The sequence below is a fragment of the Chionomys nivalis genome, chromosome 1 (genome assembly GCF_950005125.1).
Source record: "Chionomys nivalis chromosome 1, mChiNiv1.1, whole genome shotgun sequence".
NCBI classification, from domain to species: domain Eukaryota; kingdom Metazoa; phylum Chordata; class Mammalia; order Rodentia; family Cricetidae; genus Chionomys; species Chionomys nivalis.
In genome coordinates, this window is record NC_080086.1 from 8,177,326 (window position 1) to 8,238,273 (window position 60,948).

Genomic DNA, 60,948 nt, shown 5'->3' on the forward strand with positions numbered 1-60,948 from the left:
TGATTCACCATCACAAATGACTGTAGCTCTTTTGAGAGGTCTGGCTAGAAAACATTTAAATGAGGCTTTTGAGCAGAGTGCTTCAACTTGCTTAATGGCAACATAGACCTACTATGTGCCTGGAAATGAGGCTGTAAGCATGATTCCCAGAGCTGGCACTAAACGTACCTCCGCCATGTTGGACTGGGTGGAGCCAAAAGGTAAAGCGAACTTAGTCCTAGCTGCTCTGCTTAGTATTTTAAGAAGTGGTCCTGGTCAGAAGATGATTACAGACATGTAAAAAAGAAAGAAGGAAAAGAAGAAAAAACAGATTCAGATTAAAAAAATAAAGATCTCAAAATGGGTCACAGTGTTGGAAAAATGTATGTAGGCTTGGGAAAGAGAAGAAAAAGAGTATAAACAGTTATAAATGGAAATAATATTTTTAAAAAACAAAACAAAGTCTTTAAAGAGACAGAGTACAGACAGTCATAGATTAATGGAATAAAGGAAAAACACATAAAGATGGAATATATACAAAGACTATGGATTATGTATATCATTGTGTTTTCTTTGGCTTTTTTTTGACTGTGAATGAGCTAAGTACAGAGAGACGTTCCATTATACAGGCTGATAAGCTAAGCCAACATATATATTTTAAAGGTATCTTAATTTTAAAATATGGAACTAAGGATATGTTGCTTTGAAAAAAAGGTTCTCCTTTTGTTTCCACAGAGGATGAGAACATGTGGATTCCATCCAGACTAACATGGTTTGATGAACCAAGACCAAACACCTCCAAAAATTACTTCACCCAACAAAATGCAGGAAGCAGTTTGTAGAGAATTATGTCCAAATTCCCTAGATGATTGTTTATACATGTTTGTTTACATTTAAAGGGGTATATGATATAGAGATCAATACTTTTCATTGGTATGGATCTTGGTTTATTGATACAAATTTAAGGTCAATTTTGTTATATGTATATACCTGCTCTTGATTAAGGTATTGTGTTTGTACAGTTCATTTAAAATGTAATGTATAATTAAGAAATACAGGTTAATAGATACTCATCTATAATAATCAAGTTTATAGACATGTTAGTTAGGTTTTCTAGATGTACAGAGATATATTTCAAATGGATAGTTATTCTTCAAACCTTTCACAGACCTTTATAATATGGCATTTAAAATGTTTTAGGAACTTAGATTTTTTATGACAGTGAGACACATCTGCTCCTGGTAAGCACCAATTACTTCAAGAAGAAGATGAGTATTGAAGAGGCTCTTTATGGAGTTGGTTAGCCATTTGGGCAAGAAACTCCTATTTCCTGAATTGTTTGATGATATGCTATATAAACTGGACATGCAAGACCCACAGAGAAATGGCTGTTATAGTTGCCTAAAGAAGGTAAAATAGTCCTTCCACAAAAGAAAGTGAGTGACAAACTGCCAATATAGGTGGAACTGTCTTTTTTTTTTTGAGACAGGGTTTCTCTGTGGCTTTAGAGCCTGTCCTGGAACTAGCTCTTGTAGACCAGGCTGGCCTCAAGCTCACAGAGATCCACCTGCCTCTGCCTCCCGAGTGCTGGGATTAAAGGCGTGCGCCACCACCGCCCGGCTTTGGAACTGTCTTTGAAATTCCCTGCTTCATGGGAAAGGTCTTCTGGACACTATGAGCCTGTGGGCTGAAGATTGTAGTATGAGCTGCGGGCAGGCATGTTTTTCGTCCTGCCCGGTTCCCACATGGTTAGCTTTACACCCGAAATAACAACACACAAACTGTATTCTTTTAAACACTGCTTGGCCCATTATATCTAGCCTCTTCTTGGCTAACTCTCACATCTTGACTAACCCATATCTAATAATCTGTGTAGCACCATGAAGTGGTAGCTTACCGGAAAGGATTCTAGCGTGCATCCATCTTGGGCCGGAGCTTCATCGCAGTGCCCTGGAGAGGAGAGGCATGGAGTCTGCCTCACTTCCTCCCAGCATTCTGTTCTGTTTACTCTGCCTACCTAATTTTCTGACTTATCAGGCCAGTTTTCTTTATTAATCAACCAATGAAACAATAGATTGACAAATGACCTTCCCACATCAGAAGATGGATGGCCCAATGCTACAGAAGAATTTAGGGTGACTGTCCAGGCAGCAAGATGTCTCTGTCAATTCTAGAGTTTTGGAAGTTGCTTACAATGCACTTTCTGTTTACTCAGGTAATATTATATCCTTCTGGAGTCTTTGATGGGGTTGAAGAATAGTTATAATTATAGTTTTCCTTAGTTATAATACCTGTTTTGTTTTATATAACTTTACTATGTTAAAGTTAAAACCTTCCTTTTTATTTAAACAAAAAAGAAGAAATGGTGTGGGAAGTCCTTCTGTCTATGTGTTGCTTTTATTGGTTAGTAAGAAAAGCTGCTTTCAACCAGGGGCTTAACAGAGTAATGTCAGGCTAAAAGAAATAAAGAGGGTGAGTAGGCAGGGTCAGAAAGAAGTCATGTAGTTACCTTCAGAGACAGACATGCCAGAACCTTGCTGGTAAGCCACAGTCATGCACCAATAACAGATTAAAGAAATGGGTTAACTCCATTAATCAACACTAAAACTCTGAACCTTTGAAATCTTAGTATAACAAGAGTATAGAAGGGAAAGAATGGTAATGTTTTCCATTACCTTAAATCACTTTCTTATACCTTTACAACTCACATTTACATACTGCAAAACACTTCATTAGACCCTCAGAAATTAAAGTTAAAACCCTTTTCTTTCCATCTAACCATTTACCAGAGTCAGAGACAGATAGTTATTACCAAGAACAGTCATAGCAAAGTAAGTTCTTTTAAATAAAGGAACATCTGAAACATGTTTATCCTTTAATATGAAGCCTGTTAGCAAAGCAAATCTGGATGCCTTTCTCAGCAGAAGACCTCAGAGATCTAGAAAAAGCAAGGCCTGATTTTTGTATATGAAATGAACCAACAAGGTGGCTGAAGCCTTGGGGGAAGGACCTAGTCATCTGCTGCTGTTATTAAACTGGCAAAGCTAGAGTTGGCCTAGCCATCAATGCCACCAGAGATTTGAGATGGGTAAATTAGAGCAGGACATATAGTCTAAATGGCCTATCTGTAAGCATAGACTGCGCTTTCATTTCCTGGCGACTCAGACCCGAATAATTACACAAAAATTATATTAATTATATCACTGTTTGGTCAACAGCTCAGGTGTACTCCTGGTTAACTCTTAATAACTTAAGTTAACCCATTTTTATTACTTTATATTTTATCATGAGGTTTGTGATTCGTTACCTCAAATCTTGTTTTTTGAGCAGCTACATGGTGTCTGCCTGACTCTGCCTTCTTTCTCCCTACATTCAGTTTAGTTTTTTCACCTAGTTTTACTCTGCCCTACAATAGGCCAAAGCAACTTCTTTTTTAATCAATGGTAATAAAGCATCACCTATGTATTAATTAAATTATAGAGACTTACCTCTTGCCTTGATGGTTACCTGTTGAAAGGCAATTTCACTGGTTCTCACCTGTGAGACATTTTCCTATCTGACCAGCTGCCCAACTATCCAGTTTACACTACCATTCAGGACAAGCCTTCTCACTAACATCACTTCTTCCAGGCTAACATGTGTCACTCTTCCCCTTCTTTGATGTAAGGGAAAGACAACCTCCTGCATAGATACCCTCCTGCCAGGGGTTAGCACTCTTGTCACAATTTTTCCACAGCTCTATTTATTTGAGAAGAAAAAACAACACTACTGCTACAAACCAAAGATGAGAAATATTTCTTCTTTTACTGGTAGGAATAGGACTTGCCATCTCCCTTAGATCTTCCTGGACTGCAACAACTGTCGTCATCTAGATACATCATCTGTCTGTAGACTTCAGAGACAGACTCGATCAGGCCATGACATCTACAGCTGAAAGCCTTGAGTCACCCCAAAGATAGATGAATGCTCTTGCTGGGGTCATGCTCCAAAAGCCTCGAGTCACCCCAAAGATAGATGAATGCTCTTGCTGGGGTCATGCTCCAAAACAAAAAATTGCTAGACCTAATAACTGTTGAACATAGGGGGCTTGTTTTGTTTTGGGGGAAGAATGTTGGTTTTATGTAAATAATCAAATGTTATTAAAACTAATGTCAACACCCTCAAAAAACTACTCAAAGACCAGGCCTTGAAAATCCACCCTGTAGAGCAAATTAGCTGGTTCTATAACCCTTTGCTTTCTTGGGTCCTACCCTTTATCAATCCTCTGATTATGCTATGTTTCATTTTGATTCTTACCCCCTTGCTTTATTCAATTCCTAGAGTAACAGATCACCACCACTGCTAAAATTACCAACAACCAGGTCGAGGTTCACTACCAGGCCCTAGGCCCTTCTGCCAAAGGTTCCTTAGGGCTAACAATGACATCTCTTCATTACAAAATGAAACAGGAAGAGATGTTGGAAGGCATTGTTGGCTGGTTGTGGTTTCAGTATCTCGTGGCCTGGCAGCTTTTCTCAAAAGCTGGACAACATGGAAACTCCCTCCCTTCCAGCAAAACTCTCTGCCTTTAGCTGCCCTTATCTGGAGAATGTCCCTGGGCCTGGAGGACTGAACTTATCTGAAAGCTGTCTCTAAACCAGACACCTGACTTATCTTTAACACAGATTCCTGCTGGAAGGCTTGTGCTAGGGAGCTCTACTGTCACCCAGCTGCCACGTATGAAACCTCGTGATGGGCACATGCACTTAAGGCAAACTAGGGTCTGTCCCCAGGCTCCCCAATCCTGTATATTCCTTATACTCTGGAAAAAGGCTGAGTGGGTTCACCGAAGTTTGTCTCCCAGAGGGCTGTCTCCAGCACACCCACAGCTCTCCTGAACTCTGGTCTCTGCTTCTTTCCCTCCAACATTGTGGATCAATGTGGCCAAAGATCTGGGAGAAGCCCAACCACAGCTGCCCTCAGATCCTGTGGTTTTAACAGCTTTACTGGGGCAGTAGCATCAGACGTCATACAGGATAGCATCTAATCTTCAGCTTCCACATCGAGCAGCATTGATTTTGTCAGACCTACGTCTGAGAGACTTCTTTCTGTAGAGGAGACACTTGAGCGATTGACCTTATTTTAACCAGGAAGAATAGAACTGTCAACCCAACAGTGTCTACAACTTGAACAGAGCCCTGGTGGCGTGCGAGACATGGGGAACTTTATCCCAGTGGTTAGTGTAACCACAGTCCAGGTGGAGTAGTCAGTGGCTGTTGTGGGAGCTGTGGGCTGTGTTCCTGCCACCCCAGTTCCTGGTCGCCAGGCTAGCTTATGCCCTGAAATAACAACACACAAATTGTATTCTTTTAAACACTGCTTGGCCCATTAGCTCTAGCCCTTACTGGCTAATTCTCATATCCCAATCAACCCATCTCTAATAATCTGTGTAGCACCAGTTTTACTGGGAAAGTTTCAGCATGTCTGACCTGGCGGCTGGCTGCATCGCGTCTGGCTCAGAGAAGAAAGGAAATGGCATCTGAGCTCACTTCCTCTTCCTCCCAGCATTCTGTTCTGTTTACTCCACCCACCTATGTTCTAACTTATGAGGGCCAAGCAGTTTCTTTTGTAATTAACCAATGATCTTCCTCCATCATTTCCCCTTTTTCTGTTTAAACAAAAAATAGGAAGGCTTTAACTTTAACATAGCAAAATTACATATAACAAAACAGTTATCAAGCAAGAATTACAGTTACAATATTTACATCTATTTTATCTTTTATCATAACAAAGGAAAACAGCTATAACTATCAATCTATTCTTCAACTCCATCAAAGACTCCAGAAGGATATAATATTACCTAAGTAAATGAGAAGTAAGCAACTTACAAAACTCTAGAAATCACAGAGACATCTCGCTTCCTGAACAGTCACCCAAAGTTCCTCTGTACCGTTGGGGCATCCATCTTCGGCCTACAGGTCCATAGTATCCAGAGACATTTCCATGAAGCAGGAAATTTCAAAGACAGTTCAGTCACTATCTGCTGTGTCCTGCAGAATGTCTCACAGACTCTTTCATGAATCAGAAACCCCGAAAGATCATCTCACCTTTAAGCAAGTTCAGTAGTCTTCTCTCTGCGGGTTCTCTGCGTCCAGTTTATGCAACTGTCCAGGCAAGAGCAGTTTCTTGCCCAAATGGCTATCAAACTCCATAAGGACCCTCTTCAATGCCCATCTTCTTCTTGAAGTAGATTGGTGCTGCCAGGAGCAGAGTGTCTCATTGTCATGAAAAGTCCTAAGTTATTAAAACATTTAAAATGTCATATTCTATAATCTTTGAAAGATATGAAGAGTGCCTATCTAAAATATATCTATGTACATCTAGAAAATCTTAACTAACATGACTACAAACTTGACTATTATGATTATCTATTAACAACCTATATACATTACATTTTTAAATGAACTACACAATCACAACAGCTTAATCAATATCAGAAATACACATACATATTCTTATTCCTAAAACAATGTGGGGGAGTCCCCTGGGGGACTCACGGAGCAGCAAGCTCTGGCGGGTCCCCAGCGGTGCCGGGTGCTGGCTCCAGGGTCCAGCACTCAAGCAGCGGCAGAGGGAAGCCATGCGGCAGAATTCCCAATACGCGGTGGTTGTGAGCAGACCCATGGACACAGAAAGTAGCCCTAGAAGCATTTATTAAAAGGGGAGAAAGGGAGGGAGGGGGAGAGAGAGAGAGAGGGGGGGGGGGAGGGAGAGAGGGAGAAGAGAAAGAGAAAAAGAGGGAGTCAGAGAAAACGCGTGTGTACGCCGCCAAAGAAACAGAAGAGAGAGAGACAAGATGGCACGGGCAGGTCAGAGGTCAGATGGTGTGGGCAGGTCAGAGTGGGCGTGGCTTGTCCCTTAAAGGGACAGCAAAGCACAACACATATAACAAAATTGACCTTAAACTTAAATCACTAAAGCAAAATCCATATCAATGCAAATTATTCATACCTATATCATATCCCCCTTTAAATGTAAAAGAACATTTATAAACAATATTTGGGAATATGGATGTAGTTATTTCTCTTCAAACTGCTTCCTGCTGAATGGGGGCACTGTTAATCAGATATTTCAGGGTATAACCTGTGTGCTAGGTGCATGTTGTAATAGGAGCAGTGGGGCTGCGTCCCCGGCACCCGGCCGCCTGCATGGCTTATGCCCCAAAATAATTACACGGAAACTGTATTCTTTTGAACACTGCCTGGCCCATTAGTTCCAGCCTCTTATTGGCTAGCTCTTACATATTGATCTAACCCATTTCTAATATTCTGTGTAGCACCATGAGCTGGCTTACAGGAACGATCTTAACCTGCATCTGTCTGGAGTGGGAGAATCATAGCGACTCACTGACTCGGCTTCTTTCTCCCAGCATTCTGTTCTGTTTACTCCACCCACCTAAGGGTTGGCCTATCAAATGGGCCTAGGCAGTTTCTTTATTAATTAACCAATGAAAGCAACAGATTAATACAAGACCCACCTCCATCATTTCCCCCTTTTCTGTTTAAACAAAAAAGAAAGACTTTCACTTTAACATAGTAAGATTACATATAGCAAAACAGTTATCAAGCAAGAATTACAGTTACAATATTTATATCTATTTTATCTTTTATCATAACTAAGGAAAACTATAACTATAACTAACCATTCTTCAACTCCATCAAAGACTCCATAAGGATATAATATTACCTAAGCAAACAAGAGATCCAAAACTCTAGAAATGACAAAGACATCTCGCTGCCTGGACAGTCACCCAAAGTTCTTTTGTACTGTTGGGGCATCCATCTTCGGCCTACAGGTCCATAGTATCCAGCAGACATTTTCATGAAGCAGGAAATTCCAAAGACAGTTCCGTCACTATCTGCTGTGTCCTGCAGAATGTCTCACAGACTCTTTCATGAGTCAGGAACCCCGAAAGACCATCTCACCTTTAGGCAAGTTCAGCAGTCCTCTTTCTGCGGGTTCTTTGTGTCCAGTTTATGCATCAGTCCATGCAAGAGCAGTTTCTTGCCCAAATGGCTATCAAACTCCTTAAGGAGCCTCTTTGATGCCCATCTTCCTCTTGAAGTAGATTGGTGCTGCCAGGAGCAGACATGTCTCATTGCCATGAAAAACCCTAAATTATTAAAACATTTAAAATGCCATATTCTGTAGTCTTTGAAAGATATGAAGAATGCCTATTTAACTGAAATATATCTCTATATATCTAGAAAATCTAACTACAAGGTTGACTATTATTGATGATTATCCATTAGCAACCTATATTTCCTAATTATACATTACATTTTTAAAGGAACTACACAATCACAATACCTTAATATCAGAAATACATATACATACAACAAAATTAACCTTAAAATCCACACCAATGCAAACTATTCATATCTACATCATATCCCCCTTTAAATGTAAAGGAACATTTATAAACAATATTTGGGAACATGGGCGCAGTTTTTTCTCTCCAAACTGCTTCCTGCTGTATGGGGGCGCTGTTATTCAGGTCTTTTATGGGATAACCTGTCTGCTAGGTTCATCTCAGTTGGCAGTTCTGTTGAGTGAAATAATTTTCTGAAGGTGTTCACGGCAACCTTTCAGGAGGGCGTGGTCTATCATACCATATTGGGATAGAAACAATCAACAGGGTCTCGTCCTCTGTGAAAACAAAAGAAGACCCTCTCCAAAGCATCATATCCTTAGACCCAAATTCTGAAATCATAATACCCTTATGATATCCATTCTGGTTCTGCTTGGCAGCCCATATAATGAAATGTATCTTTATACTTAGCTCCTTCACAGTCAAAAATTTTAAAGAAAACACAATGTACATAATCCAGACTCTCTGTGAATTTTCCATTTTTACGTGGCTTATTTTTCTTTATTTCTTTTAATCTAAAACTATCTGTATTCTGTCTCTTTAAAGATGTTACCCTTTTTTAAGACATTAACTTTATTCTTTATATATATATTTTTCTCTCTCTCAAGCCTACGTACATTCATCCAACAGTGTCTGAATCTGTTCTATTGTGAATCTGTAATTTTTTTTACTATCCAGGAGCGCCACTCTGTTGTAATAGGAGCGGCGGGGCTGCGTCCCCGGCACCCGGCCGCCCGCATGGCTTATGCCTCAAAATAATTACACGGAAACTGTATTCTTTTGAACACTGCCTGGCCCATTAGTTCCAGCCTCTTATTGGCTAGCTCTTACATATTGATCTAACCCATTTCTAATATTCTGTGTAGCACCATGAGCTGGCTTACCAGGAAAGATCTTAACCTGCGTCTGTCTGGAGTGGGAAAATCATGGCGACTCACTGACTCGGCTTCTTTCTCCCAGCATTCTGTTCTGTTTACTCCACCCACCTAAGGGTTGGCCTATCAAATGGGCCTAGGCAGTTTCTTTATTAATTAACCAATGAAAGCAACAGATTAATACAAGACCCACCTCCATCAGGTTCATCTCAGTCATCAATTGAGTGAAGTAATTTTTTGAAGGTGTTCACAGCAACCTTTCAGGAGGACGTGTCTATCATACCATACTGGGATGGAAGCAATCCACAGAGTCTCATCTGTGAAAACAAAAGAAGAAACTCCTTTCCAAAGCATCATGTCCTTAGATCCAAATTTTAAAGTCAAGGTATTTTCAAAATATCTATCTTGGATAAGTTCAGCAGCATTTATAAACAAATACCTTTTAGCAGATGTTGCTCCTTCCTCACCATTAAAGCAATTCAAAGAGAACATAATAGCATAAAGTATCAAAATTCTCTGTGTATTTTCCATCTTTGTGCACTTTATTTTAACCTCTATTTCATTTATATTTACTTTTAACTTTTTGCCTTTTGAGACAGGCTCTCTGTATATCTTTGACCTAGAATAACTCTGTAGACCAAGCTGTCCTTGAACTCTCAGAGATACTTCTGTCTCTGCCTTTCAGGCATTGGGATTATAGGCGTGTGCTACCACACCTTGAAGTCACAGAGTTCAACTCCATGGTCAATCTACCTCTGCCTCCCAAGTGTTGGGATTAAAGGTGTGTACTACCACACCCAACTACTTTCTTTCTTCCTTTTTTTTCTACTTTTTAGAACTTTCACTTTTAGCCTGCATATATTTTTAACACACTGTAAATCATTTAGAAGTTTTCTTTGTTTTTGACGCTCTCTTTACTGTATCTCTCTCTGTTTTTCTGACCATATGAGTCTTTAATTTATCAAGCAATCTCAGTAGGACTAAAGCCGTGGCTTTGACGGCTGGATCCAGCCCATTCCTTAGTTTTCCATCCTCGTGACTGAGGTACTGACTGTAGCCACGTTTATTGCTACCACTCTAGGCACTTCAAGGTCCCTGCCAGCAAGCAAACTGCAACAGTTACTAAGCAACACTCAAAAAGCTCTGTAGTCAGGACCGCCTGCTTGAAAGAGTCAGAGTTTGCCCTGGCAGGACGGCCCACAAAGCTGGCATTTTAAAACAACTCAGCTTTTTTCCTGCTACTGCTGAAAACAAACAAGCATTCAGTCGGCTTTTATCAACACCATTTAAGTGTTTCGTGGCAGGACCTCTTAAGAACTGCAGGGTTGCTCTCTCTCCTCCAGCCCGGCAAGATGCCCAAGGGAAAGAAGGCCAAGGGGAAGAAGGTGGCCCCGGCCCCCGCCGTCGTGAAGAAGCAGGAGGCGAAGAAGGTGGTGAATCCTTTGTTTGAGAAGAGGCCTAAGAACTTCGGCATTGGGCAGGACATCCAGCCCAAGAGAGATCTCACACGCTTCGTCAAATGGCCCTGCTACATCAGGCTGCAGCGGCAGAGGGCCATCCTCTATAAGCGCTTCAAAGTTCCTCCTGCCATTAACCAGTTCACCCAGGCCCTGGACCGGCAAACAGCTACCCAGTTGCTTAAACTTGCCCACAAGTACAGGCCAGAGACCAAGCAGGAAAAGAAGCAGAGGCTGCTGGCCCGTGCTGAGAAGAAAGCTGCCGGCAAAGGGGATGTCCCAACTAAGAGACCACCTGTCCTTCGAGCGGGCGTCAATACAGTCACCACTTTGGTAGAGAACAAGAAGGCTCAGCTGGTGGTGATTGCCCACGACGTAGACCCCATTGAGCTGGTGGTCTTCCTGCCTGCCCTGTGTCGCAAGATGGGGGTCCCCTACTGCATCATCAAGGGAAAGGCCAGGCTGGGACGGCTGGTCCTCAGGAAGACGTGCACCACTGTTGCCTTCACACAGGTTAACTCGGAAGACAAGGGTGCTCTGGCCAAGCTGGTGGAAGCTATTAGGACCAATTACAACGACAGATATGATGAGATCCGCCGCCACTGGGGAGGCAACGTCCTGGGTCCTAAATCTGTGGCTCGAATTGCCAAGCTGGAAAAGGCAAAGGCCAAAGAACTCGCCACTAAACTGGGTTAAATGTACTGCTGAGTTTTCTGTACATAAATATAATTATAAAACTTAAAAAAAAAAAAAAGAACTGCAGGGTTTTGCAGCTAAAGCTGAGTCAGGAAGCCTCTCTTAGATGAGAGCACTTGCTTGCCTCTAGCAAGCAGAGCAGACCCAAGAAATTGCTGCTACTACGTCAGGCGCCATTCTGTTGTGGGAGCTTCAGGCTGTGTTCCTGCCACCCCAGCTCCTGGCCGTCTGGATAGCTTATGCCCTGAAATAACAACACACAAATTGTATTCTTTTAAACACTGCTTGGCCCATTAGCTCTAGCCCTTACTGGCTAATTCTCATATCCCGATCAACCCATCTCTAATAATCTGTGTAGCACCAGTCTTACCAGGAAAGATTCAGCATGTCTGACCTGGTGGTTGGCTGCATCGCATCTGGCTTAGAGAGGAGAGGAAATGACATCTGAGCTCACTTCCTCTTCCTCCCAGCATTCTGTTCTGTTTACTCCACCCACCTATGTTCTAACCTATGAGGGCCAAGCAGTTTCTTTTTTAATTAACCAATGACCTTCCTCCATCAAGTGGCCCATGTTTTCTTTGTAGACCTTATTGTTATCAGTAGGGGCTGGCATTTTTCTCTATTATTGGAAACTTCTTCATTAAAAACTTTAAATGCCATTTTCAGCAGATCTCAGAAGAGTTTGAACACCATGATCTGTTAAGTGTCTCTGATTTTAAATAAACTTTACTTCTGTCTAGTCACTTGCTTTAGGCTTAACCTTGAAAACATATACAGGAGGATAAATAAAGCTTATTCTTGTAACTAATTATATTAGAATTTAGCATGGCTACAAGTGTAGTTCTGAACACATTAAAGAATTTAATTATTAAAAAGCAGCTATTAACTTGCATGTCTGAATCATCTTTAAAGATTTATAACAAGTTAGTAGATTTCAAAGGGTTATGACTTTACAGTTTTAGTCCTGTTAAGCTTATGCATTAAAAAAATAACCATTTTTTGAACCAAATCTCTTTTAGTATAAAAATAAAACTTTAAATCACAAATATAGTCTATTAAGGACTAGCAACTTTACTTTCCTGGTCCTTACATACTGCACCATTACAGAATATCAGTTTCTTACATGAATCAATTTATCAAATAGCTAAGGCTTACCATGGTTGGCAAAACCAAGGAGGTTTAGGCGCACATGCTTAAATCAGTTGCTGTTAGCCTGACTAGACCTCATGTTTACTCTCTGTCAAACTGCTAAAGTCATTGTCTTACTGCCTCATGAGATAGGAATATCCCAGCCTCTGGTGTTTAGTGTTCATATCTGTGGCCCTATCTCTTTATTCTTTTATTTTTGAAGATTACATATTAATAAAAGCATCATAATATAAAACATTTTATAAACTTCAATGTCCCATAGTCTTATGGGTAGTTTTTTTTGTGTGTTTTTTGTTTTTGTTGTTGTTGGTGGTGGTGGTTTTGTTTTGTTTTGGTTTTGGTTTTTCAAGATAGCATTTCTCTATGTAGCTTTGGAGCCTGTCCTGGAACTTGCTCTGATAAATCAGACTGGCCTTGAACTCACAGAGATCTGCCTGCCTCTGCCTCCCGAGTGCTGGGATTTAAGGAGTGCACCACCACTACCTGACCTAAAAATAGATTAACTTTTTTAATTTAAATTTTTTGTAAAATTCCAAAATTTCTTTTTAAAGTTTAAAGTCTTTCAGTGGTAGGTTTCTGCAATATCAAAATATCAAAAATAAAGTACTCTTCTTAAAGAACCCTTTTGTAGTGATAAGGCAAGCAGGCCTGCTTTTCATCCCGCCCAGCTCCTGCACGGCTAGTTTTACACCCGAAATAACAACACACAAATTGTATTTTTTTAAACACTGCCTGGCCCATTATATCTAACCTCTTCTTGGCTAACTCTCGTATCTTGCTTAACCCATTTCTATTAATGTGTGTAGCACCAAGAGGTGGTGGCTTACTGGGAAGATTCTAGCCTACATCCATGTTGGGTCGGAGCTACATCGCGTCTCTCTCACTGCTTTCTACCCAGCATCCTGTTCTGTTTACTCCGCCTACCTAATTTTCTGTCCTATCAAAGGGCCAAGGCGGTTTCTTTATTAACCAATGAAAGTAACACATAGACAGATGACCCTCCTCCATCACCCTTTTTTACTTCAAGAGGGAAGAAACAAGAACAGCTATAAGAAGGTAAAACCAAGCTCCAACTGTGCAAACAACTCAATGCTCAGTAGCTGGAATTTATTCATAACCCTCTGGGTTTCCCCAAAAGATTAAGTCACCTCTCTGGCCCTCCCTCAGCAGCATAGACAACCTGTTTTCTGGGGCCCTGCTGGCTCCATTTTATTGTTTTTGTTGTTTCTGGTGATCATCACATGGCACAAGCATTTCCAAAACTACCAGGGTTCCTCTCTTTGCTTCTCTATGGGAACTCCAGCCCTGCTACACAGTGCTGAGTCTCAACTGTTCTCCACAACCCCTTCATGGCTGTGAAGCCAATGCAAACCAGATGATTCTTACATTACAAAGTTCGGCTTCCAACACAGGGACATTCTTGTATATAAATGCATGGAGCTGTAGCTTTAATACCTTATTAAACACACATTGTTTTTAAATCCTGTTTTCCATAAATCTTGCTTTTGTGACTTTGTGTTCAGATCAGGAATTATCAAACAAAAATCCATCCTAACTCAAAATATCTTGGAGACCTGTTGTTGCCTCCTTGCTTGTTTTATATCAGGTGGTCACCTTTAATCAAGAGGGCAGTAATATCACATGGAACCAACTCATCCTCTCTAACCCTAGTAAATATGGCTGCCAGACACATGGCTGCCTCTATCAACATAGGGGACAGAACCTAAGATGGCAGCAAGTCACACCTTGTTTATAGCTCAAGATAGCATCATACCACATGGTTCCTTTAAGATTATCTATGCATATATTTTTAACCACCAACCTCCTATGTTATGAATTTTAAATTAATGTTATTGTTATAGATTTTACAGATTTTTAACCATACCAAATAAACTTATACAAATATTGAAGTATAAAAAGTTTACATAACAGTTTTAAAAATCTTGAGATAAGTTTTACATCTTAGCAAAAGTTTTAGTCAGTTAAATGCAGCCAATAGTCTTGGCTGTTTTGCTTTGTCCTCTTTTTGCTTTTCACGGAGTAAAGTAGGTCGTCAGACACAGGGTGTAGGAGAAGCTTGCATAAGCACGCTTGAGTCTAGAGGAAAAGGGAGACTCATAACCCAAGTGTAGAGCTATCTTTTCAACAAACTAGAACAGCCTAAAGCAACTTTAATATTATTCATACCTAAAAGGTATTTGAATCCCTGCTAAACAGAATCCAGTGACAAGATTCAGAGGTAAATTCTGAGTCCTAGCCATCCAAACATTCACAGCAAGTGGAGATAACCATGGTGGTTGGAGGCTGGAAGTAGCAAAGATAACAAAACAAAACCAATGAACACAGAAAGTCCACTCACTCCAAGGTGACTAGTCAGAAGCCAAACATGGGGTGGCCAATAATTGTCATTCATCATCCGTAGGATTTGATTCTGACCCACATCTGTCTTAGTTCCCATGTTAGCAACAAAACTTACAGATACTCCAGAAACCACTGACCTATCCATACATATGAAACAGGCAGACAAAACTTTCCAAACAACCAGAACCGTGTGGATGAGCAAGTCTCACTGCCCTTGACAGGAGAGTATTCGGGTCATGTAAAACACACCCATACCCCAGACTGGGATTCCTCAGAACAGAACCAGACTGTAGCTTACCAGGAGAGGACTCTCTAGATGCTTGTTGCTTTCTCAGCACAACAGTTCACTTCCGTGTCTACGAGAACTGAAAGCATACCTCAGACCCCTAGAACATCTCCTGGGGGCAAAATTCATCGCCAGAATTCCAGAGTGAAGGTCAGGCTGTAGAACTTGGGTGGATGTTCTGATCTTACTGGGGCCTCCACAAATGTTAATTTCACTCAAGGAAAATAACACCACTACCACAGTTTCTGAGCCAAATATGAAGCAAGCTATACTGGCCAGGACAATGGACACTGGCCAGGTCCAAACCCAGGGTTTTCAGAGAATACCTGTGAATTATGTTAATCAGGTGTGTATAAAGGCAAAACCAACAAGGTAGTTCCCACCTTTGTACAAACAGGGCAAGAATACATCCTGATGTACTCCTTACCTATGTAAGCCCCACCTACATGTGAGCAAGCACACCCAGTACAGTTGGGGCAACCAACCTTGTCTATAGAAATGAAAACATGTGGCTTCTATTCTTGCACAAATAGCCCCCAGGATTCCAGAGAGTAATGTGTCCTCAGGTAAGTGGGGGTTGGAGGCATTTTTGTTTTAGTATAGTAATTAAAACTTAAGACATAAATTTAGCCCTCATAATACATAGCCCTGGTCTCTTCCTGTATGCCCCATTCTGTGTTCCTGACCTCACTGTGAACCAAGGACCATGCCTTCCTGTCATGCTGTGCTGTCAGCTGTAGGACCACAGGTTAAAATCAGCCCCTTCTCCCTTAACTTGTTTCCGTCCCTTGTTTAGTTACAGAAGTAACTAATCCAAGGCCATTCATTTATTTCATCAGCATCTGCTTTACATGCTATACTAGAAACCCCACAATAACACGGCTTCTGTTCACAGAGCCTGGCATTGCACTCTTGATTTTGCCATTACAACCCCAGCAAATGTGTTGTAAAGGACACACATTGAACAGATGACAACATGGAAATGAAATATAGAACTACGTCACATTGGAAAATCGAAACCTTAACATTCAAACGCTAAATATCTCACTTTAAGTTTTGAAAACATGAAGATGATGCTTCCCTCAGGAGAGACAATATTTTACATTATAGAATTTGTCACTGAAACATAGGCTTTATAACCTCTGACTGGATGCATCCTGCCCTGTCTTTCTCACTGTTACCTTTTCTATAAAGAAAATTCTCTTCCAATATCATACTGTTAGTGACTTGGATAAAGCCCACACTCTCAGTTTTTCTGTGGTCCATTTGTTCTTTGCTTCCTCTCGTTTGTCTTCCCTTGACTTTCATTGTTACCTGAGTTCCAGGCATGCTGGTTTTCCTTTTGTTACCGTGAGAATGGAAGCCGTCGTCACCACTTACATAAGCTCTTCATGTGTTCACCATATTCTTGCTCTGACATTCCTTTCTGGCCTCCACCGGTCCCCCCTTCTATCTGGTGATACTGCTTAGCATTTTAGAATCTTTTCCAGAAACATAATGTTTTCTGATCCAAAATGACTTATCTATACTTCACAAGATTAAAGTCCCTATGTTCGCATGAAAGCAGAAACTACTGTTTAGTTAAAATACCCTGGGCCTCTGGGCATTGTGGCAGAGGCAAGAGGATCCCTGAGTTCAAGGCCAGAGAGACCTCGTCAAGGAAAAACCAAACAGGCCTATTGCCATGGCCGCCTACAGGCTCGTCCTCATCCGGCACGGCGAGAGCACCTGGAACCTCGAGAACCGCTTCAGCGGCTGGTACGACGCCAACCTGAGCCCGGCGGGCCACGAGGAGGCTAAGCGCGGCGGACAGGCGATGCGAGATGCTGGCTATGAATTCGACATCTGCTTCACCTCCGTGCAGAAGAGAGCAATCCGGACCCTCTGGACAGTCCTGGATGCCATTGACCAGATGTGGCTGCCAGTAGTCAGGACCTGGCGCCTCAATGAGCGACACTATGGGGGTCTGACTGGTCTCAATAAAGCAGAAACTGCTGCTAAGCATGGTGAAACACAGGTAAAGGTCTGGAGGCGATCTTACGATGTCCCACCACCGCCAATGGAGCCTGACCATCCCTTCTATAGCAACATCAGTAAGGATCGCAGGTATGCAGACCTTACTGAGGACCAGCTGCCGTCCTGTGAGAGCCTGAAGGACACTATTGCCAGAGCACTGCCCTTCTGGAATGAAGAGATTGTCCCTCAGATCAAAGAGGGGAAGAGAGTCCTGATTGCGGCCCATGGCAACAGCCTTCGGGGGATCGTCAAGCATTTGGAGGGTCTCTCAAAAGAGGCCATCATGGAGCTGAACCTGCCAACTGGCATTCCCATTGTCTATGAATTGGACAAGAACTTGAAGCCTGTTAAACCCATGCAGTTCCTGGGAGATGAAAAGACCGTGCGGAAAGCCACGGAAGCTGTGGCCGCGCAGGGCAAAGCCAAGAAGTGAAGGCGTAAAGACAGACTTCTGCCCCAAGACCCTCCTCCCTGCCTGTCTCTACCTCCTGTGCCCTTCCCAGCAACTATCACTGACTCCATGTTTAGGATCTTAAGTTTAAGTTGTAGCTGCAGATGGGGACCCGTGGCTCCCATTTTGTTTTAGTATTTTATCCCCTGAACCCACTTTCTTCATAGAATCTAGTCAGAGTAACACCTCTAGGGTGCAGGTTCTTGGTCCACATCCAGGGACGGCTCCCTCCCAGGAGAATTGAGATGTAGTAATTACAGTTTTTTTAGTCCTTTGTTTACAAGCGTCTGCTTTTAGGAGGTCAGGGAGGAACCATGCTGTGGCCTGACCAGGGTGAAGCTTGTCCTGCACTCTTCTGCAGTTAGGTAACCTGGGGCTGTAGTCACTCCAGTGGAAGGTAAAAGTAGCCTGCATTTAAAAGATGAACTGCCTTCCTTTCTGAGCCTAAAGGAGCTGCTGAACCCCCAAAAGGTTGGGATCAATCCTGTCAAGTCTATGTGTTACATTTATTTTACAAAAACAAAAGTACATATATATTTATCAGCACACAAAAACCCCTCTGAGGTTTCTAGTGGTGACTGAAATAGTCTATGTGGTCACCAGAAAATAAGCCACTCCTCATATCAAGTGGGATAAACTCCTTGTCCTCAAGGGACAGGAGTGTCTCTGTGTGTTAGGACCCCCTCTGTCTTGTCTTGTAGAGGTGAAGTGCCCCTTGATCATGTCCAGGGTTTTGTCTTTCGCTATCTGAATCATGTTCCAGCTGCTTGACCCTACCATGTGGGTCCAGAACTTGTTTTGGGCATACTATATCTTCTTTTCCAGATCAGTATAATAAAGAGGTGATGTGCAATAAAAAAGAAAAAGAAAAAAAACAGAAAATGACCTGGACTGCTAGACTAGTGCACATACTAAGTGGTTCATAAACATGTCCAGAATCAGCCAGGAATGGTGGTGCATGCCTTCAATTCCAGCACTTGGTATGCAGAGGCAGGTGGATCTCTGCATTCAATGCCAGCCTGCTCTACAAAGCGAGTTCCAGGACAGCCAGGGCTACACAGAGAAACCCTGTCTTGAAAAACAAACAAACAAACAAAAGCCAACAAAACAAAACAAACAAACAAAAATGTCCAGAATCACCCTGGACATACAGGTGAGTTTTTCAAGCCTCAGGCGCCCTAAAGATTCCAATATGTCCCAGCCAATGGTGCTTTCCTAAGTGTATCTGGTGACCCCTGCTGGCCTAGTTAACACAGGAACTAAACTGAATCAATTGTGTCCAACTTACTCTCACGTCTTTGCGCCGAGCGGCACAGCTGTGAAACTGGGTCTCAGCATCCTTCAAACGTTCTTCCTCCTCTGTCCCTGTTGGAGCAGTTCCTCTCCTTCCAGTGCCTGCTCAACAGTTTCTGTTTCTCATATAAACAGAGAGGTTTGTGAAGGAGAAGACTTCGCTTGATAAAAGTCCGTCCGTGTCCGTTCCCCACCCCCACCCCCCACCCCGCCCCACCGGGTCCACATTGAGAATTAACAGTAGCCCACACATGCCTCATAGGCACCGTTAGGAGATGTCACTGAATGTGTCAGAACTTGTCATGAGAAAGTAAAAGGGAATTTTAAAACAAAATCCAAATAGGGCTGGATATATGGCTCAGCAGTTAAGAGTGCTGCCTGCTCCTCTGGTTCCTAGTAACCACACTGGGAGGCTCGCCAAGATCTGTCACTCCAGTTCTACAGGATCTGTAGCCCTCTTCTGGACTGTGTGGGCACTCTTATACACATACATACACACATCCATCCACAAATAAGAACAAACAAATCCGTTAAAAGTTCAAAATAACAAGAGTGGACATGTATGAAACAGCCATGAGGTGCTATGATTGTACTTTTTTTTTTTTTACTGTAAGGATAGTTTATTCAACCTGTATTCATTTCTGATCATTGTTATATTTACCTACATCAAACTTTCTTTTATTTATTTATTTATTTATTTATTTATTTAAGATTTCTGCCTCCTCCCCACCACCACCTCCCATTTCCCTCCCCCAATCAAGTCCCCCTCCCTCGTCAGCCCTAAGAGCAATATGATTGCACTTTTGAAAGCTATTTTATTTATTTTGTGATAGTGTATATACAGTACAATTTGGTGAGCATGAAGTCCTGTATATAAGACATTACCACTACCACTTAGAGACAATCACTGTCGAGTTTTAGCACAGAGCCCCCTAGCCTGTTGATTGGGCTTCCCTTTGTACATACAAGTGCATGCTTACAGGCTTGAGTCAGCCTTACGGTTCACTCTAATTTATATCCTACTGATTATTTATATGATGTGCCTTCAAAAACATGTTCATTCATCTAATTTCATCACCTCAAGTGTTTTATGCGATTAAATATCCATAGCATGATATTAAAAATAACTTTTAAAAAAAGAAAGCTTTCTCTCACTCCTTCACCCTCCAGTGGGGATCACTGCCCTTAGGGAGAGGTTTGACTAGATCATTAAAAACATCCTGTAACCAGGATGGAGCATACAGTTAAGACCCTTCTTCAACTATTCTCTAACTTCTCCTGTGATTTTACTCCCGTGCTGAACACTTTGACATTTATGGAATTGTTCTGTATCAGATGGATAGAATCTAAACTTAGTAAGCATCGGCATATGTTCACATAACTTGATAAGGGGCCTTTTGGACTTGCCCCCGCCAGAGACTGATTCACAACTGAGTGGCTGCTGAGATCACAGCAAACATAAGCTCTGACTCCTCCCTGGCACCCCTTTCTCACTTCTTGTCAACATGACCTTCTGTTCAGTTTTACTGGAATTTGTATTTGCAGAACCCTCAGCGGTTAACCTCATGTGTCAATAGACACAAGCCATTTCTTCAAAGACACAGACATGTTGAGCATGTGGTTCATATGCTATTGTAGCACTTGATTTTCCTTAAAAATATTTGTGTGTGTGTGTGTGTGTATAACAGAAAGTAGGAATGCATATCACAGTATACATGTGGAGGTCAGAGGACAACTTTGTGCATGCAGCTCTCTCCTCCCACCTTTTCAGAAAGTCCGTGGATCAAACTCAAGTGCCCAGGCTTGCTGCAGGATCCTTTACCCCCTGCACCATCTCACCAGCCCTTTACTTGATTTGTAAAGTTATCCACATAAGCTTTATTGTTGGACTTCAAACAAATAAGCAATAAACTATGCAATTACAATTATAATAATAGTTAAGGATAAGAATTTTTTAAATGTCAGTGAATTCTGGAAAACATATTTTGTAGACAGAGATTATTCATTCATTCCTGGCTGCCCAGACCCAAAATAATCACACAGAAACTATATTAATTAAAACACTGTTTAGCCAATAGCTTAGTCATATTTCTAGCTGACTCTTAAATCTTAAATTAACCCATTTCTATTCATCTATGAGGTTATGACCTACTAGTAAGGTTCTGGCTGGCAGCTGGTGTCTTTCTTCTTCAGCAGCTACATGGTATCACCTTGACTCTACCACTCTCTTTCTAGATCCCTTCCAGCCTGGCTATATTCTGCCTTGCCATAAGCCAAAGCAGCTTTATTCATTAACCAATAAAAGCAACATATATACATAAGGATATTCTGTATCATCTCCTCTTTTCTGTCTAATTAAAAAGGAAGGTTTTTAACCTTAACATAATAAAATTACGTACACAAAATAGTTATCAAGCAAGAATATAGTTACAATATTTAATACATTTGTATTTGATAAATTAAGGAAAATATTATTTATCCTGTCTTTGTGAGTCTAAAGTTTTACATCTAATTTATCTTTTATCATAACTAAGAAAAACTATAACTATCTGTCTTCAATTCTTCGAAGATCCCAGAAGGCTATAATATTACCTAAGTAAACAGGAAGTACATAGTAAGCAACTTCCAAAACTCTAGAATTGACAGAGACATCTCGCTGCCTGGACAGTCTCCCAAAGTTCTTCTGTACTGTTGCAGTCACCCATTTTCAGCCTAAAGGCCCATAGTATCCAGCAGACTTTCCCATGAAGTAGGAAATTTCAAAGACAGTTCCACCTATATTGGCAGTTTGTCAGTCACTTTCTTCTGTGTTCTGCAGAATTTCTGGCAGACTCTTTCATGAAGCAGGAACCCTGAAGGACCATCTCACCTTCTTTAGGCAACTTCAGCAGTCATTTTTTGTGGGTCCTGCATGTCCAATTCATACAGCATAACAATAAGCAGTCCAGGCAAGAGAAATTTTTTTTGCCCAAATGGCTAGCCTTGTCACATTGAAGGTAAATTTCATAATGAGTTTCTTTAATGCCCATCAACCTCTCTGAAGGAATTGGTGTTGCCAGGAACAGATGTGTCTCATTGTCATGAAAACTCTTAAGTTCTTAAAACATTTTAAATGCTATATTCTGCAGGTCTTTGAAAAGGTTGAAGAATACCTATCCATCTGAAATATATCTCTGTGCATCTAGAAAACCTAACTAACATGACTACAAGCTTGACTATTATAGATGATTATCTATTAACCTATATTTTAAAATTATACATTACTTTTAAAAAAATTATACATTACTTTTTAAATGAGTGGCACAAATGCAATACCTTAATCAAGAGCAAAAATATACATATAACAAAATTGACCTAAATTTGTATCAATAAACCAAGATCCATACCAATTCAAAGTATTCGTTTCTATAGCATATCCCCTTTTATGTAAATAAACATTTATAAACAATATTTGGGAATTTAGACATAGTTATTGCCAAACTGCTCCCCACTCTTTGTTGGGTAAAGTATTTTGGGGGTTCACGGAAACTTTCAGGGGTTTTGTTTCATCAAACCACATTAGTCTAGAAGGAATCCACATGTTCTAATCCTCTGTGGAAACAAAAGCAAAACCTCTTTTCCAAAGCAATATATCCTTAGACTCAAATTTTGAAGAAGTCAAGATACCTTTAAAGTATATATGTTGGTTTAGCTTAGCAGCCTGTACAATGAAATGTCTCTCTAAGCTCATTCACAGTCAAAATATTCAAAGGAAACACAATAATATACATAATCTAGACTTTTTGTGTATAGTTCATCTTTACATGACTTATTTTTCTTTATTCCTTTGATCTACAACTGTCTGTACTCTGTCTCTTTACAGATTTTACATATAAAAAAAAACATTTACTTCTTTTTATAATTATTTCTTCTCTCTCCCAAGCCTACATACATTTATCCAATACCATGACACATTTAGTGCTCTTTTTCATCTGAATCTGTCTTTATTGCATATCTGTAATTATTTTCTGTCCAGGAGCACTATTTTTTTAATGCCAAGTGGGCATGGCTAGGGCCAACTCCATGGCCCTGCCTGCTTCCTTTGTCCAACATGGAGGAGGCATGTTCACTGCATCTGTGAGCCATGCTCACCACCTCAGCTCCTGGGATGCTGCAGGTCTATGTCACCATTAACAATTTGTAACATGCTGCTCACAGACCCCATTTAAGTGCAAGACTTCCTGAAAGAGCCAGAGTTTGTTCTGCCAGCATGGACCAGGAAGCTGGATTTTAAAGAAGCCGTGCAATTTTTTTGCTGCTAACACTGAATCAGGAAGACTTCAAAAAGGATCCTGCATCTGCTTGCCACCAGCAAGCAGAGAGTATCTGAAAAAAAATGCGGCTATCAAGAAGCTGTACTTGGCTCCCATTTTTGTGGGTGTAGAAGCCCTTTTTTTTTCTTAAGCTTTTTTAGGTCTTACGTGGAACCATGCCCCAGGCAGTGGGTACCATTTTGTAGACAGAGACTACTTGTTCATTCCTGGCCACCCAGACCCAAAATAATCCCACAGAAACTATATTAATTAAAATGCTGTTTGGCCAATAGTTTAGGTATATTCCTAGTTAACTCTTACATCTTAAACCAATCCATTTCTATTAATCTTTGTATCACCATGAGGTTGTGGCCTACTGGTAAGTTTCTGGCTGGTGGCTGGCATCTTTCTCCTTTGGCAGCTACATGGTTATTCCTTGACTCCACCTACTCTCTTTCTATATCCCTTCCAGCCTGGCTACATTCTGCCCTGCCATATTCATTAACCAAAAAAAGCAGCACATATACAGAAGGACATCCCACATCAGACATACATGTATCTATAGATGTAATTATGCTTTACAATGTAATATGACTTTATCCACCTTGAGTCATCAAAACAGGCTTAAATATATTAGACCAACTCTGAATGATGATGTTAAAAACATAAAAATAGTTTCTATTCTGTATTAATAATTAAGTTGTTTTGTGAGAATTTCAAAAATTCTATTTTTAAATTTTCTATTACATTTCTTTGAGGGTAGTGTGTGCATATGTGTATGTGTATGCATGTGTGTGTACGTGTGCATGTGTGTATGTGTGTGTTCATGTGTGTGAATGTATGCATGTGTGCATGTTTGTATGTATATGCATGTGCAACAAAATAAATATGAAGGTCAGATGACAACATTTCTACCATGTGGGTCCTAGGATCAAATTCAGGCCATCAGACTTGACAACAAGCTCTTTTATCTGCTGAATGATCTTACTACCCTGACAATTCTTAAAATTCAAACATAGAGAATATTTGGGGAAAGCATCAATAGGAAATCTTCAGAAATAAGAAGAAAAGCATAGTAATACAGACATGCTGACAGCAAACTAAAAAAAAATGTAAAGTACGTGGCTCAAAATTGAGCATACTTGTGACTGTCTGTGGATGTGGTTGTGGGGGTGTCCATATGTGTATTTGTATGCATGAATAAGCAAACTGTCCCACACATAGTTGCACACTGATAAACACAGGGAGAAGCAATATATGGCATTTACTGGTGATGCAATCCTGGTGAAAGTTCAGAGCCTAACTTCTTTTGCAACTTTCTCTCACATTTGAATACTTTCCTGTCCACCAAATTATCAAATACTATCAATCCCACAATACCTGACATTTAAAATCTACAAATGTGACTAAAATTCATTTCTATTCTGACAATTATCAAACAGCCCAAATGGCACTCGTTCTGTGTTATGCACAGAGGCACGGTGGTTTATGCTTTTGTATAAGGAAAAACTACAGTAACTAAGGCATCTCAATAGTCGGGCACTCAGCACAATGTAGTTTGCACAAGGAGAGTAAAATAAGGAGGAGTGCAACTCGGAGAGCCGGAGGGGAGATTGTAGCAAGGTGCCCACTGCCCCACAGTCTGCAGGTGCTGGGAGGGAAAGTCTGCTCCTGTGTCTGCAGATGATGAAATATGTATCTAGGGAGCACTTATTCCAGTAGGAGTTTGGTCTAAAGGACAGGGGCTAAAGGGCTGGACTCTTGTCACTCTCCCTCTGTCCACTGGCTGCCTGCCCCGCTGTGAACAAGCAGGTTTCACTTGCGATTTTTTTTTGGGGGGGGGGGAGGGGAGGTGTCTGTGTGGATTTTAGCTGTGGGTATTGCCTTCTCCAGACGTTCCCCGAAAAGCAGCAACACAGGAACTGGGCACGCTTCATCTGGCTGCGAGTTCATGCCACCTCACCTTGCCAGTTTGACCTGCAAAGCAGAACCCAAGGCTGTCACCTCTTAGCCTGTGCTCCGTGCTCAACTCCTGCGACTGCAGTTAGCTGAAACAGGTTCCCAAAGGCACCACAGGCCGGGAGAAGAATGCTCAGAGGCCGGTCCTTGTCTGTGACTTCCCTGAGTGGGCTCCCTGTGTGGGAAGCTGAAAGACTCCCCGTCGAAGACTTACTGCTCTTTGAAGTCTCTTGGGAGGTGACCAACAAAGGTTTGTAATGCCCCTAACACTGGCCTGTGCTGGGTGTGGAGGAACATAGATTAAGAGACATGGGTGACCCCAGTGACAATGAACTACCAGAGAGTGGGGCAGAGTTGGTTTGTAAGACGCCTGCAGAGCTCCCAGCTTTTTCTCAACAGGCAATGAAAACATAAACCTACGCACGGGGTGAAGGCAGAGAGAATTGGACAGGGTAGTGGTGGCTAAATATATGCGTTTATGTCAACATTTTAAATTAATGTCATGACAAAATAGGAATTTAAAAGTTATTTTTTGTTTGTTTGAGAATTTTCCTCTGGCATAAGAAGCAAATTAGGCAGTTCTCTTATTAGATGAAAAGCTGTATGTGGTCAGGACCAATAGATAACTTAGCTCTTTATACTATTAGTGCTTCTATGAAAAATTCAATAAGTGTTCCAAAAATTCAGGATGAGATTATTAGGTTTTAACTTAAATTGTGTTCTATTAAGAAGGATAAAATTAAGCTTTCTCCAACTCTGTTCATATAGAAGAATAACAAATAGGGAAGAAAGTAAAATTGGTTAAAAAAAAAAAGCAAAATTGTTTTAAAATGAAGTAAATCACCTAAATGATTTTCTTAATACAGATATTTGTAAGACTATGTGGAAACCAGTTCCTGTAGATTGATGTCTTCTAGTTTTAGGGTACTCAGACAGGGGGTCGCTGTTCAGTCATGGCTGGCCCGGAACTCACAGAATTTCAAGTGCTGGGACTAAAGGAGTATGCCATTACACCTGGCACGAAACTCTCGATTAACAGGCTGAATTCTCCAAGATCATACAAAACCAGGCAGAGAGACGAGTGTGTGAACGGCAACAACAGGCCTTTGAAATTTGAAGATGGGACCCGAGAACGGGGATTCTTTTTTTTTTTTTTTTATTCTTTTTTACTTAAAATTTCCAACTGCTCCCCGTTTCCCATTTCCCTCCCCCTCCTCCCACATATTGCCCCCTCCCCCCGCTCCCCTCTCCCTATCCCCACTCCACTTCTCCTCCCCCTAGTCCACTCCCCCTCCCTCTCGATACTGAAGAGCAGTCCAAATTCCCTGCTCTACAGGAAGAACAAGGTCCTCCCACTTCTATCTAGGTCCAGGAAGGTGAGCATCCAAACAGGTTACGCTCCCACAAAGCCAGTTCATGTATTAGGATCGAAACCTAGTGCCATTGTCCTTGGCTTCTCATCAGCCTTCATTGTCCGCCTTGTTCAGAGAGTCCAGTTTCAACCCATGCTTATTCAGTCCCAGTCCAGCTGGCCTTGGAGAGCTCCCAATAGATCAGTTCCACTGTCACAGTGGGTGGGTGCACGCCTCGTGGTCCTGATTTCCTTGCTCATGTTCTCCCTCCTTCTGCTCCTCATTTGGACCTTAAGAGCTCAGACGGTTGATCCAAATTGGGTCTCTGTCTCTCTCTCGATCCATCGCCAGATGAAAGTTCCTGTGCCATTCTCCTTGGCCTCTCGTCAGCTCTCCTTGTCCAAGAGAACGGGGATTCTATTTCTTCCTTGGACCTCTTGAGAGTCAGCGTAATGTCAGAGGTAGAATCATATTTGCCGAGGGAGGTGAGATGATTCACTCAGTAAAATGCTAATCTTGCAAGCATGAAGCCCTGAGTTGCACCCTCAGAACTCATCTTAAAACAGTTGGGTAGGTGGCACACGCCTGATGTTCCCGGGCTGGGGAAGTGGGGATGGGTGGACCCCAGAAGCTGCTGGTCAGTCAGCCTAGCAAAACTGCTAAACTCCAGGCATCCGAGAGACCCTGTTTCAAAAAGTAAAGCTCTAAGAAAGAGGCCTTTGTTGACCTGTGGCCTCCCTGTGTGTGTGCTTATGCCCTCACACGAGCACCCATGGGAACATGGGCCCACTAGTGAACCACGTGCACCACGTGCACCCACACAAGCACGCGCGCGCACTCACAGCTGTATTTGAACTCTGTCCTGGTTTCCACTTCATGCTGACTGTCCAAAGTTCTCTAGTATGTATTTAGAAAATACGTAAAAGAAGGGTTAACAGTAGACTCTTCTGTTTAGAAGCGCCCAGATGAAGCTCGGAGAACAGCTCTTCTTCCTCTGTATTGGCAAGGAGGAGCAGAGAGGACCCCATCTTAGCACCGAGAAGGGGAAATGTTACATGCACAGCTCTTTCAAATGCCCCTTTCCACTCACCAGTTCTTTTTCTCCAGTTTCTGAGTAAGGCCAGGGCTCCTCGGAACAGGGCCACTTCTACTATACACGAATCCAGGTGTCCCATGAAAGAAAGGTTTTTCTCTGCAGAGTAGGCAGGAATTCAGTGAGAGAGCTTTTGGAGGGGGGAAGCCGGGGAGAATTAGTGCTGGGAATCAGTCCTGAAGAGCCACGCACAGGCCCTTGACACCAGCAGGGTTCTTCTTTCCATTGAACAAACATGAAAGGGGTCTTAGAGATCATTCATGAAAGGGGTCTTAGAGATCATTCATGAAAGTTGCAGTCCCGTGGGTCTTATGTGACATTTGTGTAGATATCTGTCTCTAGGGCGGTCCCTGGCATATAGGACAGGTTCAACTGATTTTTGTTGTTTTTTTTTTTTTTTGAAACATTTTATTTATTTTCGTTTCTATGGACTGTATGAATGCTTTGCCTGCATGTGCAGAAAGGGCCAGAAGAGGGCGTCTCTCCTCTTGGAACTGCAGTTGCCGAGGGTGTGAGCAGCCATATGAAAGCTGAAATTGTACCCAGATAGAGCAGCGAATGCTCTTAGCTGCTGAGCCATCTCTCAGCCCCTGTTAGTTGGCTTTAAATTGCCATCTACTCATGTGACATCTTCAACATATATTTAATATTTTCAATCTAATTTTTAAAGTTCCATTTAGATAGAAAGTAATTCTAGCCCTCCCTGACAATTCATTGCTACTGTAGCTCCTTTGAAAAACCTAGGTTGAGGCTGTAGTCCTGTGCAGTTTGTGGTTATGATGTGAGGCATCTTTGAGATCATGACCCCCCACTTCATAGCTGAAAGGACACATGGGGGCACTCAGTGACCTCACAAATGGCAGAGATGGGAAAGAACACTTTTGTCTCTTTCAAATCCATATAAAATTAATTATTAAAATGTCCACTGTCTAAGGAAATGTTCCATTGATGAAAAACTTTGGCTGTCAAATATTAAAGATTTTTGAAGCTTTGGGGTTAAAAAAAAAACCTTTAGGATATCTAAATATCAGGTACTCCATGAGTGAAATGAACACAGCATACTCTGGCTATCCTACAGCGATCTGTGGAGGATGAGAAATATTTATAGCCAAGAAAACAAGACTTTAAAAAAATGTTTCCTTTTTATGAAAATTATGTATGAGTGCTTGCCTGTATATAGGTTACCATGTGCACGAAGTGTCCATAAAAGCCAGAAGAGGGCATCTGACTGCCTATAAATGGAGTTATGGATGGTTGTGGGTACTGGGAAATGAAATCAAGTCCTCTGCAAGAGCAACACTTGGTCTTATCCCCTGAGACATCTCTCCAGCTCACGAAAGACATCTGAGGAGAGGGAGGATAATTCTTCACTGCCAGCATTTTCCAATGAATGACATGAATGTGGAAAACACAGGAGAAGGAATCACAGTTATTATAGGTTATGCTCAGGCCCCAAAACAACCAATCCTACTTGTCCACCCTAGCCTCAAATTGTTGTTTTTTATCCATTGACCTGCATATTATTACAACTACCCAGCTATTTAACAAAAAAGCATCAAGTGTCTACTAGGTGTCAATCACTGGGAGAGTAGACAGTCTTGAACAATGCAGAATTTGCTCAGTACTCTGACATGCAAAGGTTTGTGGGAAGATGGTCATGACTGCATTTCCTAACCCACTGTGATGGCTGTGAGGACAGAAGAACAAGGTTGTGGACTTGTACTGTGTGTTGGTGGTTAGGGTGAAATTCCCAGCCTACTCTAGAGTTAAGGGAAAGTTGTCTACTGGAGAGACGTCTGTGCTGAGACCTATGGACTGAATCACTTTGGGCAAAAACAGAGAAGCAGGAAATAATTGAGACAGTGTTGTGTGTGAGAACTACACTCCCAAGACTCACTGTGTGTAAACCAAGATACACAGTATGCTCTGTTTACAGACCTGAGAGAGAAAATAGGAGTCTGTGGAGAGATGAGAGGCTAGTCAGGGTTAGATTGTGAAATTCCCAATAAATTATTAGCTTAAGATAAACATAAGATCCACAGATGACGGAAAACGTGTAATGTTTTATTATCCTGAGTCCGGTCTATTTTATGCATGATAATCTCCAGTTGTACCAAATCTCCTGCATCGTTTTGTCCTTCACTTCTAATGTACATTTTTCATTAATTAAATTTGTTCTTTAACAATTCTGTTCACATATTTTCTTTTTGCTCTTGCTCTCACTCTCTTTTCTCTCTCTCCCACCCGTCATCTTCCCCCTTCTTTATAGAACATTCGTGCCTTTTTTATTTTCTGACCACTGATTTTAACCAAGATTGTCTGTGTTTGGAAATATCCCCTGGGTACTGATGTATTAGCTTCTTGGTGCACAGCTGTAAGGGTTGATATTTGAAACAAGCTCTGACTGGCTTGATAAGGCTAGACTGTCTGCCTAGAGAGCACCAGGTGTCTGCCCATCCATCTCTCCTGTGAGGATCATAAGTCTGTGCAAGACCCTGCATATTCGTGTGGATCTGTGCAACACCCTGCATATTCGTGTGGGTCTGTGTAACACCCTGCCTATTCATGTGGATCTGTACAAGACCCTGCATATTCGTGTGGGTCTGTGCAACACCCTGCCTATTCGTGTGGGTCTGTGCAATACCCTGCACAGGACCTCATGCTTGCAAGGCAAACTCTTTACTGTCTGGGTCTAATCTAAGACTTTTTCTGAGAAGAGGACGTGGTATTTTTTTTTTAAAATCAGATTTCCAGATGACCCAGGGATTGATGTAGTGTCAACTATTTATTAGGGAAATGTTCATTTAGGTCTGATGCTCACCATATGGAAGTGATGAGTCACTATTGAACTGGGTTTCTTACATACTCTTGGTATTAATTCTTTATGAGACTAATATTCAGCAAACTGTGTCTTGCTCAAGTCTCTGCTGCCTCTGTCAACTGTTTGTTTTGTGAGTTTTGATGGTATTAAGTGTTAAAATTTATTTTATTGTGAATAGGAATGCTTTCTTGATTTTTTTACAGGCAAGTTACTTTTAGCCTATGGAAATGTTACTGCTTTTACATGAGGACCTTTAATCTTATAACTTTACTGATTTATTAGTTCTAGATTTTTTAGATAGAAGAGCATGCAACCCCAAATAGCAACAATCTGACTTTCTTTTCTCCAGCTTGGAAACTGGTCATTTCTTTCTCATGTCTTGCTACTCTAGCATGGCCTTCTGTCACAGTATTGAAGAGAAGTGATGACTCTATGAGCACTTTCTTATGCAGAGCTTACAGACAAAACTTTCAGAGTCTCTCCACTGAATGCAATATTACTTGTGGGCACGCTTCCCTGACTTCAACATTGCATAATGTACACGTACTAAAATGTCACACACATTATAAAAATGTGGTTATTTAGAAAATAGAAAAAAAAGCTGTGGCTCTTTTTGTTATTCCAAAAGTATCTAGAAAACATGCATACATGCATATGTACACACATATACATGTACATATGCACACATGCACACACAAATATATACACTCATACACATAGATACATATTCACACACATATGCGTACACATGCACATGTATATACATACAAATACATTCACACATGCAAACTTATATGCATGCACACATGCATTCCTCTATGCATATACAGAAGTTTAACCAGGGACAACAAGAGGGCTCAGCAGATAAATGTGTCTGCAACTAAACTTGGGACCCACAAGATGGAAGGAGAGGACCGACATATGCAAGTTTGTTGTAAAAGGAGCAGTGGGCTGCATTCCCAGCGCCCGGCCTTCAGCCACCTGGCTAGCTTATACCCTGAAATAACAACACAGAAATTGTATTCATTTAAACACTGCCTGGCCCATTAGTTCTAGCCTCTTATTGGCTAGCTCTTACATATTGATTCAACCCATTTCTAATAATCTGTATCGCCACTTGATTGTGGCTTACCAGCATGAATCTAACCAGCATCTGTCTCAGAGAGAAGAGCTATGGTGTCTGCCTGACTCTGATTTCTTTCTCCCAGCATTCTGTTCGGTCTATTCCACCTATCTAAATTCTGCCCTATCAAAAAGCCAAGGCAGTTTCTTTATTTGACCAATGAAAGCAACACATAGAAAGAAGACCCTCCTAGACCACAAGTTGTCCTCTGGTTTTCATAAATGTGCTATGACACACATGCACCTCTCATACATAAAAATAATAATGTAATTTAAAAATTTTATGAAAGCTAAACCCCAACTATCTCATTGGGCTCTTGTTTTCCACGTGAGTTTTTGAGACCACAACAGAAAAACCTTCCATCATCACACCCTGTGAAACCCAATGCCTTTTATCTTTTCACGAAACTGCTCATTCTTCCCCTGTATTTATAGCCCCTCGGGGACTTTCAAAGGCCCATCCATTCACTGTTCCATGTCTTGAGGTATGATCTTACTCTGCTGTCTGTAGGTTGTGGAGCCAGACTGAGCTGGAATCTCAACCCCTGTGTGATGATGGGTCCATCGCGAAGTCTCTCTGGGCTTTGCTCTACTCATTTTTGAAATAAACACAGGATCGTTTCTATAGTGTTCTGTGAGACCTGTGGGAAACTCAAGTGGCTGAGAATAGGCCTGACATTGAACTCTTCAAAACACCTTAAATCCTGCCCTTTAAAAAAGTTAAGAGAAATGCAACTTTAAATAGTACAGTAATAGATAGTAATTCATCTCTTGCATCACCAACTAGAATAATAATAGAAAGGTTTCTCCTTTACAGTTGGGGGCATCTACACTGTGATTCAGACCAAGGCCAAAACAACAGCAGATGAATGGGGAGAAAACTACTTTCTGATAGGTCCATATTTTGAACATAATATGAAAACTCAAGTAGAGCAGTGTGAACCCACCAACGATGCTGTCAAAAGAGCCATGGATGCGATGAATAAACACGGCTGCCAGGTAAAAGATTCTGATTTTCCCTTGCCTCTATACCTCTCAATGAACTGTTATCAGAAAACAGAACATACACACCTTCCAACAACTCACCAGAGATGGCCATCTGCCCAGCTAAAGAAGAAGAGCAGATTTGCAAGAAAGACACTGATTGTTCTTACACAGAGGGAATTTGAGGCACCTTTTGAAGTCTAAGATTCTCTAACAGGACAATGAGTGGGAGCTCCAGGAAGATTCAGAGTTGAGACAGTCTTAAGAAGGTTGTACATAAAGTGTGGCTAGGTCATAGGAGTTGGTGACATTATTCAATACCAGTTTACTAAGTGCACACTTTTGGTCAAATGGCTTCTGAATTTTTTCCTTTTCTTTTGCTGTGACAGGGCTGGGAATGTAGTTCAATGGTAGATTATTGGCTAGTATGCATGAGGCCAGGAGCCCTTGTTAGAACCTCACAGCTGCAGAAAGTGAAATAACATATTTTCATTGCTGAGATAAAATACCCTATCAGAAGGAAGCTAGGGGAGAAAAGTCTATTATGTCAGTTCTAGGGGACCCAACAGCCTTTCCTGGCCTTCTTAGAAGCCAGAAACACATGACACACAGACATACATTCAGGCAAAATGCCCAGACTAGTCATGCCACATGCCTGGCCTCCCAGCACTTCATGGTCTAAAATAGAAGGCTCCCAAACTGGAAGCCAGACTGGACTGCATAGCAAGATACTTCTCACATATGATATTAAATCCAGTATCTATGAAATCAGTCACAAGAAGATAATAAGGGACAGAAAAGCAAAAATTATATGATCCAGACACATAACTTTCAAATGACCTTACTTAGTGAAGAGCAGAACTTGTAGATGACACAGATAAATGGGTGCTCCCTCCAACTTCAAGCTCAAATGTCAGATATTATCACTACTCTTTTCTGTGTAACTTGATGAGTCAATCACACTTTTTGTCGTGGTGACAAGTACCTGAGAAACAATTCACAGGAGAAAATTATCATTTGGGTTAACAATTTTAGTCTGTGTTCAGTTAGCATCATTGCTTTGGGGATGTGTTGAGATGGAATATCATAGTGGTGGGAATATGGGTTAGAGGTTGTTCGCTCAAAACAGATCCAAGCAAAGAGCACCATGGAAAGGCTAGGAATTGATAAAATACCCCCATGTTCTTATAGCTATTTAGTTGTGAATTCATGAAGGAACTCATCCATTGAGTCAGTTAGTACCTTTATGGTCCAAAAGCCTAAAGTTTTCTAAACTCTAAAACAAGAAACATACACAAATTTTATTACTTTTATGTAACCTAGCATTAAAAGTCTTAGCTAGAGCAATAAGACAAGAGAAAGAAATAAAGGGTATCTAAATTAAAAAGAATAAAGCCAAATTATCATGATTTTTCAGATGGCCTGGATCTTATATACAGAAAACTCTAAAGAATACAAACTTCCAAAGGCATTTAACATATGAACTTGTTATGGAATATTATTTTAACTAGGCAATTATGTTAAATTTGTTTCTGCTGCAGAATATTACTTGAACTGTGTCAAGGTGTGTTACTTTTGTTTATGCTGCATTTGCTTAACAATGTAAGGATGTGTGTTTAATTATGTAAAGATGTGTTACATCTGTTTCACCTTGCCTGCCTAAGGCACCTGAGCTAGACAGGAGAAAGTGTAGGCAAGGCTATCAGGCAGAGAGAATAGGAGGAGAACGCTGGGCTCAAATAGAAAAAAAAAAAAAAGGAGAAGGATGAAGAATGAGAGAAGGAGGAGAGAATGAGGGACATAACCCGTCAAGAAGCCAGGCAAATGTCAGCCAGCCAGACATAGCTAAGCCCTGAAACTAAGATATAGAAAAGAAAGAAAGGTTATAAACTCCGTGGAAAAGGTAGATAAAGACAAACAGGTTAATTTCAGTTAAACGAGCTTGTCAGAAATGTGCCCACACTAGGCCGAGCATTCAAAACTAAAGATAAGTCTATGTGTCATGATTTGGGAGCTGAGTGGTGGCCAGAAAGAAAGAGTCTGATACATAAGCTCTTGTCTTTGGAGAACGATTTCACATTAACCCTTGGTCTGCCACTGTTCTGTCTCTTAGTTTCTTGGTTATGATAAAACACTCTGACAAGAGTGAGGGAGAAAGGGCATATTCGACCTGGAGTTATAGAGGGATCTAGTCCACCGTGGCAGGGAAGACAGGGCAGCAGACAGGACATCCAGGGCACTGGGCAGGGCAGGCTACAAAAATCCAAGGTTTACCTTTAGGAAGCCTCTACCTACAAAAAGCTCCACAACTTGTCCAAACAGTACAACCAGCTGGGGCCAAGTGTTCCAATAAAGGGGCCAATAGAGGACATTTCACATTCAAATCCTAACCTTCTGCAGATAATGTTTACATCTTTCAAGCCCAAGTGCACATTCTTCTCTTACATTGTACTTAAGGAAACACTGGCTATGTTTTCTTTCTGTATCAGGTGTACTTTGGAAGATGGCTGATAGAAGGGAGTCCCTACGTGGTGCTTTTTGATATAAGCTCTTCAGCATGGAACCTGGACAGGTGGAAGGGTGACTTCTGGGAAGCATGTAGCGTTGGCATCCCTCATCATGACCGAGAAGCCAACGATATGCTTATATTTGGGTCTTTAACTGCCTGGTTCTTAAAAGAGGTACAGTTTGCTGTATAATGACAGAACAGAGGGCAGCCTCCTGCACTGAGGATCCAGCAATGACCTACGAATTTGGAGATAGGCTTCTACTGATTGTTATAATGCATTTTAAAAATGATTTTAAGGAAATATTTGCCATTCCTTAACTACCAACCTTTGCAACAGAATAGTAATACTTATTGCTACTCATCTCATGGAATATTTAAATGAAATCATGCATATAAAACACACAGCTATATTGCCTGCTCATATAGAAGATATGCAAAATATATGCATAAGAGAGATATTTCATGAAAAATACATATAAATTCTAGGCAGCAGAAAAGATTTGAAAACAGTCTGTTTTGTCTATGTATGAGCACAGCTGGACATAGAGTGACTGCTTGATATTTCCTTTATTTACTAAAGCCTGAAGTAGCCTCAGCAGCTACAGAGCAGTTCTTAGCAGCAGGTTAGTCTAGAGAGGTACAGAGGGAGACTACCAGAAGCCAGTTTTGTAAATGGGTCCAGCCTTTAGTCTTTTACCTTCTCAAAGCACAGTACTTGGATTTCCTTGCATGCCTCTCATCACCTCCAGATGGTTACGCCTAACAAAAGTCAGATCTTAAGGAAGGAGACCCCTAGTAAGGAGGGAGCTAAGTTCATAGTATTGTGATGGTGCTCCCTTTAACACATCTGTCTGATGCAGTCCTATGCAGTACTCACCAAGGGCTAATTGGAGAAGGTGGACAGGCTGCTTCTTAGTAGTAGCAGAAGTGAAGACAGGTTAGTGACTTGGGAAAAGTCTGTCGTAATGACAGATATGCAATCCTGTGGTACCAGTAAGTGCCACCAACTCATCCTCTACAGTCTTCCTGCCTGAGCCATGGCTCCAAGTTAGAGACCAGCTACCAAGTGGTATTGTGTGTAGTGTGCATATCTTTAGTGTAGGAGTGTGTGTGTGTGTGTGTATGCATGTGTATGCATGTGTTTGGTGTGGGGGTATATTTATATGTGTATATGTGTGTGTGGTTGTGGTATATGTGGTAAATACGTGTTTGGTGATGGGTGTATTTATGTGGGAAGGTGTGTGTGTTTAGTGTGAGTGTATATTTGTGTTTGTGTGTATGTGTGTGGTGTATGTGGTAAATATGTGTTTGGTGGGTGGGTATATTTATGTGAGAAGGTGTGGGGTGGGGGTGTATATTTGTGTGTGTGTGCATGTGTGTGGTGTATGTGGTAAAAATGTGTTTGGTGAGTGGGTGTATTTATGAGGGAAGGTATGTGTGTGTGTTTGGTGTGGGGTGTATTTGTGTGTTGTATTTGTTGTATGTATGTGGTGTGTATGTACTTACTGTGAATGTGTATTTGTGTGTGTTGGGTGAGTATATTTGGTGTGTGGGTGTATGTTTGTGTGTGTGTGTGGTGTGCACGTTTGGTGTGGGGTGTATTCACATGCAGGGGTTTGGGTGTGAAAGAAGCTCACATGGGTAGAGTCAGTGGATTCTCTTGATTTCCTCAAAAGTATTACTTCTGTTAAGAGGGATATGATTTATACACCTCACGTCTGTCCTTCTACTGTGGGCAATGCTCAAGATCAAGCAACACCAATCACTAAAGGCTTTTCTACTGATGCAGGTGACAGACCACGCTGCCGGCCAACAAGTTATTACCCAATTCCATGAATGGCAGGCTGGAACTGGGCTGGTCCTTTCCCGTGCCAGGAAACTTCCCATCGCCACAATATTTACAACTCATGCCACGCTGCTTGGGCGGTATCTCTGCGCAGCAAATATTGACTTCTACAACCAGCTTGACAAGGTGAAGCATCCACTGGCCCCACTTGTCCCCTTTCTTTCAGGCTCGCTGAAGCCCAAAGATGAAAGATATTGATCTCTACATTTCAGCTAACAACTGCGTGGCAGCAATGCCCTTTTAGCTCATCAGAATTCATGGAGCAGTCTCCCCTGGGTGATGGAGGTGGAGGAAGTTTAACTTTGTTTGCGGTACCGTGGACGATAGAGGCTGAGAAGCCCGAGTTCTGCTCCCTCTCTGAAACAGGGATCGAGACGGGCATAACAGGAAGGTGACACTGTACTGTGAGGCACAGGCTCCTGTTCCTCCCCAGATTCAAGGTCTGATGATTGACAGACAGACAACTGGGATCTTGGACAGACCCAGATCAGAACCTGAGCCTTATCTCTTTATCCCCTGTGTGAGTTATTTATTGGCAGACACTTTAAGCAAATGCCTGAGCTTCTTTCTGCAATTCTGGAGTGCACAGGTGAGGAGCTCCAGGGCCAGTGAGCAGATGTCACAGAAGTGGAGGTGGGCACCTCATGGCCTGTTTTACTGAGTGCCCAAATCTGTGACCTCAGATCATTTAGTTTTTTATCTTTCTTCAATTTTCAGTTGAACTGGCATGATAAAAGTGTCTTCTCAATTTTAATTCTATTTATGTGTCTGTGTGAGTGTGTGTCACAAGTATGCAAGTGCCCTTGGAGGCCTAAAGAGGACATCAAAACGTCTGGAGCTAGAGTTGTGAACTGCTCAAGTGAGGGCTGGGAATTGAACTCAGGTCCTCTGTAAGAGCAGCACATGCCTTTAGCCATTGAGCTGTCACTACAGCCCCAAAGAATTTTATATTATAAGGTCAGAAAGATTATCAAAAGCACACATTTGATGACCATTAACTAAAACAGTGTGTGTTTAATATCTAGTTTACTTATCAAGTCAGTTTAGAGCTTAAAGGTTTGGTTTCACTATTAGGAAAATCAGGAAATTGAAAACTTAAATTTTTAAACTTACCCAGACTTAAACTTCTGGGATCCTATGAATCAGAATGTGTGTCTGTGGATGCACACGCGTGAATAATAATCAGTAGCGGGGGAGTTGATGCCGCTGTTTCGAACACGTTTGGAATGCAAAGACAGGCCTTCTGAGAGCCTCTGACAGTGCAGACAGCAGTGCTAATGAGAGCTGCCCTACAAAAAGGTCAGCCTAAGCGAAGATCCAGGCTTTCAATAAGTCAACAAGGTATTTTAAAAGCCGGGAGACAAAGGAGATTGGCAAACAGTGTATGGTAACAGTCAATTAATCAGGGCAAACCAGCGCCCTGTGGTGAGCACCCTGGCAGTATGTGCCCAGAAGGTCAGGCCTGGATCTTACAGTGACCCCTGGAGTCCGTCACTGAAGAGTGCTTTGTGGTCTTAGAGATCAGCAATCAAGACAATATAATAATGTATTATGGGTGTCTTATTTAGGAACAAAGACATTATAGTACGCAGATAGATTACAAGCCTTTTGATTAGTTACATTATTATGCCTTCAATGATAACTACAAATCTCAGTCATGTTCAGATATATGCTATGTATTTCAACCCCTTATTCTAGTAAACGGTTCTGCCAGTCGCTAGTGGATAACAAGTCGTCAAAAATTAGGTTTTGAGTAATATTTATAAGTATTTTCTTAACCACAGGAGATTCTGAGCTCACACTAGGTTTAATTTAGGCAACATATAAACATATTAAATTATTCTCCTCAACTAAGACATTTAATAGAAAAGTGACCCTGGCCAAGTTCCCTCGCCTCTGAAAGGTTCAGGTTTCCCTTCTGTAAAATGAAGACAGAACATGTGAGTTTTCTGAGAATTAAACACGACAAACAGCAGAGCTGAACGCCATGTATATTTATCATATTTACTTTTAAGATACTAATAATGTCACAGGGAGTTTTGTGAGAAATGACCCCGAGTAAGTGAATTGAAAGAAGTTTAAGGGTTCACTGAGGATTTGGTTTCTGTTTTTGTTGTTGTTGTTTTGCCTGTTTTTAGCTAAAATATCTGGAATGCACCCATAAAATCTCATAAAAATATTACACTAGGATTGATATCAAGAGTGACAAATCCCACAACCTCACATACTATGAAGTGAGCATACACTCTTTGAAATTAACTTAGAAGGAGTAACTGAGAAAAGAAATCTCTCAGCAAATTAAATAGGATAATAATTATCCAAACTTCCAGTGTCAAGTTCGGTGTCAGCTTTGTTTAATTTTTTAATTTTTATTTTATCGGTATAGGTGTTTTGCCTACGTGTATGTCCATACACCATGTGTGTGCCATCTGCCTTCTGAGGCCAGAGAGGGCATTAGATTCGCTGGAACTAGAGTTACAGATGGTCGTGAGCTGCCGTGTGGGCACTGGGAATCAAACCTGGGTCCTCTGCAAGAGCAGCCAGTGCTCCTAACCACTGAGCCATTCTCCAGCCCCCATTTTTTCCAACTTTTTTTTTTTTTAATTTTATGGGCCCAACACACTTTTGTTGAGTGACTCTACTACATTGCCTTTTTATGGTTCGTTGTTTGTGGTAAAATATAAAATCCTTGGAGGTTAGAATTATCTGTGTACTTATAAACTGTGGAATAAGAAAACATGCAACAAAATGTCAAAATTTTATGAAGATAAAATAATAGTCTGGAAGACATGAAGCAAACAATATTTTTAAAAATACCAGTTTTATAATTTAGCAAGCAGCGTGATATGCACTAGCGCTTTGATGGGGTTCTTATACCTTCAGTCAGCTGTGAGGAAGAGCAACTGTGGACTACGGGTTCTGTTTTGCTTGTGAAGAGGATGGCGCAAGGACCATGTGTTTGTCTTCCACAGTTCGACATAGACAAGGAGGCAGGAGAGAGGCAGATTTACCACCGCTACTGCATGGAGCGGGCCTCGGTGCACTGCGCACATGTGTTCACCACCGTGTCAGAGATCACAGCCATCGAGGCGGAGCACATGCTGAAGCGGAAGCCTGGTAATCACGGGGGCTGGCTTTGCCATCTCCTAACACACGCAGCACCCCTACTTAACGGCTGTGATCTTGCCTGGCATTCCCTTGCTTTCAGATACCCCTGGGTGCCTAGAGGAGGCTCTTAAATAAATGAATACATTTTATCAAATAACCAAACCAAACAAGTGGAAAACAAGAGCTCGAGAACAGAGCAGTGGCAGCGTGTTGGGCTAGGCTGTCTTTGTTCTTTCCAAATGTTCCCGTGGATTTGGGGCTCTCTTGGACTCTGTCTTAATTAGGGCTTCAATTGCTGTGATAAACACAACCGAAAGGGACTTGAGGGAAAAGGGTTTGTTTCAGCGTACAGGTCTTGATCACAGCCTGTCGTTAAGGGAAGTCAAGGCAGGAACTGAAGTGGAAACACGGAGGAACAGAAACCCTGAGGGAACGCTGCATGCTTGACTGTATGCCTTGCTCAGCCTGATTTCTTACACCACCCAGGACAGTCTGCTCAGAGGTGGCACCGCCCACAGTGGGTTGGACCAGGCTGGGCCTTCTCACATCAATCACTGATCAAAAAGATGAACCGCAGGGCTGTCTATAGACTCATCTCACAGAAGCAAGTTCTCAGTTACCATTCCCTCTTCCCAGTTATGCTATTACGTTGACAAAACCCACCCAGTCAGACTCATTCACACACTCACGGTTCTGAGAGGACATGGGCCAACAATGTCCTTGTTTCTCTCCTGATCTTTCTGTATTTCTCTCTGCCCACAGAGCCCCTTTTTGCACTTACCCAAATGCTTTGCTTTTTCCTGTTATAAAGGGAAGTTTTTGTTTGTGGGGGCTGCCCTGTTAAAGCATTGCATGCTGTTGTTTCTGGTTGATTTTAGTTTTTGTTTTTCCTCACTGCCAAATACTTTGGGAAAGTAAACCACAGTGTCCACTTCCGTTTACCCACCAAGCCTCACGTGCTTGTCCTCCCACACGAACTCAAAATTGTCTTTTCAAGAAACTACAAAGTTTGGGGTTTTATTTATTTATTTATTTAGTCCTCCTGACAAAGGTGACAAAGAATACATATTACCTCTCAGAAAAGAGTCCCAATTTTTTTTTATTTTACTTTTTCAGATGTAGTAACTCCAAATGGCTTGAATGTTAAGAAGTTTTCTGCAGTGCATGAATTTCAAAATCTCCATGCTATGTACAAGGCTAGAATCCAGGATTTTGTTCGAGGCCATTTCTATGGGTATGTTTTTCTTTATTTAAAAAAAAATGAAAAGAAAGAAAAGCTATGGCAGTGCACACTTTTAATCCTAGTACTTGGGAGGTGGAGGCAAGTGGGTCTCTGTGATTTCAAGGCCAGCCTGGTTTACAGAACTAGTTCCGCTACAGCCTTGACTACACAAAGAAACCACGTATTGAAACCACCCTACCCCACTCCCACCCCTGGCACCAGCAAAAAAAAAAAAAAAAAAAAGAAGGAAGGAAGGAAGGAAAGCTGACTGCAGAGATGCTCCATGGTCAAGGACACAGGTTCCTCTTGCAGAGGACCAGGGCTATGTTTCAAGCATCATATCAGATGGCTCACGACCACTTGAAACTCTAGCACTGGGAGGGGTTCTGACTCCCTCTTCTGGTCTCCAAGGACATGTACAGGCACACACACACACATACACACACACACCTTTTCAAGCCATATAGCAAATTCTTCTTTTTCCTCAGTCCCCTTAAGTTTGAAGAGACTTCCTCCAGTCTGTTGTTCTGTTTTATTAGAAATTGCTTTGTTTTGTTTCAGCCATTTGGATTTTGATCTGGAAAAGACTTTATTCCTTTTCATTGCCGGGAGGTATGAGTTCTCAAACAAAGGAGCTGACATCTTCTTGGAATCCTTATCCAGGCTCAATTTCCTCCTAAGGGTAAGGAAGCTCTGGGGCGTGGCACATGGGCTTTTCAAGAACCTAGCTTTCAAGAGGGAATTTGATTTTGGTATTTTAAAATGATAAACTTGAGCAGGTAAGACAGATCAGCCAGTAAAGGTACTTGCTACCAAGTCTGATTTCTACCTCTAGAACCCACATGATGGAAAGAGGGAAAGACCCCAGAAGCTGCCCTCTGAATACAGAGAGAGAGAGAGAGAGAGAGAGAGAGAGAGAGAGAGAGAGAGAGAGGAAGAAGAAGAAGACAGAGACAGAAAGAAGGAAGAGGAGGAGAAGGAGAGAAATGTAACAAAACATTGAAAATGATGTAATTCTGGAAACCTGCTCAGTTTACATGTTGGAGTTGTATGTCACTCACACGTGCCTTTGTCTATGATCTAAAGTACATTTTAAAATCACAATTTTGTACTATACATGTTATATATTAGAAAGTCATTTTAATAGTCCTTTTCTTAATGGGAGTTTGTTGGAAGACAGAAACAGCAGTGTCAAGCAAACTAAAAGCCACAGATCGTTTATTAGATACCAAATGTAAGCCATACTGACACACACATTTAATCAGAGAATTCAAGAGGCAGCAGGATCACTGAGTTCATGGGCAGTCTGGTCTACAAAGTGAGTTCCAGGACGACTAGGGCTGCATAAAGAAGTACTATCTTGAAAACTTAAAAAGAAAAAAAAAAGAAGGATGGATGAATGAAAGAGAGGAAGAAGAAGAAGAAGAAACAAAACCAGATGTAGCTTGTGGGTGATGATACAGCGTCCTGATAGATACCACCCTCGGCATCACACTTAGCACCCCGAATCCAGACAGCTCTAGCTGTGGTTGCCCTGCTGCACGTGAAACAGTCAAGTGTCACAGCATTTGTCTTTCACAGAATCTCCCCACTTTTACCATCTACACCAGCTCCCCAAGTTGACAGATCTCCAACTGTTCATCTCTGAAAGGTTTCACCTCCTGGAAACATAAAGAAGGTTCTACCCCTAATAGTATATTACCTTTGCTCAGGAAGCGGGCCTAAAAAAGAGGAATTCAGCAGAGAAACCCAGGCCAAGGGAGACAGCTGTAGAGAATGGCTTTAAGCCATAGCTATTGATTAAAGTGATTGGTTTCTATTCCAAACCTATCACACTAAAATAAATGAAACAACAGTGTGAAAGTTCAGAGCTATCGAGACACAGAGACATTGGGCGTCCAAGAGATGGCTCAGAAGTTGAAGACACGGGCTTCTCCTTCAGAGCTGCGTTCCCAACCCACATGGCGGCTCACAATCTCCTGTAGCTCCAATTCCAGGGCATCCAATGCCCTCTTCTGACCTGCTCAGATTCTGTGCTCTTGTGCACACACCCACACACATACACACTTAGTTTAAAACAAACAAACAAAAAAATATTAAGACAATCTAGATTTTCCTAAGTCTCCAAGTTTTTTGGAATATAGCTCTTCTTTTCCTCTCTTAGCAAAAATATTATACCATGTATGATGAAAGACTTCCTAAAACTGCATTATAAGTAAGTAATTAATAATAATAACACCATGTGCAAAAAAAGGTTAAAGTAAAAAGGATCATTCTGGTATAATCTTTGTTCATATTTCCAGACATATATCCATAAGCATGTTTTGTAAGTATGCTCATAACTGTATCAAACATGCATCATGTTTAGGGTCATTGTTAATAAACCAATCCATACATTTATTAAATGTTCACTTTATTTGTAGATATGAAGTAAATAAAACATGCTGTTATCAAATTATAGAAAAAGATAATTATAATACTTAAAGAAACTAAAATACACAATAAGTAGTAGTTTCTTTGATAGTACATTGGCTGCCACCTGCAGTGAGTTTCAAGTCCCATCTCTTCTGTAGATGTCCTGAATGAACTGTGAGGTGTCAGAGGGCAGAAGCCACTCAGCTGATGGAAAGATGTCCCAAACTCAGGACATAGTCTTTCATTTTAGGTCATAAGGATATCCACATGCTCATAGTTTTAACTGAGTTTAGGCTTTTCCTCCAAAGTGTCTTGATTTATGTCATTGTCTTGTGAGAGAGAGATGTTATGCCCAAGGAATGTGTGGAAGAGAACAAGAAAACATAGATTTTAGATGTAAAATAAGTATCAGTTTAAGTATCAACTTTTTCCCTAATAGGCTTTGGGTGCTCAGATAAAATATTACACAATCAGCGCTTCCTTAGCATCAGTAGAATGAGATGGGTCACATCTATTGTGTGTGGTAGTTACAAGGGCAGAGGTCAGTTGTGTGTTTACAGTGCCCAGCACAGCATCTGCTACAACCAAAGTGTGAAGCATAGACTTGCTCTATTCCTTTATGTGTTGGCCTAAAAGTCAAAATGCATCATATGGATCATCTAGGAATGAAACAGAAACATGCAAAAAAAAATCCATTTGTACAACTCGGTAAATTACATAGAGTTAGAAGAAGAAGCAGAAACAAATCCTCATTAAATTTTGGACCTCAATATTTAAAGAAGGAATTTTGATTTTTTTTTTTTCTGTCAGGCCCCACAGAAAAAACACAATGACCTGAGTGGCTATTATTATCTATTTTACATGGCCAATGGTATGGAAATATTCATTGCCGACAAATCCTGCTTGGAATTCAGTTAGAAAAGTCTTGGAAAGACATCAGCTCCTGTTCTGTGACTCAGAGCTCCGTGTTCTTTTGTGATACAGGAAAACACTGTTTCCCAGGTTTGCGGTCCCTGTGTCAGGTGCTTTTTGATCTTTGCTAGATGACGTTACTGTGTTTTCTGTCCCTCCTCAGATGCATAAGAGCAACGTCACTGTGGTGGTGTTTTTCATCATGCCTGCCAAGACAAACAATTTCAACGTGGAAACCCTGAAGGGCCAGGCGGTGCGGAAACAGCTGTGGTAATCTCGCGTTTGTCAGCCTTCTCCGGCAACATGTGAAGGGAATTTTGCCTAAGTGTACGACCTCAGAGCTGTGCCCTTCGTTTCTCTTTGACGACTGTCGCATAAATACTGATGCATTGGACTGCGCAGTGCCCATAATGGGGGGGGGGGGGGGCGGTACTAGGAAAACTTCCTATCAGCTACAGAATGAGCGTGTGTCCGTATATGGGTTTTAAAGATGGGTTGGATGTATACCAAAGCAAGGAGATGAATATAATGACTCCCTCTGCACGCAGCCAGCCCAGATCAAACAATTACTAAACATTTCACTAAAGTGCTCTGTTCACTGACCCTTCCCTCTCTCAACCATTCCCCAGTTATTGCAAGCCAAAAAAGAATTCCAGCTCTCTAGGCTGTCCAAATGTTTGGTGACCTTAGTCCTGGATTTTTTTCTCAACCAAACTAAATTAGACAGTTGGGAAATAATTGGAGGAGCTGCATTAAAAAAAAATCCTTGTAACTTCAAGAAAAGCTAATGAGACAACAGCACCTCCACAACAGATGGGGTCTTGGTTCCCTTGCTATCCCTGTGTCAAAAACACCACAACCAAGGCAGCATATAAAGTAAAAACTTAATTCAGTGTTCACAGTTGCATCATGGTGTGGAGGCAGCAGGCAGGAAGGCAGCAGGCATGCGATGCTGAAGCATCAGCTGACAGCTTCATCTTGATCCTCAAGCACGAGGCAGAGGGAGCTAACTAGGAATTACATGGGTACTTTGACACCTCAGAGCAAAGCCCATCCCCAATGACATACCTCCTCTAACAAGGCCACACCTATGAAATCTTCTCAAACAGTTCCACCAACTAGGGACTAAACATTCAAATATCTGAGCTGCTGGAGGCCATTCTCACTCAAACCCCCAAAGATCAAAATGAAACATTATGATTGCATGTGAATTAGGAATCTGTCTGTGTCAAACAGGGACACTGTGCATTCCTTGAAGGAAAAGTTTGGAAAGAGGCTTTACGATGGTTTATTGAGGTAAGTGCTTAGAACAACTTACGCATCAACATGTATGGCTTCACCATCCACACAGCCCAATTTAGTCACTTTTCATGCATTTTTTTCTATACATAAAGGAAGTTTTATAGCCTTTGAAGATGTCATTTGAGCACTAGACTTTTACCTTTTGTTTGACAGCATTAGTGAACAGCTTGCACATAGGAGACCATATGTGCATATGTGCACAGGTTCTCGTTCACTGGGTACTCATTAATACATCAGTCTGAGACTGAAGAGCATTTTAAGTTCAAATATATATTGACTTAATATAACAAATAAATAGTAAATATTCATATATTAAATCTGTGTTAACGTCTTAGTAAATAACATTATTACGATAAATGAGCTATATATGCCTGGCAGAAAGAACTTAACTAGTGCCAACTGTTTTTATTTTAAACACTGTTTTCATCACAGAGGAGAAATTCCTGACATGAATACCATCTTGGATCGAGATGACTTAACAATTATGAAAAGAGCCATTTTTTCAACTCAGGTAAGAAAAATTTAAAGGAAGGTACAATCTTTCATGATCATTAAAATAAATCTAGGCAAATTTTTCTTCATTCATATGAAGGAATTTGCCAAATTAGGAAATTTTATATCTGAGAGTTGGAAAACATAATTCTTTTTTCATTCCATGTATGTTTGTGGTTGTGAAGCAGGGCATGCATGTGGAGGTCAGGGGACAACTTGAAGGAGTTAGGGTCTTTTCAGCACATGACTCCCAGAGATGGAACTCAAATCATCAGACTTGAACATTTGACCACTGAGTCATTTACCCACCCAGAACAATACTCTTAGATGGTCACTTGAATGATTTTATATGTGCTTTTCTGAATTGTTTCTAAACGATTCTTTAAGAAATCTCACAAAGTCTACCTTTGAACCTATTTACAGAATTCCTTTTGAGCCAATATACTCAGCTGAAAAATTATTTTCATTATAACAACAACAACAACAACAACAAAATAATTTGTGAAAATCTCCAAAAATGCATAACCCCCACCATAGTAGAGAAAATGCCAATGCTTCCTTACTGATCCAAACTATTGTTTTAAAATGTGCTGCAGTATTCTAGACATGCATGGGGGTCTTGTTAATAGTGTGGTTTGCTAGACAATTCCAGTGACTAAGTTCATCCTGGGTGCAGATTCCAAAGTACCTTAGCATTCTAGACATACCCGGAAGCATTCATGACGTCCACACCTTTCGCACAGTGGCTGCATGGGGGAAACAGAAGCTTTCTGTTCATGGTCTGTGAAGAAGATTCTGAAACTCTTTCTCTTCCCCTGAAATACACAAAGCTTAATCATCAAATCAGGGTCATCTCAGAGGGCTGAGTACCCAGAGGGAGCACAAGATGTCTGTGGCCTTTTGCAGAAATGAGTCACACTTCTAATGTTTCTCACCACTGACATTTTCTTCCCCTGTTCCCACAGAGACAGTCCTTGCCTCCTGTCACCACTCATAACATGATTGATGACTCCACGGATCCCATTCTCAGCACCATTAGACGGATCGGACTTTTCAACAACCGTGCAGACAGAGTCAAGGTGGAACTAATTGGTTTGTTATAAACGACTTCAGAATCGCACAGAATAGGCTGAGGCAAAGACTCAGTTGGTAAAATGCTGGCCATGCATGAGTCTGAGGTCACCCTCCAGCACTCCAGCACTCCGGTACAAGCTTGGCCAGGTGCCACATGCTTGTAGACCCAGTGCTCGGGGAATCCATGGGATCTCTGGAGCTCACTAACAAGCTAGCTTGGCTTAGTTGATGAGTTCCAGGCCAGAGAGACCCTGCCTCAAAAAGTAACATGGAACACTCTTTAAAAACAGCACAGCTGTAGGGACATCAAAATACACATGCACACACTAGAACACCTGTTTCCATGCTCACATATACAAACAAAAGAATTATGTAGAATATACTTCAGAGGGAATTTATTACAAGCTCTTCACTGTTTTTTGTAAGTGTTTTCTGTGAAAAAAAACACTTAAACACTTCTAAAAAATGATTGATTCTGCTTCTTGTTTTAGGTGATTACTCTTAAATCTCCATCAGCTCTGAGCTTTGACCCTAATATTTGTATGAATTGAACAATGTTAAGAGCAGGCACAAGGAAATTACCTACTTTTTAGTGATCAAAACATATTCTAAAACTTACTTCAGGAAAGGACTCTGATAAGAGTTATGTTTTTAAGTATTTTCATTTTCTTTTGTGGTATTTCATTTTTAAGATTACGTTTATTCATTATTTATTTTGTGTGTGCGGTGGAGGATAAGATGTGGCACGGCAGCCATGACAAGTTCAGAGGACAACGGGCAGAGTCATTTCTCTTCTTCCACCCTCAGTTCCTGGGGATCAAACTCAGGTTACCAGGCTGAGTGGCACACACCTGTACCTCCAAGTATGGCTGGCTGTGTGCCATGCATATGCCTGGTACCCAAGAAGACCAGAAGAAAGCATCAGATACTCTGAAACTAGAAGAGATGGCTGTCAGTCACCCTGTAGGTTCTGGGAATCTAACCCAGCTCCTCTGGTGGAACAATTAGTATCCATTGCACACAGGCCTTTATGTATATGTATGTTTCTTTGAGCAGAGGCATGAATAGCATCTTAGCCACCGACCCACCTCTCCATCCACCATCAGATTTCCACGTGGGTTCTGCACACTTGGACAGCCAGCCCTTTATGTATTCTCTCATCTTCCCAGCCTTGTGTATACACTTTAATAGCCTTTAATTCAGGAGCCATTTTCTGGTTTCCATTCTCTGGGAGCCTCATCCAGGCACCATCTCCTTTCTGTAGCATCCTTAGTGGCACGGTCTGTTTGCTGGAACTGATGAGTCCCAATTGGCACATTGCTATCCCTCCAATGTCTTCATACTGGGGCTCACCTTTGGCTTCATTCATCCTGAGTTTGGACAAATTAACAATGATATGTTTTTATCATTACAGTATGATATAGGAAGCTTTGCATCCTAAACACTTTTGTGCTCTGCATATGTCCTAACAATTCTGTCTTTTCTAGAATATCACACAGTAGATGATATTTTACATAGAAGTAGGCATTTATGATTTGACATTTTATTCCTGAACACCGGCACTCCACTGCACACAGGCCTTTATGTACATGTATTTTTCTTTGAGGCATTCATGACTTTTGAGCAGAAGCATGAATAGCATCTTTGCAGAATACTCCAGTGTTGTGTGGACTAGAGAGCCTTGGGGAATAAAAGCGAGTTATGGTAGGTGGCAACAGTCTCTAGGTGAGGTGATGGCATGGTGTAACTCGGGCAGGACTGTTCCAGCCTCTTCCCTCCCCTGAGGTCTGTCTCCCTCAGAGAACTCATGTGTAGGTCACAGGTGATCCGTCCCCTCTTCCCTGCTCAAGTTGGGAACAAACTCACAAATCAGTCAGGAATCAGCAGTTGGGGAACAGGGCTGGAGGAGGCTCAAGGGAAGAGTTTGGTGTGAAAGCAGAGAATGTGCGTGCCTCCTCTCCACCCTGTGACTCAGGATTTGGAGATGAAGGGCAAAGTTAGTGCAGAACAGAGACTTTGAGCTACAAAGTGGAGGAAGGTGGAGAGTCTAAGATCCTTACAACTTATTTCCCCTCTATCCATGAACATCAAACACATGCATTCTCTAAGATTGAAATAAAGTATAGAGGGACTTTGTCTTTGCTTCATTTTCTTCATTATGACTTTCTTTTTTAGGTGATTTTACACCCAGAATTCCTGTCCTCCACCAGCCCGCTACTACCCATGGATTATGAAGAGTTTGTCCGGGGTTGTCATCTTGGGGTGTTTCCATCATACTATGAACCCTGGGGTTACACTCCAGGTATGTGACATGTATGAGTGCAGACAGATTCTGATTGGGTGGCATGTTATTTCATATGTGTATGTATGTTAAAGTTGGTAGGAAATCTCTACTAAGGCTTTGCTTTCTCAGTTCCTATAAAAAATGATAAGGGATGGATCCCTTCAAGCATCAGTTTTATGCTTTGTAGATTCTGAGAATAGGAACAAACCTATGAGACTGTGCTTAGAATATACAAGGCCGTTCCTCCAATCTCCAGCACCACTAAATAAATAATAAATAAAAAAGCAAACAGTTTGCCTGCATTCCAGCATAAAGGATAGGAATAACTTTCCTGTGTCTTCTTGGTAATATGAAATACCCTTCCTGATCTAGATTAAATTCCACTTATTTTAAAACAAGATGCTAAAAAAAAAAAATTATTGACCTACAACCCAAGAGACAAAAGAGGCCAGGTAAAGGGGCAGTATTAGGTTGAATTATTAAAGAGAAGAACTTTCACAATGTCAACATATTTAATTTTTCATGTGTATAGTTGTTTTGTCTACATGTATGTATGTGCAAACCATGTGCAAGTAATGCCTTCAGGTGCCAGAAGAAGATATCAGATCCCCTGGGACTGGAGTTATAGTTGATTGTCAGCCACTATGTGGGGGGCAGTGGGAACTGAACCCAGGTCCTCTGCAAGAGCAGCATATCTATATTTTTATCTAGAATTTAAATACAGTATCTAGAATTCTATAAGGAGAGACTACTGTCACCCTCACAGTATGAGCAGTCTAAGGGCTCTGAAGCTGTTTTATTCTGATCTATTGTTTCAGTCCCATCAAATTATGAGACAAGAATTCTATACTATTGGAACAAGCAAACTGTAAAGGATTTGTTATTTTAATTTTTTCCCTTTTTTCTTCATTAGAATTTTCTCTTTTAGGTGATTTTGCACCCAGAACTTCTACCTTCCATCCATGTAATTAATCAACAGTAGAAAATTATTAAAACTTTAACAGACAAAATATAACTACTTCTTGAAATTCGACATAAAAATGCATTTAAATCATTTTTCTCCCTTGTAGTTCTAAAGCTTATTATTACTGTCACGTCTCCATTGTTGAAAACAGTTTTCCTTCTTAGGAGGCGAGGACATGTCCACAGAGACTATTTCAATTACATATTCAATAAAGTAATAAACAAAACATATTTTGTTGATGAAACAGATGTTATCCATTCCTGTTCCCGTGATTTCTAGTGTGCAGTGCAGTTTTCCTGTAGGGAGACCTACTGTGGACAGAGGAGGAAAACACAAATGTGTTACTGACTGACGGGACTGGGAAGACATGCCCATCAGTGCAAAGACTGTTATAAGCCTACCCTGCCTTTCCACTGACTGGTTTTGGTTGTTTTGTTTGTTTGTTTGTTGTTTTTATTGTTTTTTGAGACAGGATTTCTCTGGGTAGCTCTGGCTATACTGAAACTTGCTTTGTAGACCACACTGGCCTCAAACTCACAGAGGTCCACCTGCCTCTGCCTTCCAAGTGCTGAGGTTAAAGGTATGCACCACCAACGGCCTGGCAAAACATCTTTTATTTAAAGCATTTCACTTTTATTTTAAGTGTCTAAGTATTTTGCCTGCATGGGTGACTATGCACCACAGCATGCAGCGCCCACAGAGGCCAGAGGGGCATTGGATCTCCCGGGACTGGGGTTACAGAGGGTTGTGAGACACCATTTGGGTGCTGAAAATCAAACCTGGGTCCTCTGCAAGAGCAGCCAAAGATTTTAGCTATGGAACCATCCCTCCAGGCTCCCAACACTTCATTTTATAAGACCCCAAATCATAGAGATTTATCCAATGTTCTAAGATGAAGGACAAGGAAGAAGTTATGGGATATAAATAGGGGAAGGAGGTTATGAGAATTAACACAGTCAGTTTTTTCTGTATGTTTAAATTGGCCAAATGAGTATGTTAGTGTTCTCCCTATTGCTTTGATAAAATACCCTGACAGGCAAACAAACAAATAAAAAAAAAAAAAAACCTAAAACAACAACAAAAGCAGCTTATGGAAGAAATGTGTTTGGGGGACTTGTGGTTCCAGCAATGTATGGTCTGTCGAGATAGACAAGATGGGACAGCAGACATGAAAGGCCTGGAAGCAAGCATAGAGGGCTGTGTCTGAGCTCAGGAAGAAGAGAGTTGACAGGCAGAGGAGAGAGACTATAAACCCCAAAACTCTACTCCAGCAAGACTGCACCTCCTAAAGGTTTTATTCATTCCCAAATCGCACCATGAGCCATTCAAACACATGAATCTATATGGCCATCTTATATTCAAACCACAAAATAGAATAGTCACTCTCTAAATTGGTTCTTGAAGAGAAAACAAGTCTTTTTATGGCATGGATTTAACTAGAGTACATCATCTCTAGTTTGTTTTTATAACAATAATATGGTGCTGTTCTAACTATTGAAAGCACTCACTAAAGCCAACTGTACATGTTAAGTTTTTCCTTGTCAACTTGAAATCAGCTAGTTATTTGGGAAGAGGGAACCTCACTTGAAAAAACTCCTCCATCAGATTGGCCTGTATTGTGAAAATTCCTTCATCAGATTGGCCTGTATTGAGAAAAATCCCTCCTTCAGATTGGCCTGTAAAAAGATATTTGGGGCATTTTCTTGGTTAATGACCAATGTGGGAGCATCCAGCCCACTGTGGGTGGTGTCACTTCTCCACGGTTGGGCCTATGAAAGCTGAGAAAGCCATGGGAACAAGCCAATAAGCAGTGTGGCTCCATGGCTTCTGCTTCAGTTCCAGCCTCCGGGTGCCTCCCTGAGTTTCTGTCCTGACTTCCCTTCAGGATGGACTGTAAGACCTAAAGTGAAAATTACCTTTTCCTCCCCAAATGTTTATGTGTTTAGAACAGCAATAGTTAGGAAGCTAAAATACCAGCACTGGGCTTTGAGAAGGCCTATGAAATGTTTATTTTATAAAATTCATTCAAGGGACATACATTGAGCTTCCGTGGTTTCCTGGCTTTAACTACAAAATATACTAGTGAATTACTTAATGAGAATGAAAATAAGGGTTTTTGAAATCTCATGGCATTTTTAGACACAATTTTGTGTTTATGTAGCTATATGAATTATTCCCATGGAGAAATTCCGAAATTTTCGGCAGATATTAAAGAAATTGGCAATCCCTATCTGCCCACCTTCTGCAACCTCCCTAAAAGTAAAAAGTGCTTCTGTGTGGCAGCAGAACTGAGCCAGGAGGAAATACTCACAAGCAGAGGATACAAAGCCCTGATCTAAACTGAACCACCCCACACGTAATGACACAACTTTTGCACACATCTCCACACAAGAACCAAGGGGATTTCCATAACCACATAAATGTATATTGCTTGTTTAAAATGTAGATGTTGGGATAAGGAGATGGCTCAAGAGTTAAAGGACTTGGCATGTTGGCATGAGGACCAGTGTTTAGTACCCCCAAACCCACCAAATGCCTCATGGGAGTGGCAATAAGCCTGTGATTCCAGTCTCAGAGGAAATAGGAAGGGGGTCCCCAGAGAAATCTGGCAAGTTATACCAGCTATGGATTTTATTGAGAGATTTTGCCTAAATGAATAAGGTGTAAGAGCAATTGTGGAAATTTCCTTGACATCAGGAATGTACACACACACAGGTTCACACTCTCATGCACAAATAAACAACAACAAAAAAAACACAGCTATCTTTGAGAGAAAGATATTTTTATATTTATATATAGCTTAGATATTTTGTGGGAAAAGGTTTTAATTAAAAGGTGAGGGAAGACTGAAAGAGACCATGAATTCCCTGCACTTGTAAGAGAGTGCCTGGCCTGTGTGCAGAGGAGATTCCAGTAGAGGAAAACCTGGCTGTGTCCAAGCACACACCCTCCCCCATTAAAGTCACAAGCAGAGTCACAAGCTCACGATGGACAAAAGTCAACCAGAAAATAGGCTGCTGGGCTCAGCCAGTAAAAAGCAGCCGGTCCCAGCAAGAACTCTCAGACTGGATGTCTCATTTCAGGACCAGCTTTCCCTTGTCCCCTGATTCTACGGAGAGGCCAAGTGACATCAACTCCTCATGCTTTAATTTCTTCACCTGTCAGAGAGGGATGATGTCAGCATCGCTTCATGGAATGCTTGCAAAGATACCTGTGTTACGAGTGCAGATAAAGGGTCTATACCACACGGGGCAGGGAGTAACAATCTACCCCTAGGAAACAGGGCTCTTTCTCCTCCATGTGAACGTGGGGATTGAGAGAGGGTCTGCAGCTCCTTCTTTGTCCATTCTCTCACAGCTGAATGCACGGTGATGGGCATCCCGAGTGTGACGACAAACCTCTCTGGCTTTGGCTGTTTCATGCAAGAGCATGTGGCTGACCCTACTGCGTATGGTGAGATTTTTTTCCTTCATTGTATCCTCAGGGTCTTCACAGGGTCTAATGCTAAAGCTGTCCTGTATTGAAATTAAAGCTTATATTTCTCATTTAATTAAAAGTAGATTCAAGTAGGGGATCCACAGGGAAGAGTGTTCTTAATGCTGAATATTTTGCTCTCAAGAAGAATTGCAGAGGGGTGGAACTTGGGCAAACTTTGCCTTTAAGTTGTTTTTTGATGGTGGTGATAGGATTTTTCCCCCCTTAAGTCCTAGGAGCAATAGCACAGTGGGTATGGTCTGGGAGTATGCATATTGGTCACTCTATAGAGAACACGTTTATTCTTTTAAAGATCCATGTCATGGTAGAAAAAAAAAATCACTTTTTAAAGACTAAAGGACAATTTGCATTTCACTGTGTATCTGTTCATGTTGCATAGCAACAAGACCAGAATGGGTTCTCTGCCTGTGCCTTGAGTCTGCAGGAGGAAGCTCTCCTCTGGTAGTTCTCAGTGAGGTTGTTAGTGGGAACACGGAGTGGGGGAAGGGAAGCTAACATAGGTTCCATCCTTGGTTTCTGGTTAGCAGCAATTCCTAGAGAATTACTGACCCAGAGGGCTAGATAAAATTTTTAAGGTAAGATTTGTTTTGGTGGCAGAAGATTGATGATGATTTTTAATAATTAGAAGATTGTAGAAAATATAGAACCTTAGAAGAGGGGAAAATAAAGTGGAGGTGGTAGCTTAGGCAGGTACTGATGATGGGCAAGTTGTGGATTGGTGGAACCTAGGCAGTAAGATAGATGTCGTGCTTTGATCTGTGTGAATGTTCTCTAGGTATTTACATCGATAAGTTGGAAATTGTATTTTCATTTGTGTGTGTGTTCTCCAGGTGTTTACACTGATAAATTGGAAGTTGTTTTGATCTCTGTGTTCTGCAGGTATTTACATCGTCGACAGGCGCTTCAGATCTCCAGATGATTCTTGCAATCAACTGACTCAGTTTCTCTACGGGTTTTGCAAACAGTCACGACGTCAAAGAATCATCCAGAGGAATCGCACAGAAAGGCTCTCTGATCTTCTGGACTGGAGATACCTAGGCAGAGTAAGAAAGCTCCTCGGAAGCTAGGCAGAGCTCGTTGAGATCTTATTACCCAATGAAAACCTTGCCTCTAGTCCCCATCTGTAAACTAAACTCAGTACCACGAGTACTGAAATCTCGGGGTGTGTCCCTGTACCTTTTGACTGAATGAGAATCCTCAAAGCTATATACCCAAGTCTTCTTGGGTTTAGATATCCATGACATCACGTCTTTCAGGATGTAGCATGAACCCAGCATGCACTTAGTTTGATGCCTAACAGGCATGCAGAAGTGCTTTGTGGAGTTGAGAAAATGTCAAGAGCAAAGACCTTAGTTGTTTTTCACTCCACAGATGCTGCAGTCATATTCTTCTCTGATGCAGGTGGAAAGGACACTCTCTGTGAATGCATTAAGTACAGGCAATGCCTCCACTCACTTGTTCCGTAGCTGGGCAATCATCTAGGTGTCCATATAGCCTAACACTGAGTGATTCAATACTAAACAAAGTACCTTAGCTTTCCCCTAATATGGTTTTTGCATATTATTGAATTCTCCTGGTCAAGAATTGGTGCAGCTATCTGCTGAGTATCTATATCCAATAATGCTGGTACTCAGGATGACCTAAGTAGTTAATGCTACTCCCTCATTTGAACTGAGAGCAGGAAGGCCAGGGCCTTAGTTCTGTTCCTTATCTAGGTCTGGGCAGGATTAGTGTCCAATATGTCTAGATAAGAAGAATGAAAGCAATTTCCAGTCATGTTTACAGTCAATCCAGATCTCAGCATGGCCAACACAACTGATCTCCCACAATGTTTTGTGGTATTTCTGGACATGTATATTGACAGGTAAAAGAACCATAGATGGTCAGTTTTTTTTTTTTATTTGTTCTCAATTTGGGACACACATCTTCCCCAGCTTCAAATACACAGCAAGCTATCGGTCAACACAGTGTCTGATATGGTCAAGTATCACACAAAAAGTACAGTTTTATAAAGCAGTTGATATGGAGATAGATTTCCCAGGCTTAGGAAGAGAGGACCTTATGTCCTTACTTGGTTACTGAAATACCTCATAGATTCGTAACATGTGAACTAGCTTTGTTTTGACAGTATTATCAGCATGCCAGACACATGACTCTGAGCAGAGCTTTTCCAGACAAATTCCATCTGGAGCCTACCTCACCTCCAGCGGTAAGTATTTAATGTAGTGTTTGTTTTTTACAAAAAATGACATTTCTTATTAGGCAGTTCTAACAAGACCTTTGAATCTGTAAGTAGCTATATAGGCCAGGAGTACACCTTTTTATGGTGTTGGAACTGTGAAGAGTAGAGGCACACAAGCTTAGATGGCTGATTCATATCATTAAAGGCATTTCTCTTCATTACCACTCTCTCTGCCTTGATGCTTGGGGGTCGCTATGAGGTTCTCATTTTCCTGAGAGTTACTCAATAATAGAATGGGTTGATTTAGCAGGAGGTAGATTTGCTATCCAAGGAAGTGTTTAAATATAGAATGACCATTTGGCAAGAATGAACTAGAGCAAATTCAAGCTCAGAGGGGGAATTGGACCCTAAGATTGGTTTTGTTCCATTCAGCACAGCCCAGGGGAGATTTCGTCTAAGAACCAATTAGACATCTCTATCAGTGAAAGCATCATAGTTCACAGGTGCTTTCTTCTAAAGAGAGAGAACAGGACACACCTGAAGACAGCGTAGACCCAGGCATTTCTCTTCAGTATGATCCATCCTTGCTGGAATCTACACACTGATCTGAGGACTACATCTTTTTAGCTTCACATTCATCCAGGGACAGCCTCAGAGTGAGAGGATGAGATCTAGGTGTATTCAACATTTTGATATCATAATACTGTGCTGTTGTGTACAAAGTTCACACAAGAACTATACAATCAAGTTAACACAGTTTTTAAACAACCACAAATAAAAACTTAGCCTTTTAGAAAAATGTTTACAGTTTTGTGTTGGGACACTTTAATAGCCATCCCTGTTGGCTTCATGTAGCCCATGGATGGCACGTTGGACACATCGGAATCACCATTGTATATAAGATAACCTAGGGACATGAACATATAGTACCAGTTACTCAGGAGGCTGAGTCATGAGGGTCATTTGGATTTGTGAGTTTAAGACCAACATAAGCAACATGGAGCAAGCCTGCCTTAACAAACAAACAATCAGGCTTTGTGTCCTGAAGAAGTATCTTTTGAGCAAATGTACACAAATTTTCATGATATGCTAAGTATCAAGAGTCATCGATCTTATCACCCCCCCACCAACTATCCATTCCCATCAAGAAGGCACAAATCCCTCAAATCCAGTTGCACTCTGATTAAAGGTCTTAGGCAGGGATCATTCTTACCAAAACAACTTTAATAATGCAACAACTAGCCCGCCTAGGTCAGATTTCTGGAAAAGATGTAGAAGGAAGTATTAGCCCCTAAACGTGCCCTCAGCACATTCCAACCTCTGGGTTTACCATGCTCTCACTGGAGAGCTGGGTGCCTCATTTATCTGAAGGTGCACATTTCACTTGCTGACTCAGCTCCATTCACCCATTTATATTTTTATTCAACGAACGAGTATTTAGCTCTTACTCTGTCTGAGAAACTAAATGCAGGTTCAGCTCTATTCAAAAATTCCTTGACACTTTCATAGATGAGCACAATGTATTTAGATCATACCCTACCTCCCAATTTCATGTTCTCTCCTCTTCTTTTTCTGACACTCTGAGTCCAATTAGTGCTGCTTGAATACATGCAGGTGTAGAGCGCTAATCAGTATTTTGCATGGAGAGGGATGCGGCCCACCCCTAACTGAAGCAACTGTCAGCAGTTGATGGTCAATGGGAGAGTCTGTCTTCTTTAGCAGCGTGGTGGGTTATTCATTCTCCAGTTCCTTTTCTGATTTTAAGCAAAGTACCAGGAGACTGATAGGACTATATTGTATAACTTAATAACAATGTACAAAATGATTGAAATGAGGTCGACCAATGGCTTTCAAGCACACACACTCCTGTGAAGCAGGGATGATGCGGTGTAGTACGAGCTACGCCTTTGGTGGCATTGTGATCCATGACGCACAGCACAGCTAGTGCTCAGCATGCGTTTGCTAAGTGAGCTTTCTCAATGATTCCACACAGCTGGGCAGTATCACTAAAGCCTTGTGGTGCTTCCCCACCAACTGAAATGATGCAATTGGTACAATCTTGGGAATCAGTGAGGTCACCCAGCCACCAGGATTCTATATAGTAGTGTCTGTTGGTGGCCTCTTGAGCTGTCCATGTCCTGGACTTTCTGAAAGCATCTGTAAGAAGACAGAGCAATGTGTATGGCCATTGAAACTAAAGAAAGACTTAGGGTTGTCACAGACCAGCACTAAATTTTACCATGACTTCTGCACGTCATTCGCTTTTTCTCTGTCTCTTTTTCTCAGAGAGGAAGCAGGAAGAATTTATGTGGATATTGTTAAAATATTAAATTATATATATTATATGATTATATGCAATTATTATAGACAGTATATATAGTACTTGGTATATTTTAGTGCTTAGTCAAAGATAGTCACGTGTTTAATGAGCCTATTTTAACACTGATAGTACCAGAGTCAAAGTTCCTAAACTCCTGAAGGATCACTAAAAACAATTCAATTAGTATCTATACTGTCTGTGTCATTGAAAATCAGGAAGTCAGGGCTGGAGATGTGACTCAGCTGTTAAGAGTTGTTGCCTTTCTGAAGATCTGATTTCAGTTGTCAGCACTCCTTATGGAGTAATGGCCTATTAATTTAGCACCAGGGAATCTGATGTTCACATCTGGTATGTTAGCAATGTGTGTGGGGTGTGTGTGTGTGTGTGTTTATGTATGCCTGCACATGTGTTTGGATGATTTTAAACCTAAGGTGATTTGGAAAAAGATAAATCATGTGTATGGCACGTACTTGTATACAAACACACACAAATACACACATGATTAAAATCTTAAAAAGACAATTATATTTAAAAAGAGAAAACCACCCAGGTGTGGTGGCAACATACCTTTAATCCCAGTACTCTGGAGGCAGAGGCAGGTGAGTTTGAAGTCAGCCTCGTCTACATTATGAGTTTCAGGACAGTCAGGGCTATGTATAGAGACTACTTTAAAACCAACAACAAAAACAAAACAAAAGTGATGATAAAAGAAAACCCAGAAGACTTTTATTTATATTTTATATATTTTATTTATATTTTATATATCTTATATTAAGATTTGTTTATTATGTGCTGTCTTCTGCCTGCATGTATGCCTGCAGGCCAGAAGAGGGCACCATATCTCATTACGGAGGCTTGCACTCAGGACCCCTGTAAGAGCTGCCAGGGCTCTTAACCGAGCCATCTCTCCACCCCCCAGGAGTCTTTTTTTAAACATGTGTGTCTTATTTGTCTTCGGCAGACGGATGGGTTTAAGTATCCCAGGCCCTCCTCAGTTCCCCCTTCTCCATCGGGATCTCAGACCTCCAGCCCTCAGAGCAGTGATGTGGAAGACGAAGACGAGGAGGAAAGATACGACGAGGAAGAGGAGGCTGAGAGGGATCGGCTAAATATCAAGTCACCGCTTTCTCTGAACCACGTTCCTAAGGGGAAGAAAAAGCTTCATGGGGAATATAAAAACTGACCCCGGGCGAGCAAAGTCAGAACGGTTCTCCGAGAGAGTGAAAATGCGCGACTCTCTTTTTCTTCTGAAAATTGCAATGGAATATGCTCTCTGCCCACGAAGAACGGAGGAGATTAAGTGAATTAAGTTTTGTAATTTGGGATGAAGCATTTTGATCTTCAAGTCTTGTTGTCCTTGTAAATTTAAAGATGAGGAAGGTTTTTGAAGTGACAGGACTGGGGATATTTTAATGATAGTTAAATTAGTCGGAGATGGTGACTCATATCTTTAACCTTAGCACTCAGATGGCTGGGGCAGGACAATTGTCCTGATGTCAAGGCCAGACTGGGTTAAAAAGTAAGACACTACACACACACACACACACACACACACACAGAAATAGTTAACACAAGTGATCAGAAATTTTTAGCTGCTTTTTTTTGTCCAAAAATCATCATAATCCTTTGATTAATATTTATGGAAGCTTCTATACTCCAAGCAAACCTCTTCCAGCAAAGATTGATTCTTAACTAAATTGCATGACTCACATATTTAAATCAAAAGACTTCGTTATTCGTTTGTCATGTGCCTTAAAGCCATGAATTTCTATCTTGCTCTGCAGATGATTGTCAAAATCCACAAGAAAACAAACTACTCCAAATCCGTGTTCTATGTATTCCAGTGAATATTTACTACATGACGTCGGAAATCTAGAATTTGTGTCCAGATCGTTGATAATAAGATGTTACCGCCAACGTGTGTCCCCTTATTGTAACAGGACTTTTGTTGTCTAAATGAAAATTTCAATCTCTTATAGATAATTATTAATTGCCAAATCCAAATGAATAAATGTGTCACTATTTACAAATTTTATTTTCTTGGATAATATCTTGCTTAAAATGTTTCAGACAAATTAATATTGTGGGGGGCTGGAGAGATGGCTCAGTGGTTAAGAGCATTGCCTGCTCTTCCAAAGGTCCTGAGTTCAATTCCTGGCAACCACATGGTGGCTCACAACCATCTGTAATGAGGTCTGGTGCCCTCTTCTGGCCTGCAGACATACAC

General features: G+C 41.3%; 3 protein-coding genes across 3 annotated transcripts; all 3 read left to right on the plus strand.

The window, feature by feature from the left end:
* The first annotated feature begins 10,602 nt into the window (after nt 1-10,602).
* Nucleotides 10,603-11,454, plus strand: LOC130879049 (60S ribosomal protein L7a-like). The gene has a single exon (XM_057777044.1). The coding sequence runs from the start codon at nt 10,617-10,619 to the stop codon at nt 11,415-11,417; it is 801 nt and encodes a 266-aa protein (XP_057633027.1). The 5' UTR covers nt 10,603-10,616; the 3' UTR covers nt 11,418-11,454.
* Nucleotides 11,455-16,897: 5,443 nt separating this feature from the next.
* Nucleotides 16,898-17,662, plus strand: LOC130883238 (phosphoglycerate mutase 1-like). Its single transcript, XM_057783439.1, has one exon. It carries the CDS (start codon nt 16,898-16,900, stop codon nt 17,660-17,662), a length of 765 nt encoding a protein of 254 aa, XP_057639422.1.
* Nucleotides 17,663-25,150: 7,488 nt separating this feature from the next.
* Gys2 (glycogen synthase 2) lies at nt 25,151-60,710 on the plus strand. The gene is made up of 16 exons (XM_057775533.1): nt 25,151-25,474; nt 32,430-32,611; nt 35,086-35,277; nt 36,895-37,077; nt 39,924-40,068; nt 41,176-41,293; nt 41,843-41,963; nt 44,772-44,878; nt 45,845-45,904; nt 46,343-46,421; nt 47,368-47,481; nt 49,652-49,778; nt 54,082-54,177; nt 55,099-55,262; nt 56,348-56,428; nt 59,683-60,710. The coding sequence occupies exons 1-16, from the start codon at nt 25,354-25,356 to the stop codon at nt 59,902-59,904; spliced, it is 2,112 nt and encodes a 703-aa protein (XP_057631516.1). The 5' UTR covers nt 25,151-25,353; the 3' UTR covers nt 59,905-60,710.
* Nucleotides 60,711-60,948: the final 238 nt, after the last annotated feature.

Bases quoted from the DNA above. Each gene is read 5' to 3' on its own strand.
- LOC130883238 (XM_057783439.1), top strand. From the start codon at position 16,898: ATGGCCGCCTACAGGCTCGTCCTCATCCGGCACGGCGAGAGCACCTGG.
- LOC130879049 (XM_057777044.1), top strand. From the start codon at position 10,617: ATGCCCAAGGGAAAGAAGGCCAAGGGGAAGAAGGTGGCCCCGGCCCCC.
- Gys2 (XM_057775533.1), top strand. From the start codon at position 25,354: ATGCTCAGAGGCCGGTCCTTGTCTGTGACTTCCCTGAGTGGGCTCCCT. The intron at 41,294-41,842 runs GTATGTTTTTCT...GTTTTGTTTCAG, and splicing joins GTTCGAGGCCATTTCTATGG to CCATTTGGATTTTGATCTGG. The intron at 49,779-54,081 runs GTATGTGACATG...ATTCTCTCACAG, and splicing joins ACCCTGGGGTTACACTCCAG to CTGAATGCACGGTGATGGGC.